Source organism: Pinus tabuliformis, chromosome Q (assembly GCF_031772625.1).
Source record: "Pinus tabuliformis cultivar Carrire ecotype Pingquan chromosome Q, CPIR1, whole genome shotgun sequence".
Taxonomy (NCBI): domain Eukaryota; kingdom Viridiplantae; phylum Streptophyta; class Pinopsida; order Pinales; family Pinaceae; genus Pinus; species Pinus tabuliformis.
This window is the reverse complement of record NC_142296.1, coordinates 1,001,901,874-1,001,973,962: the sequence shown is the minus strand read 5'-3', so window position 1 is coordinate 1,001,973,962 and position 72,089 is coordinate 1,001,901,874.

Below are 72,089 nucleotides of genomic sequence, written 5' to 3'. Positions count from 1 at the left end.
AGCCTCCAAACAATTCCTTCCAAAACTTGGAAGTGAACTTGGCATCTTTGTCTAATATAATACTATTGGAAAGTCCATGCAACCTCATTATTTCCTTAATGAATATTTGAGCCACTTCACTAGCTGAATTAGTAGACTTTGCTACAATGAAGTGAGCTACCTTACTCAACCACAACCATGATGGAGTCATGTTGCCTTGATGTCCTTGGAAATCCTGTAATGAAATCCATGGAATGACCTCTCATTTCCATTTAGGAATTAGAATAAGTTGCATTAAACCATCTAGATGCTTACATTCAACTTTCACCTATTGACAGTCAAAGCACTTAGCAACAAACTGAACCACCTATTTCTTCAACTTGGGAAAATAGTATAACATATTAATAACTTTCAAAGTCTTTTGGTATCCTAGATGGCCTGAATATGGCTTGACATGAAACTCTCTCCAAATAAGATTCTTCATTTACCCTACTATCAGGCATATAGATCCTTCTCCCGAATTTAACCAAGCCATCCATTATGAGGTGATACTCCTTGTCCTTATCACCATCACATTTTTGCTACAATCTCTTCTTTAGTTGTTGGTACATCTCATCATGTTACCCTACATGTAAGATTTTCTCTCCCAAACATGTCCCATAAGAGCTCACAACTGAAATATGATTCACACGTACTCTCCTACTGAGTGCATCTGCAACCTGGTTCTCCTTGCCTTTGGTATACCTTATTACAAAGTCAAACTCACTGAGATAAACCAACCATCTAGCTTGTCTTGCAATCAAATTTGGTTGGTCAAGCAATTACCTTAGACTAAAATGATCACTCATCAAAATGAACTTCCTGCCAAGGAAATAATGTATCCACATATTCAATGCATGAATGGTATTTTCCAACACAAGATCGTGAGTCACATAATTCTGATCATGCTCATGCTCAACTATCTTCCTTCATTCATAGAAAACCACATCCCCTTCCTTCATCAGAACTCCACTAGGTACTTCCTTGCAAATATCTGTACGAATCGTAAAGTCCTTATCAGAATCTGCAATTCTCAAAACTGGAGCACTGGCAAGCAATTGCTTGAACTGATCAAAGCTAGTTGCACACTCATCAGTCCATTCAAACTTATTTCCTTTCCTGTACAAAAACATGATATGATGCCCAATCTTGGAGAAATTCCTAATAAACCTCCTATAATGACATACTAGTCCCATAAATGATATGACCTCATTCACATTCTTCAGAGCTAGCCACTCCAAGTTAGCCTTAATCTTTTCTGGATCCACTTCTATCCCCTCCTTGAAAACAACATGTCCCAAGTAATAAATATTATTCTGAAATAAGCTGCACTTGCTAAGCTTAGCATAAAACTTATTCTCTCTCAATAAACTTGAGACTGCTTCTTGGTGTTTTTCATGCTCATTCTTTGAATAGACGAATATATCATCAACAAAGACTGTTACAAAATTATCCAGGTACGGATGAAACACATTCTTCATCATACACATGAAGGTGGCTGAAGCATTGGTAAGACCAAAAGGAACCACCACAAACTCATATTTCTCGTACCTTGTATGAAATGAAATCTTATATATGTCTTCTTCTTTGATGCACACTTGAGAGTGCTCATCTTGTAAGGTACCTTACATGCAAGTGTTTCTCCTGGCATCAACTCAATAGAGAATTCCACTTCCCTATGAGGGGGAATATTTGGAATATCTATAGGAACACATCCTACAATTGTTGTAAGATAGGATCCCTCCTTAAGGCTTCACCATCCCCATCATCCATCCCCTTTTCACTAGAAACATGAACTCCAAACAATAAAAATTGTTTACTATGGTTGTGCTTAGGTTTCATGGTTGTAACCATCCTCATTGACGTAGGCTTCTTCTTTCCATGCAAGACTCTCTTTTCTCCATCCTCATCCAGGCACTCAATGTACTTCTCATCAAAACCTATGTTGGTCCTATGAATAAACAACCAATCCATGCCCAATAACGTACTATACACACCCAAAGTAAGAAAATTCAAGTTTGTTGATGTAGGCATGCCATTAAGGTAAAATACACAAGACTTCACCCAATGATGAACTCTCCTCTTGGTCCCTATAGCTAACTGCAAAAACCAAATTATACATGCACTTCCTTATCCAACCAACACTAATCCACTGATCAAGACTAATATAGATATAGTTCGATCTTGGATCAATAAAAATAGAAACAACTTGATCAAAATGATTACCTTCCTTCTCAATGACATAATCTTGGTGGTATGCCTACCTATTATCAATTGTTGCATAAATATGGGGAATTCTTTGACCTACATCCCCAACTATCTGTGCCTCTTGGGCACTATATATCTAAGGCTTTCCAACTTGATACAGTGGAAAATCATTCTTGCGATGATATCCACAAAAAATCCAACACTTTAATGGCTATCTTCCACTACCTTTATTGTAGTACTCCATATGGTGAGATCCATGTCCCTTCTCAGCTACATTGAATTTCCTATGCAGGGCCATAATTTCATTCTCACCTGCATCCTGATATCTTCCTCTCTTCTTCGGCATTTTTCCTTTATTCTTCTCACTACCCTTCTAGTGACACTTGAACGAAGACTTACAGTTTGACTGTTCATACCAGTGCTTCAACTTTCTGATGGCTTCCTCTAATGACTAAGGCTCATCAAACTCAATTTTTTCTTTGAATGCTAATAGAAATCCACTGATGGACCTTTTGATCTTTTCTTTCTCATCCTTGAGATATTGCACATACCTCAATAGCTCTAGAAATATCTTTGTATATTCTTCATATGTCATAGAACCCATCTTAGGCTCATAGAATTCCTTATCCTTTCCATCATAATACCTCTCAGACAAGTACTTACTTCTTAAGAGTCTTTCAAATTCTTCCCATGTCATCCTCTTCCCTAATTCCCCTGACATGTTTGACATATTCCCACCAGATATCTTCTTTTCCTTTGAGACTAAAGGTAGCTATCTTGGCTTTCATATTCATTGAGTAATCATGAATTCTGAAAAAATTTCTCATTCCAAGTAGCCATGCTTTTGCATATTCTTATTTGGTCATCTCACCATCAAAAGTAGGAGGCTTGGATTTCTTAAAATCTTCTGTAAAATAAGCACTCCTCCTATGATGTTGGCGATGATGTCTCCTAGAAGAAGGACTAGAATAAAATCCATGCATGCTAGCCCTCCTCGCAGGTGTATCGAAGAGTTTTCCACTCTTTAATATATCCTCCTTTTCCATCTTGTACATTTTCTTAGACATGCTTCCATCTGCACCATTATTCTTGTCTTCCTATCTATCTCCATGACTAGTCCCCAGTTGTTCATGCTTTTGTAGATCTGAAAGAATTTGAAGAATAATTGAATTAACCTCAGCTTGCTTTTCTTGAGCTTTCACAAGTCTTTCCTATGCTTCAATAAACCTCTCATTGTCTTCTTTACAACTTATGATATTTTCCCTCAGAATTTTTAATGTATCTGCCAAATCGGGAGAGTCTCCCTCTCCCTGTTACCCAACTGATTTCTCCCATTCCACTAATTTCTTTTCTATCCTATATGGGGATTCATATGGACCGTACTCAACCATTATTCTCTTCATCTTTGGCCATCTATTTCCTACAACATATCACCATTAGATAAAATAAAAAGTGTGATCAAAAGCATTACCTCAATTTACTTCTGTTGATGCTATCATTAGAAAAAATTTGAGGTCTAAAATGGGCCTCAAAACAAAATTATACAACCAAAATAAAATTTATAAGAAATAATAGGATTCAGGATGATGATGCCAATCATGGGGGATGATTCACTATTTTTGGAGTAAAAAATTAGAAATATTAAAAAATAAAAAATAAAAAAAAATAAAAAACTACTTTTTCAACTCATATTTTCTACTTATATCTCTACGATTTTACCCAAATTTCAAATGATATCACTAGTTGGATGCATAATTTAATTCCTCAACCAAGGAGTAGCCATGTTGTATACTTTCAATGGACCCTGCTACATGAAAAATGAAAAATACATGAAAAAAAGTGTTTGCAATCATTTTGCTTTCATGTATTTCTCATTTTTCATGTAGCAGTTTCCATCGAAAGTTTGCAACATGAGTACTCCTTGGGTGAGGAATTCAATTATACATACAAATAGTGCTCCTGCTCAAAATTTGAGTAAAACTATAAGGAGAAAAGTTGAAAATACAAGTTGAAAAGGCAGTTTTTTCTTTTTTCTCTCTAAAATACAATGATGTAATTTAATCTAAATTTAGTATTTCCACAATTATTTTATAATATTCCTTAGGAGCCCCTTTTTAGGCCTTCAAATTTCTCTAATGTTTATTTGCACAAGACAATCCAGATTAGCATGATACATAATAATAATATCACAAGCATATTAGTTAATACAATAACAACATCATGTACATAGCAATAGAACTAAAATAACTGGCATGCATGAATAACAATTTGTATTTACCCCTAAGTCCAATGTTGTGAACCGACTCTCATACCACTCTGTAACACCCCACCCCACATTTACCCAGTTTCACATACCTACTAGGGTAAACATGAGCTGAGAATTACCATGCATGACCCAACATCCAAGATCTGGTTATGGAAGTGGTGTTAGAAATTAATTAGCAGAGCAATGGAACACATAAAATATTTTGGAATCAAAATCACAAAAAATAATAAAACAAGAGAGACACAGACATATGTGATTCACATAATTTGGGCTACGTCCATGAAGAAACAACTAGACCTTCCTTTTATATTATCTAGAAAAATGAAGAGATACAACCTTCAAAAAATATTTTGTAATTTCCTCTTTCCTCTCACACAATCTCCTCTCTCTTTCTCTCACAGAATAATCATACATAGATGTAATACAATTCCCTCATATAAACTAAGGTTTTCCTTCTAGGGAAAAACCCCCTAAATTAACATAACTTCTACTGTTAGATATTCCTCCTAATGAACGACCTATATTTCCTACGAATTTACAATATTTTAAAAGGTAATTTTTCATCTAATTTTTGCTCCAAGGGGAGGGGGTGTGTGTAACACCATCCTCCCACACTTACCCAAGTTCACCGCTCCATCGGGGTAAATATGTGACGAAGAGTTGTTATGATATGACTCAACCTCCTAGATCGACTTAAGGAAGTGGAATCAACAAAACCAAAACCTTACTGACTTCCCTCCGGTCCTATAGAACCCCCAAGGGCTAAACCACACTTCCAGGTGCCTAAACCCTGAGTTAAGCATATTTTTCAATGTCTTGGACTTTGAGACATTGGCACAACACTACAGAATTTCTACTATAACCCTCCAGTCACATGCATAAACCTGCAAGGGAGCGATTGTAGTTGAATTTATGTAGTGTTGTGTGAGTGTCTAGGAGACCAAGATATTGAAAAAGAGGCTTAAATCGGAGTTTAGGCACCTGGAAGGGTGGTTTAGACTTTTGGGGTCCTGTAGCATCTACGGGAAGTCAGTAAGGTTTTGGTTTTTTCGATTCCACTTCCTTAATGGGATCTAGGAGGTTGAGTCATATCATAGTAACTCTTCATCACATATTTACCCTGATGGACCAGTTAATTTGGGTAAGTGTGGAAGGAGGGTGTTACATAGTGGTATCAAAGAAATTTGTGTTCTCTTTGGGTAATATATGATACCACAGAGTGGTATCAGAGTATGGTTCAACCCTTGGACTTGATGGGCAGAATGTGGTTTCCATGCATGCATGTAGGTTATATATGTGCTTGTTATTTATGCATGGTGGTGGTCATTGTTACAGTTGTGTTGACATATAGAAGTTTATATGTGTTGCTTGTCATGAAAGCATGTCAGTTGTATGTGCATTTGTTATGCATGTTAGTGTATATATGTTGTTGTGAATCCATTTTCATTGTTATGGTTGTTGTGCATGAGGTAATGGTATGCATTTGGTATTTTCATGCATGGTGTCAATATATTGTTAAGATTATGATTATAAATATATCGTGTTAATATGGTTGATCTTGCAGATGAGATATCCTCCCCTAAACTATATTGTGGTATGTTGGTTATGTTTATGTTTAGTTTATATGACATGATATACTTGTAGGAAGTAGAAGATCAAATATGACTAGCAAAATGGTGGCCTACAGTTCACATAACTCTCCCTATAGGTCATATGAGTAGCATGGTGATGATTACTCCCCTCACATAATAGATATCATGAGAAGTTTGAAGGAAGAACTAAGAAGTTGTAAATAAGATAATGACAAAATAATTGTTTCACAAGAGAAACGTTCCAGGGCATAGGAGAAATAGGTAGAGGTCAATGCATTTATCCTTTAAAGTTTTTCAGAATTGTCGAGGAAAGAACCACTTAGAATTAGTCATGGATAGGAGGACATGAATAATGGAGCATATGGTAGAAGATTTCAAGATGGGAATAGGTCGAACAAGGCTGATACCGTCATGGATGGAAGATTCTTGGATACACCTGATAAAAGAGGTAGTGGACATGGGATTTATTCTAGTTCTAATTTAGACATGTATCGTGCTCATCGTGATTATCATCCTTATAGGAAGAGTGATATAGGATACTTTCCGAATGAGCTTAATAAATCAAATCCACCTACATTTGACGAAGAGCTGAAGGAGTCGTAGGATGTAGAGGCATGGTTGCTTGGAAAGAGGAAGCTCTTTGAGTTGCATGATTACACAGAGAACATGAAGGCTAGGATATCTATTTTTAGCCTCAAAGGGAATGTGGACATACGGTGGGAAGATCTGAAGTAGGTTAGAGACATCAAGATAGAGGAGTTAAGTTGGCATGAGTTCAAAAGACTTTTTATGAAGAAGTACTTGTCAGAGAGGTACTATGATAGTAAAGCTAAGGAGTTCGATGAGCTGAAGATGGGATCGATGATAGATGATGAGTACATGACTATGTTCTTGGAATTATTGAGGTATGTGTCATATATTAATGTTGTGGGGAAAAATGCCTATTTAGGACGATCCTATCCACCTAAGGTGTGACAGCGCCTTAGCAACAAACGAATACAGCTATCATGATTTCTTCCTTTATGAAATATGAAAGAGAGGAGATCGGTAGACTTACCGTTATCTTCCGGTTGTCCCTCGAACTAGATCCTCTTCTCTTTGTGTGTCCACAGCTACTTGCCTCCACGAGATCACAATAGAACAGCTACCTGTGACAAGAGAACAGCTACTCGCAACACGAGAAGAACACAATACAAAGGCAAATATACATATTCATAAATGATTTAGGATTAGAAGTAAATCAAATATACTAATGCAATTACACAAAATACACCAGCATATAGGAAAGAATCAAGATAGCTTTATTGAAAGTAACAGTGTTCAGGAAGAGATACAACCCAAAGGGCTCCAACCCAGCATCTCCTTCCCAGCAGAATGGACTTCCTTCTTCAGCTCCTTTCAAAGCATAAACACCCAATATTTCTAGCCACAAACCAACAACAATTCTTTGCAAATACTAAATTCCAGCCTCCCTAGACCTTATGAGAGAGATCTATATATAGGAGTTTTAGAGAAAGGATGAGTCAGCTTGATGCTGGTATGAAGCTGACTAGTGTCCTCTCCCACTTCAGTTCTTGAGTCCACTTGGAGGTTCTTACTTCCACTTGGAGATTTGGAACCTCTTACTCATCACCAGTCGAATTCCCTGATCCAAGTGTCATTTTGGAAGCTTCCTGGGCATTGACACCTTGAGGAATGACTGTGCCACATGTCCAAACTCGCCCAGCGCAGGTAGCCTTCTTTGCAGTTGACATTCAACGCAGGTAGACAGTGGAGCAGTTGACATTCAGCGCAGATGCTCAGTGGAGCAGTTGACATGATCCCGAATTGTCTTGTTTTTGAGTGTTTTCAGGTGGAGAACTTTTGTGAATTGCTGTGGTTACTTGGCCTTGTTCCTCTAGGGGTAGGAACAACATGCTTAGGGACTTTGGATCCCTTGATTATTGACATTTCATGCTCAGTGATGCAAGGCACAAAAATGTCTATAACAATTGCCCCCTAAAGTATGAGGCCTTCTATCGGGTGAAACGCTTTATCCAGGAGGGTCCGAAGTTCATCCATCTGCTAGGAGGAGACCTGTAATAAAATAAAATACAATACATTATGATTCATTCTGCTTTCATGATCTGGCTGAGGCGGGCATTCCCATGCTCAGTTTTATAAATTCATTTTTGTACATAGAATAGACGATTGTCTGATGGTAGACTGATAATTTTGGTGAAAATTATCATCCTTTGAGTAGGATGATCATCTGCTGCAATGATGTACATGTCAAATGTCTTTATTTTTCCTAAATATATATCGCAGCCCGGATGGATGAAACTAGATCCGTGGTCTTCAAACTCGTTCGATCTTCACTCTAAGTACAAGTCGATCCATGTGAGAATTGCACTAAAGTCGAACATGGAAAGACGTCGCTTGATTACCGGTCAATGACGTAAACCGTTAACAAGCACGAGAGGAATCACCGATAATGATAATGACCCTCAAGGTACTGCAGTACAATTCACATGGTGTGAATAAAGGACTTGGCGGCGAACACTACGCAAAATCTTCTGGTCGAAGGTCATTGATGTATACCTGTCGCCGGAAGTGAGAAACTTGCCATTGAGGCATGCAAGCTTCAAAGTATTGAAGGGGTTGTTCCTAGATCAACTCCTTGGATAATGAGCTGATGTCGACAAGGAGCGATCCGTCAAAGGAGGGCCTTAATGAATCCCACATCAGTGACACGGAATGGAGCTAATGATTTTAATGGAGGTGAAAACAATCTGTGACATATGATTCAGGGTGGCGGTCATGAATGGATGAAGGATAATGTATGGCAGTGGATGGGACCCGGTTGACTCTTTCTGAACGAATTCTCTTGAACATATGGCGACACTAATGCGATGGATCGGTAGCATTACCCCAAATATGGATGGTATGGAAAGACCATGGTGATGTGACCGGTGAATGAAACAACCCAACCTGAATGTGATACGGAAGAAAAGTGTCATGTTCAAGAGCGACCTGCTACCATCAAAGTTTTCTTGATCTTTCCCAATTTTTCCCCAGTCATTGTTGACCAGTACCTCTTTATTTTTGTCAAGCTTGAGGAGGATAACATATGCTTGTTCTATAACTTGCCCTTCGGGCAAGCCCATCGCTATGTTTTAACGAGCCTAGCGATAGGGAAACTCGTTCTCGTCTAAAGACAAGTTTGTCGCTATTTAATCATTTTAACGAGTCTAACGACAAGGAAAACTCGGTCCTTTTCATTTTTAGAGAATCTGAAAAGGTACATGAAGTCAACTCCAAAATTCCTTTTTCGTCATCTAATCCCTTAAGTCTGAAAAAGTATAAAACAATACAGAAGGGATGAGTTTTCGATAACTTTAACGAGCCGAATAAAACAAACGCTCGACCTTTTTGTGCAATAATCCCTTAGGTCCAAAAAGATTAAAATCTAGAGGAGGGATAGCTCTTCCGGTCCTTTTAATGAGCTGGAAGGCCAAAACTCGGCAATCTTTTCATATTTTATGAGTCAGATGAAAAGAGCTTAAAGAAGACTCGTCTTTTGAGGAACGAGTGATAAATAGGGATAGCAACTGATTCCAGGTACAGGTTGGAATTTTCCAATCACAGCAGTGTCACAAGGATGGCTAGGTGAAATCACTCTTCGCAGCTGTTCCTCAAAATGGGTAAACAATCATATGGAGGTGAACGATCGGCCAAATGAAAGTGGAGGTGGCAGGTGCAAACACGACCAAGGCTTTTATGGCTGATAAATTTACGATCACAGCGGTTATTTACCGGGATAGGTTCATTTTTTAGTTAAAAATGAGCTTAAACTCTGGAGGAAACATTGCTCACTGCTTATATTTATTTTTTAACGAGCATGAAGACCGCGTTAAAACTGCTCGGATCTTGCGTTTATTTTTTAACGAGCATGAACTTTATGCTAAAACTGCTCGATTATATGGTCAAATTTTGATTTTTTACCATTACTAGCTTTTCTCTTTTCAAGAATAGTACTGCATTTTCAATTGCTGCATCAAACTTAGTTAGAAATACATAATCATGAGATGAAAACCCTAATATTTTGCTTTGAACTACGTAAAAAGCTATTAAAAAGTGTTTTTACCTCTCATTTTACCATTTCATTTGCATTTGGTTTGTTGGAGCTTTGGAGGTGCCTCTTCCCCCTTGATTTTCACCAGCTGATTCCGGGAGATTCTGCGGACGATTTTCAGCGCCGTCTGGACTAGGTAGGAGCTAAACCCTAGCTCTTTCTTTTCATGGTTTCCTTTTTCAGTTTTGTGCTTGTTTTTCAGTCTTTCTGAGCCTCAGGGGTTTTGCCAGGGCGACCTAACTTCAGCGCATGTTTCCCATTCGAAACCTGCGTTGAATGTCAAGCTGCCTTAAGGCAGCCTGACCTTCAACGCATGTAGGACACTCGCTGCCTGCGTTGGGCTCAGAAAACCGAGTTTTTAGCACATTTTTTGATGAATTTTTGCCAGTTTTTCATCAAACTCAGGAACTCACTCCCTCTCTTGTTTGTTTTGCAGGGATCTTTGAACAAAATGTCCCTTACATGGCGAGAACGAGAACATGAAGAGGAGGACATGATTGCCCTCCATGACCCTGTCACGGTGAAAGCGATGCAGAACTGTGGCCTGCTGAAGTTTTTCCGTATCTCTAGCATGAGAGCACAGATCACTTCGCTACAGTATATGCTTGATGCTTGGGATCCCATTAACCAAGTATTCCAGATTAGGGGAAAATCCATCCCCTTGACTATAGAGGACATTTACTTCTTGACTGAATTTTCAAGGCGAGGTGCCCCCATTTCCTTGTCAGGTTTGACCCGGGGGACTGACTCTGTGAGAGATTATGTCCGCCAGTATTGCAGGGAAGGTTCCGCGAGATTACTGAGAGGTCTCTCAGGTCCATTCTATATACCATTGGTAGGATGGCCGGTAGTGCAGCTCTACATGTTGCCAACAGATCTTATGTGCAGCACGCCTTGGAGTGTCTCCAACCGAAAGTATTCAACTGGTGTGACGCAGTACTTGTTCAGATGAAAAGTCAGTTGACCAAGGTAAAGGACGGGAAGCTGAAGAACTTTGGATTTGGTTCTATTTTGACTGCCTTTTCCTTGGAGAAAATCCCACTGATGCAGCCTCAGTATATTATACTCGACTTGCCTTCTCCGACCGAGCCACGCATGCAGAGGTGGGTCGATCACATGTCTAGGCATGCTGGTCAACCTCAGATTACTTTCACTGATGCCTTCTTCAGGTGGTTCGAGCGCCAGGAGATGGTCTTTTCCGAGTATCCATATGTGGGTATGGATTTCCGAGGTGATCCGGATTTGGTGTTACCGGATGGTGAACAGTGGGGCGCTATCGGTAAACTCTTTGACCATATCACTGTTTACTCTTCTTATTCATAATGTTGTTGTGCTTTATTCTATCAAGACTTTTAATCATACTCTTGGGTGCATGCAGATGTTGGTCCTGTTCGTCCGGCAGTTCGTCCGAGACCGCCGGTTGCTGCCCCGGCAGTGGAGCCTGCTGGGAGAGTTATTATTCGCGACCTTGATGATACTGAGACCCTTACAGTTGTGCAGGAGCAGGTTGAGAGCCTTACTCTCGGTATTCCGGATGTACGGATCGATGAGTTACCTTTACAGCTGCAGTGGCATACTACTGGCGTGCCTAGACGATGGACTCGTCTCTTGCGCATGTTTGCACAGGCCGTGACGTGCTATCATGAGCACCACTAGGCTAGGGTGCCCCCTAGCACTTTTTGAGTTTTAGGTCATATGACCAATTTTTGTCTTGGTTACAGAACATCATGTATGAACTATAAATAGCTTATATATATTTTGATTTTCGAGTTTTATCCTGGTTGAGTTATATGATCCATATGTACAATCATTGATGATGTGTCTCTTTTTACAAATGTCGCAAATGTCTATCTAACACATAGTTTGCTAATGAGTCGGTTAATGTGTTTAAGTTTCTGGAAATATGCTGGTATTGAATTGAATCAAATTGTCTTTCCAAAATCTTAACCCTTAGGAACATGCGATAAATAACTGGATTGCGAACGGAATATATACCATTGAGTTGTAGTATTACGAGCTGTGAGTCTAGCCTGACAATTAGTCGGCATATGCCACGTGTGATGGCATCAGAGAGTAGCTCTATCAACGCGCTATACTCAACGATGTTATTCGTTGATTGCCCAATACATACACCTCTGAAACTTACTAACTCGCCGCTTGGATCAATAATGGCCCAGGCTGCGGAGGATAGGTTCCACGAACTACGACTCGCTCCGTCGGCATATCCAACACATGTCTCCAGAAGGTTCGACATCTGCAACAAATGAAAAAGGTGGATCACTCGACCAGAACAAATACTTTAGCGAAAACAAAATACAACAAAAGCATGCAGGTTACTATTTAAGCATAGTAACGCTTGAGGTACAACCCGTTGCGGGGCTGCGCCAGTGGAATTCTGTCATAATCCATTAACTCGTAGGCTCCTTTTGCTAACACCCTTTTAACAATATAGGGGCCCATCCATAAGGATTTGAATTTACCTCCTCCCAATTTATCGGATTCTTGGTCATAAAGCAAGACCAAATCACCTTCTGAGAAGACACGGGGTTTGACATTTTTGTCGAACTGCGCTTTGACTCGTTTCTTATGGGCCTCGTTAGCCAAAGCGGCGTCACGACGGGTTTCATCCAACTGGATTAATTCCAAGAAACGATCCTCTTCTTCTGAAGTTCCGGGGAGGAGATCAATTGTGAGTTTAAGTGACGAAATTCCGCACTGGATCGGCAAGACTGCTTCCAGGCCATACACCAGTTGAAAAGGTGTGAACCCGGTTGCGTTTTTTTACCGACGTTCGGTAAGCCCAGAAGGCTGAGTACAGGATTACGTGCCACCTTCTTTTGTGAACCCCGATCATCCTTTGCAACATACGCTTCAGGACCTTGTTGATTGCTTCAACTTGTCCGTTGGCTTGCGGATAATACGGGGTAGAGCTGTCGTGAGATAGCCCTAGCTTGGCAGCTAATTCGACCATCATGTGATTGCGAAAATGTGATCCATGATCTGTAACTATAGCCTGTGGTACGCCGAACCTGGCGACTACATGATTGAAAAATAAAAGGGCAGCTATTTCACCAGTGTTATCCAATGTAGGCATCGCCTCGGCCCATTTGGTAAAATAGTCAACAACGACTATAATATACCCATGCCCCCGGTCGAGGTGGGGTTACATTGCATGAAATCGATGCCCCATTTGGCGAAAGGCCCAACAGCAACTATTGGCTTTAAAGGTGCGGGTGGTCTTCTGGTTTTGTTATCAAAAATTTGACAAGCATGGCAACTTCTGACTGCGATTATGCAATCTTTGAACATGGTTGGCCATAAGTATCCTGCTTGTAAGATTTTTTGTGCTGTTGCATATCCAGATTGATGCCCCCCACACGAGCCTAAATGACACTCATTCAGGGCTTTTTCGGCCTCCTCATGGGTAAGGCACCTCCTCAGAACTGTATCGATACCACGACGGTAAAGTGTATCACCAACGATCATGTAGTCTTTTGCTTGGTATCGTATACGTTTCTGTTCAGAGTGAGAGGTGTTAGGCCTGAATTTTTGGGTTTGGAGATAAACTATGATATCTCCATACCATTCATCGCTTGTAGATATCAGAAACAAACTTTCGTCCACGATTGACTCTTCTGATGTTTCATCGTTGGACGACGATGGGAGATCGCATAATAATTCTGCGAAAACTAGAGCTTTCTTTGATTTGGATTTTACAAATTCCAGATCAAACTCTTGAAGGATCGCTATCCATTTTGAATATTTGCCCCCTAGCAACTATCGCGACAGTATATAAGTCATGGGGTTGCAATCTGACAAAATGGTAGTTTTCCGAAAGAGGACATAATGTCGAAATCTTTGAATCGCTTGAACAGCTACAAGCGCTAGTTTTTCAACATAAGAATATTTACTTTCTGTATCATTTAAGTTTTTACTTAAATAATAGATTGGATTTTCAATTCCATCGACTTCTTGAACTAAAACCATCGCAATGGTCGTATCCGCTGCAGCCAGATACAGGTTAAAATCTCGTTGATAGTCTGGGGCGTACATTAATGATGCTTTTACTAGACAATCTTTCAGAGCATCAAAGGAAGCTTGCGCCACCTGGTCCCAGACGAAAGGTACATCCTTTTTCAAAAGACGAGTATAAGCTTTAGCAAGTTCTGCATAATTTGGAATGAACCTCCTCAGAAAGTTCGCTTTCCCTTGGAGTTTCTGAATCTGAAGCAAATTTGAAGGTGGAGGCAAATCAATGATTGCCTGAACCTTGCAGGGGTTGAGACGAATCCCATCCTTAGAGACTACAAAGCCAAGTAAACGACCAAAATCGACGCAAAACACACATTTGTGCGGATTGAGTCTTATCTTGTAGTGTCGGCAACGTAGAAATATCGCTCTTAAATGCTGCGGATGATCGGTCCGCTTTCGCGAATGAGCCAGAAGGTCGTCGAGATAAGGTTAAACAATGTTCTTGATGTCATGGAAGGCATAATTCATTGCCCTCTGAAACGTCGCCCCTGCGTTCTTTAAACCAAAGGGTAATTTTTGATAAGCGAATGTGCCACACGGACAAATAAATGCAGTCTTTGACTGGTCCTGTGGGCGGATATTTATTTGATTATACCCGGAAAATCCATCCATAAATGAAAAGATTTCACATCCGGCGCATTCATCAATTATCTGGTCGATGAAGGGTGTAGGGTAGTTGTCCTTCGGACAAGCTTGGTTTACATCCCTATTATCGACACACACTCTAATCGTCCCTTGTTTCTTCATAACAGGGACAATATTTGATACCCAATCGGTTAGAGGAACCGGGTAGATGAATCCAGCATGGAGAAGTTTTTCAACTTCCGCCTTAATGGCAGCGCCTTTCTTGGGGTGCACCTGCCGAAGCCGTTGTCTTACTGGTTTGAAATTAGGATACATTTTGATTTCATGTTCAACGATACTCGAGTCGATGCCTGGCATTTCATCATATGACCAAGCAAAGACATCTTTAAATTCGCGAAAAAGAGTGTTATATATTTCCAGTTCTGAAGGGGAACAACCTTTGCCGACATAAATATTCTCTACAACATTTGTTTTAGTCGAGATATTTATGGCTATAGTCTCTTCAATATTGGATAAGTTTCACTCGGAATCCACCGTATTTACAGTATTTGTTAGGAATTCAAAAACTGAAGGGTGATAAAGGTCACTTTGAGTATCTTCTCCATATTCCGGAAGAAGGGAACGGTGGTGGTGATCATTCCATGGTGCCCCCTCAATCAACATTGATTGTAAGATTCCTTCGTCAGTCCCATGTACTTTCGACCAAGGATCTAATGAGGTACCATATTCTCTAGACCTATCTACCCAAACGCTTGACGAGCGTTGATTTGGGTTCGCCTCCCATGCTTGAAACATTGATTGCTACAATATTTCTAAAGGGCTTGGGGGCAGAACAATTGCATGATCCATGTCGACACTGTCTTTTGCGACCTTCGAGGAAGATATCATGTTGCAGGTTGCTACAAACGGTATATTTCCTATGTAAATAGGAGGTGGTAGCGCGGAAGTTCCCATCAATGTGGGGTCTTTCAATAATCCTACTCTGATATCTTGAAGCGAATGGTTGCTCTCATGGATCATGGGAATGCTTCCTGTAACTTGTGAACCATTAGGGAGGAAGTTCTGTTGGTCAACAACCGTAATCCCTCCTTCAAACGGGAATGCGATCTTCCTAAAATAAGTCGACACAACAGCTGCCATGGCATAAATCCATGGTCTACCCAGTAGGATGTTGTAGTCAAGATTTCCATCGATGACCTCAACATCAATTTCTACTGTTTTTCCTCCCAGTTCAACCTTCAAGTTATTAAGGATACCGTACGGGGTATAAGTCCTTCCGTTGAAAGCTTTTAATGTAATCGAAGATCGCGACAAGGTTGGAGATCCTAATGTTTTCCAACAACTCATCGACATAATACATGTAGATGCTCCCTCATCAATAATTGTTCTGTGAACAGTTTTATTGAGGGCTTTCACTTGAATAAGGAAAGCTAGTTGAGCTGGTAACTGAGGATCGTATCCTTTGTGATCAAAGGATACAAGATTCGAATGCTTAGGATCAACCCCACCAATAGCCGATAACAAAGCTTGCCTTTGGGATGGGCAATTTTGTAATACCTCAAGAGTCGACATAGCGGATGGCGATTGGGCCAAATCTTCCACTTTGTTATAATGCTGCGCCGCCCTGGCGCGAGGATTAAATGTCGACTTGTGTACTACTCCCTTTGGCGGTTTTATTGTTAATTCAGGAATGATGGGCGGTACAACTTCTGTCGAAGTTGTTGTCGAACTACTTGGTTGATCTTTACCTTTGTCGTTCGACAGCTGAGGATTCCCGTAATCTTTGTTCCTTGTCGAGATCAAAGCATCATTCTGTTGTTTTGAAACCGACAACATAAGCACTTGCGATGGGGAAGCATTTCCACTATCAACCAGATTTTGACCTGGGTTGGGAAATGGATCAGTTAACACAGATGAGGTTTGGGAACTTTTAAAGAACCTCTTTAATTCAGCTTTGAATGGGCAATTCTTTGTGTAATGATCCTCTTCATCACATATTTGACATGGATAATTTGGTTTCCCTTGCCCAGGAGGGTTTGAAGAATTTTTTCTAGGAGATGGTTCACCCTGTTTCTTCTTCTTCCCTTTGTTTTGCTTTTTCTTGCTTCCTGGTTGATTGGTTTCTTTTCCTTTATCTGCTGATACGACATTTACTTCCGAAGCAAGAATTTCTTCTTTTGCATTTTGATCCGAATTCTTACATGCTTTCTTAGATGAAGCCTTTATCGATTTCGCGTTTGCCGTGCCAATCACGCCATCACCGGCATGAGAGTCACTATTGGATTTTGGAGGAGGAGGAATTGAAAATTCCGGTCTAGGAGCATCAGGTATTTTGTCGTAGAGCGTGCCAGACTGAGTATAAACTAAATCCAGATACTGTGCACGAGCAATAACTTGCTCCTCTGTTACGACTCCCCCCTTTGCCACATCTTTCGTTATAGCAGGAAGTAACGACTTTATAAACCATTCAGCTAATAGCTGATCGGGAACGTATGTTTTCACCATCCTACGACGACGACGCCATTCATGTATATGATCAGATATATGGGTGGCAGTTGTCTGCTTGAAGTTGGTTAATATTTCTGTTCCCGTTTCATACCTTATCGGTAATTGAAAATGGGTTAAGAAAGTCGTGGCTAAGGAACTAAAATTGTCAAATGAGGCTCTAGGTAATTCAATACACCATTTAGCTGCTGGACCTGTCAATGTCCTCTGAAAAGGGCAAAGCCTTATCGAATCGTTGTTTAGGGTGTTTGACGAACACCACAGATGAAAAGTCATCACGTGATTCGATGGGTCTTCACCTGGATTTCCATTGAATTTAGGAATGTCAGATGGAAGTTTGTGAGGAATCGCTGGCCACCAAGGGGCATAAGCAATCAGATCATTGGTTAACCGGTGTAAATCGGGTAACTCTAAAGTTGCCACGAATGGTAACTGTTGATTCAGGTTAGGCGAAGCATAACCAGGGTATGATGGAATCGCTTGAGCAGTGGGCCTTTGCATACCAGCATAATGTAATTGATGTTGGTATGACTGATACAGTTGGTGGACTTGACCACTGTAAAGTGGTTGGTTTTGACCGTTTTGGATATACGGTTGTCCACTGTTCGCAAAGATCTGCTGCTCAGAACCTTGGTATACTTGCTGGAATTGTGGTTGTTGGTATTGCACTAGCCACGGTTGTGAAACCATGTTCTGTTGTGCTATGCTAACCGTTGGACCAAGGTGTGGGGTAATTGTACCCGTTTGGACCTATGTCGCCCCACCAGTTGGCAATTGTGGTTGTGACCCATGTTCAAGGGGTTCTTGCACTACAACCTGAGAAATCTGAGGTTGACATGCAACAGGCATCGCTTGAACTTGTGACACTGTTACAATAGCCGGTGTGGTTGGGATGTTCGTCATAGGTACACACTGTTGCATAGAATATACAATCCTTGGTTGTTGAGGTAGCATAGGTACCCAACCACTTGATGTAACTCCAGTATAACCTGAATACTGTTGCGAACTCCCGTATGGGTAACCTCCCGGAGGGGGTAATGAAAGGGCATACTGCCCCCCATACGGTAGCAATCCGGAACTCAAGGGGATTGATTGTCCTTGGGGACTGGATTGCCCAAATTGACCTCCAAATGGATCAATTTGGCGAGTCTCAACATAATAGTTGCCGGATATTACTCCGGATGAACAAACTGGAACATACCATACTGTCGAAATAGTCCCTTGGTGGACTCCTTCTAGCGGTTGTGAGCTAGTTGGGACAGATGGTATGCCGGCAAACATTGTTGGAGTGACGGCAGGGGCTTTTGCTGTCGCTGTGTTGTTTGACACAGTCCTAGATGATGACGGTTGTTCAGACACTTTAATTCTATCCAATAGATTGCCTAGCGATTCTACAGGAACCTCCACTTGTGGTGGATTAACTTCTGATGAAGGATATAGAGTGACCCCGACTCCAAAATGGGTTGGAGTACTTGCTTGCGAATCCTCTGCAATTTCCTCTATCGCAATCAAACCAGGTGGAAGAGGAAGACCGTTAGGTCCGTAAAATATTTCTGGTGCCGAAGAAGGGGTTGTTTCGACAGCGACAGTTGTTGGAGGAACAAAACTTTCTGGACCGATTACAGATGGAACTGGTTCAGTTATACAAGTATTTGCTCCCAGACTAGGATCAGTATTACTGTCCTTTTGTGGCTGTTGAACTTCTTCTATAGAGGCAGGGTTTCCAAAAATGTTTGGAGTAACCGGAATCTCAGATGTAGTTGGAACACTAGTTCTAACTTTTATAGGATATTTTGAACCGGTTAAACGAGTTCGCTTTGTCCGTACTATTTTCGATTCCGGAGACAAAGATGGTTGACTCGTAAGCCTCTGTGAATGACAGGGTTTCAATTGACTTTCTTCCGCGATTGCGGAGTACTCGATCAACCAAAATACTAAAAGGGGAAATTTGTGTTTCTAAACTGAATGAATTTTATTAGACGCTTTTAGACGCAACTTTCTTTTTCAGTTTTAAAGAGTCGAGAAAAATCTAAAGATGACTCTAGTCTCCTTCGATGTTTTAACGAGCCCGAAGTGACAAATGCTCGGATGGACTTTTTCTGTTATAGAGTCTGAAAAAGGCCAAAAGAAACTGCTCTGGAGATCTAGGCAGAGGGTGTGCCAAACCTTTCGCAAAACCACAGAATACGTTTTACGGTACGGGTGGTCGATCTTCGTGAATGTTGTGTTCACTGCATTGCGATCAGTAGGGCGGCCGACACGGCTTCCTAGGGATAAAAGATATATGCCTATAGGGGTCTCCCAATATATACGCGACGGTACGTGGGAGCACAAGTCCGTATTAGTGCAATCGTCCCTCAGGAGGAATCACCCACCTTCTTAGAGATCGACAGTCACTACGTTTAACGACATCGGAACATGTCTCTACCTAGACCTCTACGATGAGCGTTATGTTGCAAAGCATTGTTAGGTTCATTCAATATATTTTAAGTTGATCTTTTTAAAGTTTGCCTTTCAAGGTTCACCACGAGATGTATGATACAAATTCTTAAATGCAGTCTAAGATGATAAGCAAGCTTTTCAATCTTTCAACTTTGAAAATCCTAGCTACTAAGGGAAAAGAGAGCGACTATCTTTTCTCAAAGAGCAATCAGCACACTCTAATGCACTTTTCCTAAATCCAACATGCAAACTTATCAAATGCAAAATGCACAATTCAGGTGTTTGTTTTCACTTTCTTAGTATAAATGCCTACAAAGAAAGCTTTTTGCACAAATTTGAATTCTCTTTTACAATGATCAAAATAAACAAGTTCACTTTCTTCGAAATCAACAAGGGTAGAAGAGATTACAATCACTTTGCGATTTTCGAAATAAAGACTCGTTTTGATACTTTGAAAAGAACAAATTCAAACCAATAAGCAAAAGTAACAGTATAATCAATCTGAACAAACAGCCAATGAGCTCTCTTCTAAGATCACTTTCAATCAGATCTGAATCAAAGGCTACAGAAAGATTACTTTACTCATGCAAAGGAAGACTGTAAATGACGCCACAAACACATAAAAACATTCACAATCTTTTTGTATAAAAATTGGGGTGGAATTCAAGCAAAGAAAAGGGTTATCAGACCAGCACCTATCCTTGGTTAAAGGCTGCAAAAACAGAGATCAAAACAGGGCAAAAAAGCACAAAGAACCCCAGCTGCACAAGGCCACACTGGTTCAGTGCAGGTAGAACACTGTCAGTTTGACATTCAGCGCAGGTAGCCCCTTCGGGACCTGCGTTGAAATGCAGACTGCCTTCACAGTGCCTGCAATGAAGAGAGAAACTCTCGTTTCCCTTGGTTTCTGGGTCACAAAATGCTCAAAAATCGACTGTTTCAGGCCAAATCAGAAACACAAGCAAGGTATAAATAGAGGGATGCTTTGATAGGGTACTAAAGACTATCACAAGGATCAATAAAATCATTTGTGGATCTAGTTTAAATCATAGACAAGTCCAACATACTGGATCAAAGCAGCAACTTTTACTTTGCATCCGGGAAAGATGCAGTTTAAGAGTTGCTGTCAAGTCTATGAAGTAAACAAATGATGGAAACACAAATGAAATGAATAAACAAGTTCGTCCCCAGCGGAGTCGCCAATTTGTTGTGGGGAAAAATGCCTATTTAGGACGATCCTATCCACCTAAGGTGTGACAGCGCCTTAGCAACAAACGAATACAACTATCATGATTTCTTCCTTTATGAAATATGAAAGAGAGGAGATCGGCAGACTTACCGTTATCTTCTGGTTGTCCCTCGAACTAGATCCTCTTCTCTTTGTGTGTCCACAGCTACTTGCCTCCACGAGATCACAAGAGAATAGCTACCTGTGACAAGAGAACAGCTACTCGCAACACGAGAAGAACACAATACAAAGGCAAATATACATATTCATAAATGATTCAGGATTAGAAGTAAATCAAATATACTAATGCAATTACACAAAATACACCAGCATATAGGAAAGAATCAAGATAGCTTTATTGAAAGTAATAGTGTTCAGGAAGAGATACAACCCATAGGGCTCCAACCCAGCATCTCCTTCCCAGCAGAATGGACTTCCTTCTTCAGCTCCTTTCAAAGCATAAACACCCAATATTTCTAGCCACAAACCAACAACAATTCTTTGCAAATACTAAATTCCAGCCTCCCTAGACCTTATGAGAGAGATCTATATATAGGAGTTTTGGAGAAAGGATGAGTCAGCTTGATGCTGGTATGAAGCTGACTAGTGTCCTCTCCCACTTCAGTTCTTGAGTCCACTTGGAGGTTCTTGCTTCCACTTGGAGATTTGGAACCTCTTACTCATCACCAGTCGAATTCCCTGATCCAAGTGTCATTTTGGAAGCTTCCTGGGCATTGACACCTTGAGGAATGACTGTGCCACATGTCCAAACTCTCCCAGCGCAGGTAGCCTTCTTTGAAGTTGACATTCAACGCAGGTAGACAGTGGAGCAGTTGACATTCAGCGCAGATTCTCAGTGGAGCAGTTGACATGATCTAGAATTGCCTTGTTTTTGAGTGTTTTCAGGTGGAGAACTTTTGTGAATTGCTGTGGTTACTTGGCCTTGTTCCTTTAGGGGTAGGAACAACATGCTTAGGGACTTTGGATCCCTTGATTATTGACATTTCATGCTCAGTGATGCAAGGCACAAAAATGTCTATAACAATTAAGGAGGAGAATGCTAAAGTTCAGATATTTTTCAGTGGATTACCATTACAAATTAAAGATCGGATTGAGTACGATGAGCCTTGGTCACTTGAAGAAGTAATTGGAAAGTTGAAACATTGCTATGAGAAATTGAAGCATAAGACAGTGTCTCAATGATGTTGGAAAGGGAAGTGAATAAGACCCCAGGATGCAGGTGAGAAAGAGAATGTTGTTACTTACAAGATGTTTAATTCAGTTGGAAATGGATGTGGGTCACACCCTGGAGGGTAGTAGAATAAAGGTGTGGGTAAGGGAAAGTTCTAGTGTTGGATATGTGGCAAGGAGCATCTCAATAGGGATTTCTCATCATATCAGGGAGGTAGGCCTCAGATCTACCATGCACAGGAAGCATAGAAAGTTGGGGATGTTGGAAAAATCATTCCTTGGATCTATGCAACAGTAGATAACAAGCAGATCACCAAACATCTATTATTGATATGGACAGTAAGCTTTGTGATCAGTTTGTTTCTATTTTGATTGACCCTAGATCTAATTATAGTTATGTTAACCCTGACCTAGTGGAACAATGTGGTTTGAGAAAATAAGTGAATGCAAAGACTTGGTCAGTGAATTTGGCTACAAGTACTAAGAAAATAGTTCATCATTGGGTAAGATCTTGTGAATTTGAGTTGAATGGTATGCCTACATCAGTGCATCTAAATGTACTTCCATATATGAATGTACTTCCATTGGGATCATACAGTATGCTTCTGGGTACGGATTGGTTGTATCTTCACAGGACCAAAGTAGATTATTATGACAAGGCTATTCAATGCATGGATGAAAATGGAGAATAGAGAATCTTGCATGGTAAGAACAAAGCTACATAAGTTAGAATGGTTACATCTATGCAAGAAAAGCAAAATCGTAGGAAAGGGTGTGTGTTATTTGCAGCACATATTTCTAGTGATAAAGGTAAGGATGTTAACGAGGAAGAAGTCTTGAATAGGTACCCAGTTTTACAACAATTTCAAGATGTATTCCTAGCAAAGATTTTATAGTTTCCACCTCAAAGGGAAGAAGAATTTTCTACTGACTTGATACCAGGAAAAACACTAGCATCAAAGGCACCATACATGATTAGTACTCCAAAGTTAGTGGAGTTGAAGTTGCAGTTGAAGGAAATGCTTGGTAAGGGATACATAAGGCCAAGTGTGTCACCTTTGGGTGCACCGGTGTTATTTGTGAAGAATAAGGATGCTACTCTCAGGTTTTGCATCGATTACAAGAAATTGAACAAGGTGACGATCAAGAATAGGTATTCGTTATTGAGGATTGATGATTTATTTGACATGTTGAAGGGAGCAACAATGTTCTCGAAGATTGATGTCAGATCAGGACACCATCAAGCACGCATTAAAGAGGAGTACATCTACAAGACTACTTTCCGGACTAGGTGTGGGCATTACAATTTTTTTGTAGTTCCTTTTGGTTTGACTAATGCTCCAGCTACTTTCATGTGTTTGATGAATAGTGTGTTGTGCCCTTATTTGGAAAATTTTGTTATTGTATTCATTGATAATATATTGATATATTATAAGAATGAGAAAGATCATGTTGAACACTTAGTAGTAGTATTGGTATTTTTAAGAGAGCATCAGTTGTATGCCAAGTTTTAAAAATTTAGTTTCTTTCAAATAGAGGTACATTACTTGGGACATGTTGTCTCCAAGTAAGGCATAACAGTGGATCTAGAAAAGATAAGAGATATCATGGAATGGGAAGCTCTTAAGAATGTGGATGACATTATATAATTCATGTGATTAGTAGGTTACTATAGGAGGTTCATAAAGAAATTCTCATGAATTTCCTATCCTATTACATAATTACAGAGGAAAGCAAAAAAATTTGAATGCACAAAAGAAGGTCCAGTTAGTTTTGAGGAGTTGAAGCAATTTTTGACAAATGATCTAGTTCTAAAGATTACAAATCTGGATAAAGAATTTTTGTTATTTACAAATGCTTTCAAGAGAGTACTCGATGGAGAACTAATGCAGGAGCGACAGGTGGTATGCTACAAATCAATGAAACTGAATGAGAACGAGTAGAATTATGTGATGCATGATATTGAGTTGGCAGTGATCATCCATGCATTGAAGATGTGGAGGCACTCTCTTCTTGGCAGGAGTTTCATTCTTATGAGTGATCACAGTGGGCTAAGATATTTGTTTGACCATGTTAAACACACATGGAATGTGGATAGCAGGTAAGATAGATAATTGTGAGATTCCTTTATTATTCAGAATATATACATTTATAATACATTGGTGTGACTCTTGGATTCATCTTCCAGGGCTTCTTGGACTCCCTTTGATTGTTCAACTTCCACACCATAACCGTTAGCAGATTAGGTGTCCAACAATCCCCCCCTTAATCTGAAGGGGTATATATGAGTCCAATAAGAGAGATCTAATACAAAAATACAATAATGCATTATAGAAATAAGTTGAATGTGCTCTCTGAGATGATGACATAAGGTGAGAGAACTCAAGGTCTCAACTAGCGGTGGTTTAAGGATGACCATGAAAACTAGAACGCTTAGTGCAGTTCCTAGAACTCTTTTGAATTTGGAAAGAATTTTAAGTATTCTACTAGAGAAAGTGTCCCTAATTCTTTGAAGAGGAAGACCTTCAACCTGAAAAAAAGGGAGCTCTAAAACTTGTGGTGGTTTAACAAAGGCCACCAACCAAAGGAATTCTTAGTGTGAATCCTAGAACTCTTCCAAATCTAGAAAGAAGTTGAAGTATTCTGCTAGAGGAAGTGCTCCTTAATGTTTTGGAAAGGGAGAAATTCAACCTATAAAAGAAGGGAGGTCTGTAACCTGCGGTGGTTTAAGGAACACCACAAACTAAAGGCATGCTTAGGGGCTTATGTGTCTCTGGATACAACTCTGAATATGGGCATGGTTGTCTTTAGTTGTAGCCTCAGGTAGTAGGTTCAAGTTGTGGCTAAGGCTTAATTGATGTGGCTTTGAAACTTGTAAATGACCGTCATTTCCCCCCATGTCAAATACAAGGTGAGAAGATGAACAAAACTCAACTTTAATACTTTTTAGTACTCATGAAAAAATTCTATGATATGAGTGAAATATCTTCTTGGTTGTTGAATCCAATTGCCAAGAAGTAATCCATCCAAGTTGAATATTTGTTCTTATAGGAGGGTTGTTTATGAAGCATATATTTCAAGAATGGGTGTGTTGACCACAATTCTCACACAGATGAAGATAAAAACAATGATCTTCCACCTGTCCAACTCTGTCACAATTCTGGCATTTGATAATCTTTTTTGATGGAGGAGGAGCAGGAATAGGTGAATATGAAATATCATTCAACAGGATGTGGTTAGAGTAGTCTAGAGTGTGAAGAGAAACCTCCTTATCATATTCAGGACCTATTTTATTTCTATTTTTGGCAATCTCTTCCAAAGGTATGATGATTCTCTTGGGAAGTGCAAATTTTATTTCCATAGTTGCATCCAAATATGCTCTTGAATCACCCTCAACTTTATTGTCTTGATTATTTTCTTCACGTTGATGGGAGTCAACTTTTGACTCAAAAGGGGGATTATTCTAAACAAAAACAAGTTCAAAATTATTACTACATTGTTGTATCTCCTATTGATGAAGTTGTGACACAGGCTACAAAAAATCAATCTTTTCTTGTGCATCTTGCAAAAAAGTTTGAATTTTTGTGAGAGTGTCTTTACTAATTTGGATTGTGCTATGAATAGTGGAAAGAATTATAGTTATTAATAACTCTAACAAATTATCACATCTGGTCATTTTATCCATAGTTGATGGGAAACCAATGAAAGATGTCGGCAATATTCTAGATGCCAATTTTGTGGCTATGTTGATAATAGACACTATTATTCAAGATGAGAAATTTTTTCTTTTTCTTTTTTGCTAACCAATATCAATAAGCACTAAGGCCACAACCAATGCATCAATGAAAACATCAAGAAATTTATGAATATTTTTTGTTTTTGTAAATCCACATCTTTCCTAAAATAGAATTGTACAATGTTCTTTGTTCACACTATTGCAATATTTGTTGTCCAACTAGAAACACTCCTATGCAATATCAATAAAATTTATAGGGCTCAGATATCATGTTGACTATACTTTCTTGTTCAAGTGCTCAACAAATCAGTTCTCCTCATTTCTCGAGAAGCTTTCCAAAGTTGTAATATGGCTAGCAATACCCTCTACCTATGTGGATAATTTTTTGATGTCCAAGTTACAAAAACAATGTGTATAGCCACAACATATAATGCATGAAATGTTCAGAATTTAAATGTCCAATGAAAAAAAAAATTCAAGGGGATCTTTTTGTAGCGATATACTTCTTATATTTGGGTAACAAAGTTCATGCACACAACCACAAGGTGGCTTCAACAACAAGCAAATACCATTTAGATTTGATCACTGAATAACATGTAGTTCCATGAATGAGGTTACAACAGTATGGATACGCACAAGATATCCTTTATCTAATGCTTCTCTAGCACTCCTGTGCAACATTGATACCATAGTTGGAATGTGCAACACAAGAAAAAGGAACCAGTCCTTTGTGAGTAGACTTAGGCACGTTTAGTCTATAACCCAATCTCTTTATACCACATTAAACACAACTTTCATTAACACTAGCTCGATCCCAATATTTTATATGCAATAACATCCTTTTAATGGCAGAGATACTACCCGAGTAAAGGAGGATATTCTAATAGTAGTCAAGTGATTTAATTCCCTTTGTTCTTAATGAATCTTGACCCAGTTAAGGGACTACTTACCACACAAATAAAGGAACTCAAATTCTTGGGCACTTCAAAAATATGAACTCTGGCATAAGAAAATCATTCCCCTAGCAACCAGAACTCATCCCCTTTTATATTCCTCAAACTTATCCTCCTTTACAGCTAGCCTATGTGGTAGAATGAGAGGAAATCGATACCACTTCTACTAGTAGTAACCAAATATCAGACCTGGGTGTGAATTTTTTCTCCATGGTTCTTGCCCCCAACTAGATTGATCATCTCAACACACATTACATGAACTTCAAATTGAGATTACTTACCTCCCCTCTCAAAATTTAAGCTTCTTACCACCATGAGCCCTTATTAGATATTGGGCTGGTTCAATGCATAAAGAATAAAATATGAATGGACGCACAATCTTCAACAAAGTTAAACCAACCCACAAACTCATGATCCAACATTCAACACGACTTGTTGTATACAAAATTCACAAAGGAATTGAAACTTCACATAGGTTTAAGAAGATGAATAAGCTTCAACACATATATAGACCTCACAACGCCATGATTCAAATCCCATGATGCAATTAATGAGGAACACATATGCCAAAGTTCATAACCAACGCATAGAGCTCGGAAGAAAACATGGCTGTCAATAAAATGCAAAGATAATAAATTAACCTTCAATGGTGATTCAACTTAGTAATGATTTTTTTGAGAAGAATAAATGATGATTTAATGCAGGTGAAATTTCTAAACATTTCCAACATACAAGTACACAAGAGAGAGGCTTATGGAATTCGTGAGAGAATAGTATAATGCAAGGCTATAACCTAAAAAATAGTAAATGCAAAGCACTGAGGTGCAGAACTAAAAATAGCATAAGGCCTTTTTTTTGTGGTAGGAGTTAGTATGCAGATACAATGGTTCAGCAGGCAAATGGTAGAAACAAATTTCATTTCCAAAGGAGTGTTATTCAGTAATGAAAACTTAAAAAATGAAAGGACTTAGTGTATGGAAGTATTGAGCGTTGAGGACTAAAAATTCCTCATTGTAAGAAAATTTATATGTAAGTTCTTGCAGGGTGACCAAAATGGAATTTCTGAGTAGCACAAGTTTAATAGTAGAATAGATATAAAGGCCACAAAAACAAGTGACTCACATAAGATTGAGCAGGTTAGGAATGTAGCTTCTTTGATACCATCTTAAACACACGTGGAATGTGGATAGAAGATATGATAGATAATTTTGAGATTCCTTTATTATTCACAATATATACATTTATAATACATTGGTGTGACTCTTCAATTCATCCTCCAAGGTCTCTTGGACTCCCTTTGATAGTTCAACTTCCACACCATAACCCTTAGCATATTAGGTGTCCAACAGACCAACCTAATATGAATGTTAGGCAAGCTAGATGGTTGGCCACAATTAATGAGTTTGACTTTGAGATCAGGTACAATAAAGAAAAAGAGAATAGGGTTACATATGCTCTTAGCATAAGAGTACAGGTAAATCACATAGCAACTATGAGTTCATATGGAACAGATTTACAATATCGGATCTTACAAACAGGAAAATAGGATGACATGTATAGGGAGCTTAGGCACATGTTATAGGAGCAGGTTTTAGGTGATTAGGATGTGGACTATCATCTCATAGCAGATGGTTTGGTTAGATTTAGGGATAGGATATATGTGTTAGACAAAAGTGAGCTCAAGAAGCTTATCTCGTGGGAATTTCATGTTAATCCATATTCGGCTCACCCGATATATTAAAAGACATTGAAAATGGTGAAGAAGTTCTACTACTGATTGAATCTGAAGAAGGGTGTGGTAGATTTTGTGGCTATATGTTTGGATTGTCAATGGGTAAAAGAAAATTGTAAACATCTAGGTGGTCTACTACAGTTGATTCCAATTCTAGAGTGGAAATGGGAGGTTTTTTCCATGGATTTCATTAAACTTTTGTCGTGGATAAACAACATGATTCTGTTATGGTTGTGGTTGATAGGTTGACAAAGGTAGCACACTTCATTCCACTGAAGTATACTTATTTATATAGTGAGGTAGCACAAGTCTTCATCAGGGAGATAGCAAGGTTGCATGGTGTTCTAAAGAAAATTGTCTCAGACAAAGATGTTAAGTTCACTTCCAGGTTTTTGAAAGATTTATTTCCAAGTTTGGGTACATAATTGGCCTTCTGCACAACTTATCATCCGTGGGTAGATGGACAAACAAAGAGGGTCAATAGGATTTGAGAGGACATGTTGAGAATGTATGTTATGAATCAACATTGTAAGTGGGAAGAGTATCTTCCACTTGGAGAGTCTCCTTACAATAATGATTATCAGGAGTCACTTAGTATGAGTCTAGTTGAGGCACTATATGGGTAGATTTTTAATACTCCTATCAGCTGGAGTGATCCAATGAACAAAGTACTTATAGGACCATACATGTTTGCAAACATGGAATAGAAAATGTGGGTTATCAAGAATAATTTAAAGGTAGCATAGAACAAGCAGAAGAGTTATGCATATTAACACAATGCATTTAATGAGTTTCAGGTTGGGCAGCATGTGTATTTGCGCATCAAGCCCAAAATAACTCCTCGAGGATTGGGTCAGGTGTGAAGCTAGCACCTTGGTATTAAGGGCCTTTTGAGATCCTTGAGAGGATTATACTAGTGGCCTACAGACTTGCATTGCCTCAGATAGTGAAATTCAATGATGTTTTCCATGTTTCATTGCTTAAAAGATATGTAAAGGATGTTGATCATGTTATCGATTAGTCTATATTTCAAGTGGAGCTAGAAGGAGAACTTCAGTCAGAACCTCAACAAATATTGTAGCGAAATATGCTCATTGTACGGAACTGAGCAATCGAGCAAGTTAAAGTGTAGTGGAAGCACTTTGCACCCAATAAAGCTACATGGGAGATGGTTAGTCAAATGCGGGCTATGTATCCATCAGTATCTTTCGGTGAAGGAAAATGTGTTTTGGTATATGTACATATTTATATATGGTTGTTATTGTAAATACCACAATGAGTTGTGTTATAAAGATCCAATAAGCGATATGGTTGTCATATTGTCATGTTTGTTATGTTGGTTTTTCTTTTCACCAAGTTTTTCATTGTAAATACTCCATCGACCTAAGTTATAAAGCTCCATAAGAAATGTGTTTTAGTTATCAATGGTCTTGCTGGATGTAGGTGTCATAGAACATTGAGGATGGTGTTCCCTAAAGGGGAGGGGTTTGTAGCATCCCTGGGCTAAATTTTCATGTAGTCAAGTTAATAAGGGAAAAATAATACCAAGGTCATGGGACATGTATTTCAATATGAATGTTGGGAAAAAACATCCTAGTGGGTGTTCATTTGGTTTATTATGGTGAAGGGAAGTTTTCAAAGGTAATGGAAAAGGGTTTGAAAAGACAAGGAGGCATTTAGTTGGAATTTTATTTATGAAATAATAGAAAATAGGAGAGAAGGAAGGTGAAAGGTCATAGCTTGCATGTGAGGAGAAAATTGAATGAAAAATGAGGAAAATTGAAGATAATAAAGGCCTCATTAATAAAAAGGCTTCTCAGAATCAGTTGACAAATTTTTTATAGTTTTGGGTTGGAGCACTCTCTCCATTATTTTTCTCTCATACTATTGCACACTTAGAGCATTATTGGAGCACTCTAGCAATGGAGAAAGGAAGGCAAAGGAAGCGAAAGAAATATTTCCTTTCTAATTTTGGAATTCATGGTACATGCATGTGTTTATTTCCTTATACTTCTATCATTGCATAGGTTTTTCTAGGTGTGACAGTGATTTCATCCTTGCCTTTCCATTTCCAAATAGCCATGGTGTGATGGGGTTCTTTCATTTGGTTGAGCTAGATTACCATATGGTTTTGGAACTAGGTGATGTGGTCTCAGGAAAATTCCCAAGGGCCTAGGAATCCCTTGACTGATAATTATGGGATACACAGTAAATCCTGAGGGTGTAGATGAGAAAATTCCTCAATGTATTGGTGAATAAATGTGAAGGCATCCATGCTTCTTTAGGGATTAGTGATCCCTTGACCAGTTTTGGCGGGATTGCATTAAATCCTAGTAATGTATGTTTCTTTGTTTGGGCATATGAACCCTTGACCATGAATGGTAGGATACACAGTAAAGCCTAGTTGTATAGATTAGGTTTTCAAGCCTAGAAATCCCTTGACCAGTAATGGCGGGAGATGCAGTAAAGCCTGAGGAAGCCCTAGTTGGTTTTGTTGTGAGCCCCACATTCATGCTTGAAATATGGCACGGGGGTGATTAGCTAAAAGAAATATTTGGTTCAACCCAATCTATGGTCGTGTGGTACATGGAAGTCTCTGAATTGGTTGGTTTTACATATGTTAATAAGAGCTCTTTTCCCTTTTGTATTCCATGAGTATCTGTGCTTATTATTATGTGGATTTGATGGTTGTTCTATCATTGATATTATTTTGGTTATATGTTGGTTATAAGCATGGTTTTATGGCATAATTTAGTTATTGTTCTCATCATTATTTGATTGGTAAATGAATGTTTAATGAATTCATGAACTAATAGATGATATTTTAGTTATTGTGGGATGGAATCAACCCTTCTTGATGATTCTAAATAAGTATGAAATCCCTATGTTCAGATATGTAATTATGACTTGTAGAGTACATGTTCACAATGTGCTTGACGAAATGTCTGTCATGGTTAGGATGGGTTAGGTTAAGTCCTTGACCAATTTTTGAATTAAATGCTTTGTCTTTCTATCATTCATTATTCTAGAAAGTTTCATTAAATTTTGGGTAGTGGTTTCGAGACTAGCCCTGAAAAAGTGCCTCAAATCTCACAACCACAAGCATAAAATTGGGTGAAAAATACTGCAATCGCTCCCTTTTAGGCTTATGCATGAAACTGGAGGGTACAGTCAAATTCAAAGAGTGTTGTGCTAGCGTCTGGGAGTCTAGATCAGTGAAAAGATAATTTAACTCAGGGTTTGGACACCTCGAAGGGTGGTTTAGCCCTTGGGGGTTTTGTAGCACCGAAGGGAAGTCAGTAAGGTTTTGGTTTTGTCGATTCCACTTCCTTAAGGTGATCTAGGAGGTTGATTCATGTCATAATAACTCTTCGTCACATATTTATGTTGGTGGACTAGTGAACTTGGGTAAGTGTGGGAGGAGGTTGTTATAGGGGGCTTCAAATAATTGCAGTTGTCCCCTCGGAAACCCGTGGAAGAAATAGTCGTGGCGAAATCCCCCCACACCCCCCAGTCAGGGACTAGAATCCAACCATAGCTAAAACAAGAAATCTCTGAAAAATCAGGAAGATAATCGGATTCCACACCTAACAATCGCCCACTTGGAGAATGATTATATAAACTACATCGTTGTTTCACTTGTTGGACAATGCCTCCACTTGGACCTTGTTGTTTCTCATCTTCACCATCATACTTGAAGACCAATTGAAACTCAACAAAAACTTAGTTTATCCTTGGTTGCCACCTTTATCAAAATATCTACAATATTTTGGGTAAGGTGTACCTTTTCCAACTTCAACTATCCATCTTTGAGAAATGGTCGTATTAAATAGTACCTGAGTTGTATATGTTTTGTCTTGGAATATAATTTTGAGTTCTTTGCAAGATGAATGTAGATTTGGATGTCACTATATAACATGCTCATCTCCTGCTTCTTGCCTAACTCATCCATAAACATTTGTAACCAAATCATTTCTTCACTAACCTTTGTACCAACAACATACTCTATTTCCTTTGTTGAAAACGCAACAATGTTTTGCAATTTTTAAATCCAACTAACGATTGTTCCACCTACAGTAAACACATACCCTGTGGTGCTCCTCATGCTATCTCTTTCACTTGTCATATATGCATCAACATATCCCCATAAAATAGTGTTTGAGACTCCAAAGCATAATGCTTGATTAATGGTACCTCTCAAATACTTGAGAATCCACTTCAATTCCATCCAATGCTCTCTTCTTGGATTGTTCATATAATTTCTCAAAATTCCCACTGCATGTGCAATATTCAAGCTTGTGAACACCATTGAATACATTAAACTTCCAATTGTTGATGCGTATGGAACTTAGACATATAATCCATCTCTTCCTAGGTCTTGGGACACATCTCCTTACTTAGTTTGAAATGGCTATGCATAGGTGTATTAAATGGTTTTGCATTATGCATATTAAATCTTTCCAACACCTTTTCTATGAACTCACTTTGAGATAATGTTAATTTGTGATTTTTCCTATCTCTAGTTATTCTCACACAAAGGATTTTCTTTGCAACACCCAAATCCTTCATTGCAAATGATTTAGCCAATTTTCTTTTGAGCACATTTATTTCTTGCATGGTGTACTCTGTAAAAATCATTTTATCTACATACAATAGGAATATAATATAGTTTCCATCATTTATTTTCTTAAGATAAACACAGTGGTTAGAGTGACATCTAGTGTAACCTTGTTCAAACATAAACCTTTCAAATTTTAGATACCACTACCTTGGAGCCTATTTTAAGCCATACAAGATCTTCTTTAACTTACACATCAATTTCTCCTTCGCTTTGACAACATACCCTTGTGGATGTTGCATATACATATCTTCCTCTAAATACCCATGGAGAAAGGATGCCTTTACATCTAGGTGTTCATGATGCAAATATTTTGCTACCACTAGACTTAAAATAGTTCTAATTGAAGTCATTTTAACAATAGGAGAAAATATTTCATCAAATTTTATACATTTCTTTTGTGTGAACCCCTTCACCACAAGTCTAGACTTATACCTTTGTTTACCTCCATATTCTTCCTTCAACCTATAACACCATTGATTTTGCAATGTTGTTTTACTTGCAAGAAACCTAACTAAGTCCCAAGTCTAGTTTATGTACCAAGGAGTCCATCTCTTCTTTCATGGCTTTCCCCCACTTATTCCTTCTTTCTACCTACATTTCTTCTTCGTATCCTTCTAGTTCACTAGAATCTGTCAAGAATACATAATATAATGAAGGGGACTACCATTAAGGGGGTCTACTTAACCTGGAAGATATTCTAACAAAACTAGTAGGAGTTTGAGGTGCCTACTATTGTTGCTAATGTGGTTGTTCTTGTTGTTGATCATTATGATTTATTTTCACCTTTGAATTTACTTTTCCTAAGACCTCATCAAGAATTGTCTACTTTGTGTTTTATTTTTCCTATTCCTTTCCCTGCAACTAATCTTTGTATAAAAACCTTTCATTAAATACAATATCCCCTCTCCCAATTATTTTATGGGTATTCATAATCATATAAGTGATAACCAAAATCATTAACACCATATCCAATGAAGGTACACTTATTTGATTTTGCCTCAAACTTTGTTTTGTTTTCTTTATTAATGTGGACAGATGCTTCACAACTGAAAGTCTTTAAAAAAGAGTAGTTTACCTTTTTATGTGTCCATGCCTCCTTTGGAATACCACCATCCAAGGAAATTGAAGGCCATCTATTTATTGGATAAAAAATAGTATCTACAACATCTTCCCAAAATTTTAATGGAAATCATGCATGCAATCTCATGCACTTTGCATGCTCCATGATTGTCCTATTCATCCTTTCTGACACACCATTTCATTGTGGTGTTCCTGGAACTATCTTCTCTCTATGAATTCCATGCTTTCAAAAATAATATCAAACTCCTTGCTACAGTATTCACCTCCATTATATGGTCTTAGATACTTCAACTTATTTCCTATATTGTTCTCAACCAAAGATTTCCATTTCTTAAAAGTATCAAAGACAATAGATTTATTTCAAATAAAATATACCCAAATTTTTCTAGTTGCATCATCAATAAAAGTAAAATAATAGTGAGAGCCACCAAGATATGGTACCTAAGCAAATCCCCATACATCTGTATGCACAAGATCTAATTTTTCACTCTTATTTTCTTTCCGAAATCTGAGAAATTTGACTCTCTTTTGTTTTCCGTCAACACAATTCTCACAAAAATCAAAATCAACATGCTTCAAGCCTGGAAACAAATTTCTTGAGTGAAGAATATGTATCCCATTCTCACTAATGTTCCGGAGCTTATGATGCTACAATGTTGTATATGCTCCTGTGGTGGTTAAAGCATTACCAAAATCAGAAATACCATTGCATAAATACAATGTACCGACCTTTTCACCTTTTGTTATTACTAAGGCTCCTTTAGTGACCTTTCAAGTTTTGTCTGTAAATGTAGTTACACAACCTCCACCTCCCAACTACCCTGTTGAAATTAGATTTTTCTTCAGATCTGGAACTTTCCTTACCTCCTTTAATATCCATTGGTTTCCATTCTATCTCTTTGTAAAAAATTACCCATTCCAATGATTTTATACGGTTTATCATTACCCAGACGAACTTTTCCAAAATCTCCTTGAACATAGCCATGAAAATGTTTCCTATCAACTGTGGCATGGAATCAAGCCCCTGAATCTACCATCCAAGCATCAATAATATTTTTGAATGAAAGAATCAAAGCATATTACAACACATCACATGTTACATTCCATCCATGATTGTTCTCTTGTTGTCCATGGCCTTCTTATCCCTTTTGAGATTTACAACCTTTTTTTAGGTGTACTTTCTTCTCACATTGCCAACACACTATCCCTTATTTGGATTTGGATATTACTTTCCTTGACTTACTGCGATGTCCTGGGCTCCTTCCTCTCTTTATATTTCTCCCCCTAGTTAATGTATTCAAATCATTAACTATTGTCTCACCTAAGTATTTTTGTCGCATTTCCTCACTAAGGATAGCACCAACAACATCATTAAACTTTCAAGTACTAGATCGAGAGACATAAGTATTGATGGCCATGACTAAGCCACCTCAAATTTCTGGTAATGAACACTTAAATAATAAAACTCTAACTTCATCATCAAAATTTACCCCTACAAAATTTAAATGAATGGTAACCATGTTAATTTCATTTAAATGATTAGCAACATATCCACCTTCTAGCATCTTCTTATTAAATAAATTAAATTCTTTATAAGAAATACCTTCTTTGACACTAAGGGTTTTTTATATAGTTTGGCTAATGTCACCATTAGACCCTCTGTTTTCTTTTTCTTTGAAAGGTTGAAGGCCATTGATGCTTCCAGGCACAAACATATTGTTCCTAGTGCCATTATGTCAATAATCTCCCATTCTTCATTCGCCATACTTGTCAACATATTTTCTTTTTTTCTCAATGGTAGGCAAATATATTTATAATACAAACAATCCTCCATAGCTAGTATGTTTGGCTATTGAATTTCTCAACCCTAAACCTACCATCTTCTGTCATTTCTCCCACTTGAACCAGGAACACTTCTTTCCTGCGATTTTATCAACCAAATAGACCTTCGGATTTGATGCCAATTCTTAGAAATTAATTAACAGAGTAATGGAATGCACTACATCCATGGATAAACAACCAATCCTTCCTTTTATATTATCCAACAAAATGAAAAGACACAACCTACAACAAATTTGTTGTAATTTCATCTTCTCTCTCACACAGTCTCCTCTCTCTTTCTTGCATAGAATAATCATACACAACCACAATACAATTCCCTCATATAAACCAAAGGTTTCCTTCTAGGGGGAAACCCTAAATTAACATAACATCTACCATTAGATATGTTTTCTAATGAATGACCCATATTGACTACAAAATTACAATATTTTACAAGGCAATTTTTCATCTAATTTTTGCTTCAGGGGCACTACCCCCAAACCACCACTAGGAGGGACTTCAAAGAGTTGCAATTGCCCCCCTAGACCCCCTTTGCAACAATAGTGGTGGGGGAATACCCCCACACCCCCTATCAGGGACTAGGATCCAACCATGGCTGAAACAAAAAAACTCCGAACAATTAGGAAGATAATCAGGCTCCACACCCAAAAAATGGGTTCCACTTGTCCAACTTACTGGAATAATCAGAGACACATGATCACCCATATGTTAAACAATTTCCACTAGCGATCTTTTCCTTGAGTTGTAACCACATTCTAACATAGCTTACAACCTAGTCGCACACATGAAGATCAGTCATTGTGATTAGAGGGCTCCAACCGCACGCACAACACATCATTTATGTAGGTGTGGCTGAAATTTCCTCATTATGATAGCGCGACCACATACTTATTCCAATATTTTTAAGGCTAGCCTACAAGCCAACTGCCTAGACTTGGTAAGATTTTTGTCAAGAATATTCTTGAGTCCTCATGCTCTATTTGCAAGATTTGTTCTTGTTCAATCTCATCTTATACAAGTCATTCATATTTATAAAAATGTTGTGACCAAGGTACTTGTAAGTTTGATTACATAATTTGTTCATTGTTTAATTATTTTCATCAAAGGATCATCAAGAAGGCTTGTTTCCCTCACATACTAGTTGCAATATCATCAATTAGTGCATGCTTCCATACAAAACATTCGAGAGTATATCAACAATGAGAAAGATCAATAATAAGAACACATCATATAATAGGAAATATACCATGTGCATGTAACAAACATTTAACCAGACTAAAGACACGAAAAACCAGTCACATAATCACACATTAAAACAAAACTTGTTCTCATTGATCTCATTAAATAATATCACATATTAACATATGCATAACACCAACCAAGTTAGGGACTTCTACGTACCACCCGACCATAGATCTGTCTGAACCAAATCTTCCTTGCATTCAATCACCCTCATGACATATGCCAAGCATGAATGAGGGATCACATGGGATAAACCAAAACATAACCAAACAAGAAATCCAAATATTAAACCATGTCCACCCTCAAGCCACAGTGATTTCACCTAACCTAGTCCAGAAATCACCAAAATCAATACAAAATTAGATGCCTCAAAATATCTTCACCATACACAAAGGATTGTTCCTATATCCAACCACCTATGAAGAGATTCCCGGAGAAAACCATCTCCACTCTCAACCGTTGGTACTTTCCTAAGATCATCTCAACTAGGATCCAAAATATATCGGCAATCCAAAGCTCAGCCAAACAGGGAACCCACTACATCATGGCTATCTAAGAATTACATAAGGTAAGGTTGTACAACAATGTTAATCCATGAAAATCCCATGCCAATGACAGTAAACATGACCAATAAACCAATGTGTGAACCATGCATTCAAATCCCAGCAAGATAATAAAACATGCACACTATTACCTGTAAAAATCCTTTTGTTTGTTACTCTTTCCTCTTGTTCTTTTCCACCTTTTCTTGTTGTTGCCCAACTCTTCTTCTTTGCTACCTAACAAATTCCTCTTGTGCTCCTTACTTTCCTTGCTTTTCTTTCCTTGTGTCCAAATTCTCCTCCCTTCTCTCCTATTCTAGTGTTCCCTCTTTATTTTTCCCAAAGAAGTGAATGCCATAATGTACTCTCCCTCTTTTCTTTTCTTTTCCTTTCCTTTTCCTTTTCCTTTTCCTTTTTCTTCATTTTCCCCTTACATGCATATTATTTTACTATTTTTCTCATTCTCTTGTATCTTCCTCTTCCCCACTTGCTGAAGTGGACTTTCTTCATTTTCCATTTTTTCTCTTACATCCTTGCCACATGTCCTTGCTATCTTGTAATTGATAATTTTCCATTTATTGTCTTTTCCTCTTGCTAATTTTCATAGCCAATAATAAATAATTAACCGCAAGTGGATCCCAATCTAATGTTTTTCCCCTCATTCAACTTGGAATATGTGCCCCACAACTTGGTTTTATTTTTTCTTTTATTATGTCCTTACATTATTTTATTTACATGGTAATTTAACCTGGGGCTGGCATATCCTCATCCAACATATGTCCCATTTCGAGCTCACAATTTTTTTTTTTTTGTCGTCATAGTACCTTTCTAATAAATACTTATTCCTGAAGAGTCTTTCAAATTCACTATAATTCATCTCCTCTTTAGTTGTTCCTTTGACATTCTTCAAATCTTCCCACCATATGTCTTCCTTTCCCTTCAAACTATAGGTGGCTAATTTTTCTTTCATGTTATTAAGATAACTATGGATTTTGAATCACTTCTTCATTCCAAGAAACCATGCTTCTGTATCCTCAAATTTCTTCATATCTCCATCAAATGTGGGTGGTCCTTCCTTTCTAAATTTCTATGGCATATAGTCCCTTTCTCTCATTCTTTGGTATTGATGATTGTGATGATGATGACACCTTCTGGTAGTATAACTAGATGGCCTACCAAAGTGATGTTCATAAGTGCTTGTTCTCCCCATTGGGGTATTCAATGGTACATTCCATCTCACAGTGTCTTGATTTTCTAATATGTTCCTTTTCCTGGACCTGCTTATACCATCTTCTCCATTTGTTCTCTCTTTTGATTTCAAAGGGATATTCCTGTCTCTATGACTAGCCCCTAGCTCATGCTGACCCTACTTCTATAATACTGAGAGGGTCTTCAAGACCACTAAATTTACCTTAACTTTCCTCTCATTACGCCTTACCAGCCTTTCATTATTTTTCTTATAGCTCCTAATCTAAGCCCTTAGGCTCCTCAAGGTATCCATCCAGTCGGGAGGATTTTCTCCTCCCCTACTCTACATTAAAGCATGTTCATGCCCATGTTGTGACCTATTAGAAATGTAGTGAACCATCCTAATATTCATGCCTTTGTTTCTCAATATCCCTTGTGTCTAATGATGTGTTTCCATTCACAAACCATTATTGGACACATTATAATTTAGATAGATGAAAAAATCATGATTGTCAACTTTTTTTTGTGGAGATGTTATGGTATGTAACATCCCAAAAAGTAAGAGTATGACAAAATACAATAACCAATATAAATCAAATAAAAATTTAAAGAGTCTCACGTACTTGAGGAGTGAAGAATTCTTACTATTTTTTATGGTGTTGTGACGCTGCTTGAATTTTTTGATTTGTACTGCTACCCACAGCAAGGTGTTGGGGACAACTCTCCACCCAACCTTAGATGAGCTGAAAATAATATTTCTTACAGTTGTCACCCCCAAGCCCTTAACCAACTTATTATTTTCAGTGGTCTTCTTTCTCCAACAATTCCTTCCTCAAGAATGAGTGAAATAATGCATGCCTCTTCTTCCCTCTTCTCCACCATTAAATAGAACAATCTTTTCTAAAAGTTGTAAGGGGGTTGGAAAGGGATCTACAGGTACACCATCCCTGTGTCAATGCCAAATTTTATTTTATTTATTTATTATATCATTTTCTTCATATATATACATATATATATATATATATATATATATATATATATATATATATATATATATATATATATATATATATATATATATATATATATTATATATATATATATATTATTAATATATTTATTACTACTATTATTATGGGGAATTACATACTCCCCCTCTTCAAGGAACTTCACCCCAAAGTTAAGTTTATTTATTATTATTTTATTTCTTATTAGTACCTCGTGATTGTCAAACACGCTTTGTTGAACTAGTATACCAGTAGGCATCGAAAGTTCCACAACAACAGGGAAATATTAAGGAATCTCAATCCTCTTTCCCAACTTTTGAAACCATACATATAGCCTCCTCGGTGTATACCATAGCCCCAAGTCTCGCCCCAAATTTTAGGCCTCATTGGACCCAAGAGGGGTAACCGATCCTAGTACTCAATGACTATGGGAATCTTGCAAGGCAGACCCAACCATGGAAAATTTTAGAGGCTAATGTTTGCAAGTGGGCTAATTTTCCATGATTTTTCCAAAAAAAATCGTCAATTTCTATTTCTTCTAAAAATGATTTGCCCAAATTTTATAGTACAAAATTATGTTACCCTAAAAGTCGCCAAAATTATATGGACTCTACCTATAAAATAATTAGAAATTTTTATATTTTTATAAATGTAACAATATGCATTTTATATTTTTCATATTAGACGCTTGTGAGATTCTCCAATATTTGTAAACTTTAAAATAAATTTTCATCCTTAAAATATTCTCTGGACCCAACTCCCTCCACAATTCACTAAGATGCACAACCCCAGGCATTGAAGTCCTTATGCCCCCTCTAGAATTCAGCATTGAAGTCGTTAAGACCCTTCTACACTTCGACATCCCAATCCAATATGAGGCATTCGACCTCCTCAACATGGTCCTATAGCTCTTCAATAGCTGTCCATCAATAGTTATACAATGTAATAGATACACTAGCATATGTACTGTTGGTTGAGTATGTACCCATCCCATATGATTACACATTCTCCCTTGTAGGTATTGGCTCCCATGAGATCATCAAATAAACCAAACTTAGCTCATTTGTGGATTTCTTGTCAATCACCACATCTGGAAATGCAACCCATGCACTAGTTATAATATCATAGAAAATAATCCCCATGCCAACTCTTGCATGCCATTATGAGAACATAACATCATTGATATCAAAACATTTTGAATAGTAAAACTACATGCTCATGTATGTCACAAAATCCACGTGCTTCTTCCCCTCATAAGTTATAGCATCAAAAATTTTGTATCAAAGATATATCATGACACCCTACATATCAATATAATAGCATGTCATAAGATCATAAATATGAAAATCATATCACTAAGCATTCTTATCAATTTCATATGCTGGTGTAAACAATGAATATGGATGATGAAATAAGATTATTTAACATCCATCTAGGCTATCTCATCAACACTATTAGTGTCATGTTTTCATCAAGATACCAATAAACATTTCACATTCTTTAAACTAGGAACTTGTCTATTCACATAGTAGGTATAGTTATTTAAATATATTGTGAGCCTCATCATCTTGATCCCTAATCCATAGTTTATATCCTTTTTGTATTAGTTAAACAATCATTGTCCTTAAAACATTTCTTAGTTTATCTCTTGTCATTTCTCACCAATTACAAGTATTTCCAACTTCCAAATCTTGATGCTTTTAAATTTTGTAGGCCATCATTATGCCCTTAACCAATATCCTTATAACTATTCATCGATTTATGTCAAGAGTGTTAGGTTATTGTTTGATTTCCTCATCTCAATATATCTCTATTATTGCTATCACGTGCTCAAAATCATATTAAATTAGTGGATGGTTTTCCTCTATATACGAAGTAATGAGGATTCTTCCAACTTTCAAGAAAGAATGTATCTTCTGTGCAGGAAAGATAAAACCACAATTCGACAGAAACTAATTATATCCAAATCCAACTCATGCAATCTATTTAAAGAATCCCATACCTAAATATATAACATGGACAAATATTTGTTGACATGTTTCATTCCATACATGATACGGTAGATATCGACATGCCAAATTGATCAAAATGAAAGAGCTAATATTAATAAAAAATCATGCATATGCCAAATTGATCAAAATGAAAGAGCTAATATTAATAAAAAATCATGCATACTTCTTTGCAAGCATGTTATTTATATCCTACCACCATTATTTATTAATTTAATGTATCATATCAAACACTTGGTTTTCTAAAGAGAAAAAAAAATTAAAGATGGGAATCTTATTACAATTTGAAAAGCTCGTTAATAATAACGAACCATAAACGAATGGTAAAATTAAATTTGGAAAATTGATTTTGGAAATTAACCCTAACCACATTTATTTGAGGAAAAAAATATACATAAATGAATGGTAAAATTAAATTTGGAAAATTGATTTTGGAAATTAACCCTAACCACATTTATTTGAGGAAAAATATGTATATATAGAAGTTATCACCCATTAAAAATAAAAACATGAAATAAAAATGGAAAACTATCCAGGTCTTTTAAAGAATTTAAGTTCTTTATAACTGAGATAGAGATTAATGACTAACAAATAGTGAATAACCCAAATTGGACCAAAGTACAAAATGCATACTCAATACTTATATTTATGGACCACTCATAATAAGGTAAAATATATAATGGATAACCATGTTCATCCTTAAGATTCAAAAACCATCGAGTAAAACCAACAAAGGTGGTGATGTAAAAGATTTCAACATGAATATTAGCATTCCTACCAATTCCATTTGCACGATTGTGAATTTGAAGTGATCCTTTCGTGGTTGAACTAATAGTGCCACAATAAAGCGAATAAGTGAGCTTGCTATTTTGAACACTCATTTTTAAAAATGAATCTATTTTGTATAGTAATGACTACTTCTGTTTTTTATTTACAAAAGGTTCTCTATCAACCATGGCTATGAGGATTTCAAGTTATGTTTCTAAGGATTCTCATTCTCCATGAACCATGCTGGTAAAAATTACCTTTATGCTTATAATCTTGATAAACAAATAGATTTTTGTTATCGAGGAATTGATCCATTACAATAATGTAGAGAATTGTTATTTTAGTTTATATCTGGATGTGGGTGAATTTATATCTTCCACAAGCTGCAGTTTAATTCCATGTTCCCTAAATTATAATTTCAATGTCGACTTTTAATTTACGCTCTTCCCATGCATCGTACTCTCTCCCTGGACTGTAATTTCATGACCAGAATTATTTAGTATGTTACACGGAAATTAATGCATGAAGTTGTATATACCCAACGTTAAATAACCTACATTAATTACCACGCAGCAGGCTAGATAATTTTTACATTAATTTCACCACTGACTAATAATTCTGGGTCCCCAAAGGTCGTATGCACATTCTATAGAGCCTACGGTCTCCTTGGATTGTAATTTGATTTGCTGGGATGAATTTCTACCTTTCCATTCGATTTCATCGGTTGGACCGAATGTCAATGTAGCTTGCTTGATTTCATTGATTGGTCAAACTCTCATCGTCAATTTTCTTTTACTTAATTCATCTGTTTAGTTGAAATTTCAAAATTGAAAGAGTATTCGTTATATTTAATTTGTATGTGAAATGAGAGTAGATAATCTGTTTTTTATTATAATTATCTATTTATAATGAGGCATGAGCAATTCTTTGTGCTTCCACTTTACTGTTTCTTCGTTGCTTGTGATTATATTGATCCATAACTATAGCATAACTATTGCACTTTATCCAGGATTTCATTCTGCCGGGTACTTAATCCACTATCACCTTTTCACTATTCAGGTATGTATCAAGTTTCCCGTTTTTTCCTATTCTATTTAGCATTAGAAGTTTTTTCCCATCCTGCTTTCTTTATGCTAATCCATATAATGCCTCCATTTATATCCTGCACATTTTAGAAGAGGCTTTGTAGTTATGGGCTCTGATTTTGATATTTCTCTATATTGGTATGGTGGCATTATCCAGCTTTACATATAAGGTTATCATAAAAGCCCCATGTTATACTGTATTATTTTCTCACAAATGTGAATAGTAATCTAGCTTTTTTCGTGCTAAAAAAACTATAGCACAATTTGTCAAACAGCTTTTATTTCCTTTTGGACTTGTATTCATAATGCCAATACAATTCAATTCACCCTCGTGTATTTTATGTAATGTAAAATTTGAATGTCATCTAATATATCTCATTATTTCTGGTAGGGAATCTCACTGAATATTGTAGGGAAACAAATGAATCGGATCTACATAATGGCCCTAAATCAAGAAGTAAACGAAGAGGAAATCAAAGAGAATGACCTTATATCTGCAACTGTATCAAAATATTGGTTTCTTATTAGTTTGTTCTCCAAACTGCTTCATGGTAGCCAAGCACGTCAAAATATTAACACCATTTAAGCCTCCTGACTCTCCAACATTCGCTGCTCGGTTCTTCAAACTTTTAAAAACTTCGAATTCGGACCCTCAATCTTCAAATTTAACTTTTCTAAGTCTTTAAACCTCTCACCTTTAAATCTTTGACTTTTCGAATCCAAATCTCAACCTTCTATCTTCAAAACCATGAATATTCATCTAGCCCTTTGAGTTTCAGATTTAAAGTCGAATATTCAAACCTTTGACCTCTTCAGTCCATAAAACCATATGAAAATCGATCTGATTTATTTATTTTCTATTTATCTTTTATTAATTAAATTAATCTGATGTTCTGTCCAATCCAAAACTGAATGTTTTCAGTGTGATTTAACAATTGAGATTATCCAAATTCAAAATCTTCCTAGATTTTCTCACGAATCTACATTCCCTCACAAATTTTAGTTCAAAATGTCCCAATTTCTCGTATAAAAATATCTATTTCCATATAATATTTCATCTAGAAGTTTGGTTTCTCAATTTTATCTAAATCTTGGAGAACAGGTATTTTTTAAAAGATTAATAATAGTTTTCATAATAGAACTGGAATAGCAACATTAAATAAAAAAAATTAACAATGCTTTTCAAGTAGATCTATAACAATAGAAATATATCTATTAAATTTAATATTAGATCTTACAATAATAAAAATGTTTAATTCCCAAACATACTTATCTTTTAAACCATGTTCCAATACCATGTGTAACAAATTAAGTATATGAAAAAATACAACAACCAAGCTAAATCAAATAAAAATTTAGATAGTGCCATGTACCTAAGAAGTGAATATTTCTTGTTGATGTTAACGATGTTGTGAGGTTGCTTAGATTTCGTTGATCTTTACTACTACATGCATCAAGGTGTTGGGGATGAATCTCCACCCAACCTTAGACAAGCTGCAACTAATATTTTTTCCAGCTGTCACCCCCGATCCCTCAACCAACTTACTACTACAAGTGATCTTCTTCCTCCAACAATTCCCCTCAAGAATGGGTGAAAGAATGCATGTCTCTTCTTTCCCCTTCTCCATCTTTAAATAGAACAAATTGTTCAAAAAATCGTAAGGGGTTAGAAAGGGATTTACATGTACACCATCCATCTGTCCATCCCAACTTTTATTTTATTTATTTATTATTATTTTTTCTTCATTAATTGTTATATATATATATAGATAATTTAGTTTATTTTATTATTATTATTATTATTATTGTTGTTGATCTATTATTATTATTATGAGGCATTACATCGTAAGCTAGTTCTAACAACAATCCATGTCACCACATCAATATCAATCATCATCAAATCATTAGCATTAATATACATACGTATGCATAATCAACATCATATATGAGTCGACACCATTTTTAGCTCATACAAAGATTAATCACAGATCGGATTTTAACGCCTAAACTTTTGTTTTATCAATTTTTGAAAAATCATTATGAATTCCCTTTACATGAACGCTTATGTTACATGCCCATGATAGAGCCCATTCAGTCCAAGTGTTGAGCCTGGATTATTTGATACCACATTGTAATTCACCCCCTTTTCATTATCAACATCAAGGAGGTGGTTACTATGATGATCCAAGATCCAAAGTGTTGTTATGAAAATGGGGTCTAAAAATTTTGACCTTTTTCAACTTATTCAAAACCTCAATTAGATACCGTAGTTGTGTTCATCTCCTCGAGATGATTCCAATGATATCATTTTTTTCCAGATCTAACCTCAAGATCAAAATATATTACCAATTAAAATTTACCCAATCTATTAGCACCACGTCATCAACCCACCATGTGGTGCCCACATGGCTATCCTAGTCAAACTCCTCCATGTTGTTTGGCATTGGTGCATTAGTTGTCGACCCATTCACGGCCTGGGACACACACACACACACACACACACACACACACACACAAATTTAATCCAATGTCCCATTCACACTGGCCTCATATCAATCTCATCGAGGGTTCCCTATATTAACACCTATGTGATGTATGGAAGGTAAGTGGGTGCAGGTCCCTCTAGGAACACATCACCACAACGTTGATTTATCTCGGCTCTTTCACACGAACACAAAGGGATACCTCTGGGAGATGGATTATGGGATGGAAATTTTCCCATTAGTTGCAGTACCAGTTCACCATATGATCCAGATCTTGGGGGGAGGCCCACAAGATCTAGAAAATTGAAATGGAAGAAGAAAAGTGGAGAACGCACAGTAAACAAAATGACAATTTTTTTTTTATTAAAACAAAGAATAAATATAAAAGCTACATTGCGGTAGACAATTTGTCCTTTTACAAAATGTAACTTGTTACTTATAGCCTTTTTTTGGTTACAATACCACAGACAAATTCCATGGGTGGGTAAATACCATGGGTGAATGTCACTTACAATACCATGGGTAAATTCCATTGGTGGATAAATACCATGGGTGAATGAATTCCGGGTAGATGCCACTTATAATACCATGGATAGATACAAGGGGTGAATGAATTCCATCAGTGGATTCCACTTACATTACCATGAGTAAATTCTATGGTTGGATAAATACCATGGGTGTACGAAGTCCATGGGTAAATACCATGGGTGGATGAATACCATGGGTGGATGTCATTTTCCATTTGGATCATTCCTCCCTCCTTAAGAAGAAATGGTCCCCATTGCATGAATTTCCCTCCTGAGAAGTCTTTGTTGAATATGAAGAGCCACTAAAGAAAAGAGTTTTATGTGGTTAATCCATAACCATGATGAACGAACATGTGATGATGGAGATACCCTATAATTCTTGTGACCAACTATGATACTAACAATGTGGGCCCTCGAAAATGGAATTTGATGAAGCATGGGATTGTGGATGACCCATAACCATGAAAAATGAAGATCCGGGGATAGAGATACACTGTAATGATTTTGATCAACTGTGATACTAACAATTTGCGACCTAGCAAATGGAATTCGATGAAAAGGGTTGTTATCACCAAAAAATTATCACCTAGTCATTTCTAATTAGGTGGATCAAAATAGACCATGTAGGATTAATTTCACCATAGTAAAATCATTTTCACAATGGGAAATAATATAGTAAACCATTTTTATTAAATTATTTTCTCATTAGAATAAAAGAGCCCCATGAAAATAGTTGAATAAATTATTATTTATTTAATTTTCTTTAGAATAATTATTAAATCATTCTTTAATAATTATTCCTTGTCTAAATCCCCTAGGAATAATTAAATAAATCACTATTTATTATTCCTTATTTATATTATTGGAATAATTGTTAAACTGTTATTTAATAATTATTTCATTGTCACACCATTCTTAATCCTCTTGAAATAATTAATAAATCATTTAATTTGTTAATTATTTCTAAATAAAGATTTTGACCATTTTGAATATCTTTTCCTTCTCCAAAAAATATAATAAAGTATTCCTAACAGTGAGATCTTGATTTTGTCAATATTTTTTTTATTATTCTCCTTTTTCGAGATTAACTCAATACTTTGTTATAAATAGGAGGGTTTTTCATTCATTTTTCACCATGATCATTATCATTGTCACCATTATCGTCTCTTTTCATTTGAGCTCCCATTTGAGTTCTCAACATTATTTCTCATTTTTCAAACATTGAAAGAGTGAATTGATTACTGGATCATCAAAGACATCAAAGGATCCACCCCATGAAGGGGGATTTGCAGACCCTTTTTGTAGATCTCTTTCACCAGGTGTTATCAATAAAATATTAATTCATTTTAATGTCTTTCCATTTGGGTTATTACATTTGATATCTATATTGTTATTTCTTGTTTTGGATCATGTAACCTATTTTGTTATATGATTTCCAAGTTTTATTATAGATCTGAGGCATAAGAAGCCACAAATTGTTGCTAGGGTCACGTGTCACCTAGTGACTTAAGTGAACTATTTTTGGTACAACTTCCAAGAAATTTCACACTAAAAAATGGCTACTCTAGAGGTGTATTGTGTTATTGGGTGATTAAATTTTTAGTAAATTTCAATGTTTTCTACAGCTATTTTCAGACTCTCAATTTCAATTTATAGTATTATTTCCCTTTTTGTCAAATTTTCGAATTTTGGTGGTTTTCTGGTTCTTTTCGAAGGTCACATGTACTAGCGGAGCAAGAGATGGAAACATCTATGCGATATCTGCCAACCAAGCGTCCCGGTAGAAAAAACGCACTTTTTAGCCCCAAATTTGCATTCTAGAGTGCACTTTTTGGCCCAAAAATTGTGTTTCCTAGTGTTCCAGGTCAATACCTGCATTTTGAAATTTTTCCAGAAAATTTCAGAATTTTTTAAGATTTTCCCAAAGTGTTTTGTGTAGAATGGGAAGGGTACTTTATCTTCATTTTTGGTCTCCCCTAGGCTCTTAGTTTTTCTCTTTGACGAAGGAAAAATCCCCCTAGGGTTTAGAGTACACCTCCACATCGTTAGGAAGAGATTGGTTGAGTGAGGAGTCTAGGGTTTCATCATTTTTAGCCACTGATTTTCAGAGTCTGATCCATTACATTTTAGCAATTTTGGATATGCTTATTTTACCTTTTCTCTCTTTAGAGATTTGATTTTTCCTTTCCCCCTTAGGATCCCCTTGAGCGTCCTAGGTTTTGGATCTTCATACATATCCTTTGCAGCATTTTTCACCTCTCATTTTTGTTGTTTGTATGCATAATTTATAGAAGGTTAGTGCCTCTTGATCTCTATCCCTTTGACATTAGGCATTTTAGGAATTTGATGTGTCTTTGAGTAACTTGTTTTCCCTCTCTTTCTTAGCTACATGATAGAATTTTTGGATGGGGTTTTGTGTGCTTGATTGGTTGTTTATTTTTCTATCATTTTCAGCATTATTTACAGTATTTCAACACTTTATTTTCAGCAACACATTGCATCATAAAACTTGTTCAATTAACTCATCCACTTGACACATTATTTTTACACACTTACACCCTAAGTGAACATGAGCTTGGTTAACACCACCAAGCGAAGACTTGAAACACTACACCTTAATAACTCAACATACATAGATTAAGTCCACTTGGGAAAGAGTGCCAAACAATATTTGTAGTGTAGGTGTAGGATCTGTGGGATAGGCTACCAATAATACTCATCGATTTCTTTCATTGAGACATAGAAGTTGACATATTAGGGAGCTTAAAATATTTCACCATCCCATGGTCCAAAGTCAAAGTGATTAAGAAACCCAATTCAGAGGGGGTTAGGCTAGGTCATCGTGTGAGAGGTTCTCCTTGGGGCTACCCAACTCATGATAGGGAATCCCGTGCATTGGTTGATCAACAAGAAGCTCAAGACTCAACCACCCCTGTGCGATGAAGGTAACTATAGTGACAAATCTTAGGGAAACACCTTAAAGGACTAGCTATGGGAAGCAGTTGGTTCTCTACCCTAGCTTTCTCTTGACAACTCTGTTTATGGGGATGAGATTCCTTGAAGTAAGAAGTTCTTTGGAAGGCCATTTGAAATAGTATATTTAGGATTATTTGAGGATTTAGACCAGCTATAGGCTAGAGGTATTTTTATTGATAGGACATGCTTTCTTGTCTTAGAGTAACATCATTAATATAGTTAGGTTACACTTGGCACCACTGCACTAGGTGTTTTCTTGATGTTTGTTTCTCTTTTATTCCTATCATCACCCATTAGTCCTTAGAGTCATAATTTCACCTCCTAGGAATTTTTCATGGAGAATTCGAAGCCTTCACCCTAAATTCCTTTTAGGAAATATTACTCCTCCCTGACGAGTTAGAGTACATCCTCCCAGTCCTCCATCGAGTCATCATTTTGATTTTGATTCTATTGATTCTTCCAGTTCTCCCTTTGATTCCATGTCTTCTCAACCTCGTAATACCACCATGTCAGGAACCAACGTGGGTACGGGAAACCAAGGCGTAACCTAGGTACCAACTATGGAAACCCCACAAGTGGAACCTCCATCGATGTGGTGACTCCTCCTCCATTTCTTCCTTTTATGGTTGGTTTGACTCTCCCTGATTTCACCCAACTCATTAACGATCCTCTTTTCCAGGATCCTAATTGGCTAGCTATGCCTACTAAAATTCCTTCATTCATCCCAAATTTTGAAGGTAATCCTATAGAGGATACCACAAATCATGTTCGCTCATTCCATATGTGGTGTTCATCTAATTCTATCACTAAAGACTCCATCTTTCTTCATGTTTTCTAACACACTCTTATTGGAGCGACAACTAAGTGGTATGTCGATCAACCCAAATCCACTCATTCTTGCTTATTTCCAGCTACCTCTCTGTTATGACACTGGTGCTAAACTATTGACTTATTTCCGTCAAAATTCTTCCACTCGCATATCCGACCATTTTCAGGAATGGCATAGAAGGAGGAACATATGTATAACTATTGAATTCTAAGACCACATATGTTGGCTTAGGGGGTCCTAACCTAGGTTCAGATTTAGTTGCACCAACCAACAAAACCCTACACTACTGACCCTTTCGGCAACAACTCGCGTAGCACAGGCTGCAGTCTCACTCGAAGCAGTATGGGGGGATGTAAGAACCAAGTTTCTGCATGTCAACCCGAGGGAACTGTAAACTTAGAAACAAAGCACAAGCAATGCCAGAGATGGTATGAATATTTATAATATAAATCCCTACTTTGTTTAAACGAAAGATTGCAGAATCAAACTAAAAAGAGAAAAGGGCAATTTGAACCATCAAAATAATCTAAGACTGGAACAAGGAAGAATGCATTTGCAAAACAGAATTAGAAATAAAGGGGAAATCACTCTAGCTAACTATTGTTTAACTATTGAGTGTGTGTTTTTCTTTAGCAAAGACACTTAGCAGTCTCATCAGATGGGCCCTTCAAACCTGCTCCTTTAGAGATTTCCTTCTTGCACTAATATATCCTGCACTGTCGCAGTCTGCTTGCACTAGTGCAGGAACAGAAATTTATGCAGGAGGTATAAATGGTGTCTTTACTAAAGTTGTTTTACTTCCTGTAAGGGCTCGAACTTTTCCAGGTTCAAAGCACTCAGATCCCATGGCAAGAAACTAGTTCTTGCATTGGATCAAAGCTTCTTGCACTTAGCATTTAATTCTTAAAATGAGTTCTTAGTTACTGCAAGTGCTATTATACTGTTAAATCAAATTGCACACATAAAAAATGAATGTTTCTGATTTTGACGGAGTGCGGACATAAAGAAGCAATCCATATATATTTATCATGTCATAAAGTGTTTAATGAAGGAAGGAAAATTGCGGGAAGTAAACTAGAAAGGCTTGCTGCATCACACCAACATGCACTGGTGCAGGTTCATTTCTCATGCTTGGACCAGGTGGGGAAAACCAACCAAACAGAACTGCGAAAAAGGAAATATCAGACCAACGTGCACTGGTGTAGGTTTATTTCTTCTGCTTGGACCAGGCGAGGAAAACCAATCTGAAATCAGGTGCAGGAAAAGGAAACTTAGCTACTTCACACAACGGATCCGCTTTCACTCAGACAGGAATGCATGTGCTAGAAATTAAATCACACTTGACAATATATAAACACAAATTACAAGAAACAGGAAATAGGGTAAACTTGCTGGGTTGGCTGGGCCCTAGCCAACCAGCGTGTTTCCCTTTCAAACAAAAATGTTGCTCAATACTTTAATAAATTCATCAGCTTCAAATATAGAAATGTGATTTATAAAACATGAGGCATAGCTCCCTTTTTATTAATTCACTGAGGCAAATACATGCGTGAATACATAGTCTAGCCCAGATTCGGGTGATAACAAAATACAGCAACATGTTACCGCCTCCCTGGTTGTGTCTTTGTTCTATACAAAACTTCTATCAAAACTATCTCGTCCTATTTACATTCTTCATTATATAGATCTTTGGCCAAAGGAAAAAATAAATCGTTCAACTGATTACATAACCAAATGCAGAATTTATCTTTTAGGCCTTCAAAATTAAATAGTTTAACAAAACTGGCCATAGCCAATCTCCAGCTGTTCGTTCTTCATTCATTCAATCTCGGCTGCCTTTGGATCGATCTTGCTATCATGGTTGAAGCTCGGCTGCCTTTAGATCGGTCTTGCTGCCATGGCTGAAGTTGCTCAAAATGAGGCAGTGATCAACGAGGTCTAAATCTGCTGCAGAGATTTGTTGTGCTGGCACTGGTGCAAGATCCGATCTTGCACTCGGATCAACAGTCACAGTAAGTACTTTGACTATCAAATAAAAATTGGAGATATTGATAAGTTACAAAGAGTGATTATAAGCAAGAAATCATGTAATAAATGATTAATTAATGCTAAGTTAAGTTAAAAATATGAAAAATAAAGGCATACGAAATATGTCATCATTCTTGGACTGGTGCAACATCAGGGTGTATAAGAGAGATAAAACAGTGGTAAATGGTTATAATTTAGGAAGGGGAAAATGGCAAAAAGAGAGAAAATTAGGGGGCTAACATCCTTCCATCCCTAAACTATTGTGTGTCCTCACACAACTCTTACCTCTGCTAGAAACTTCAAAACTTTGAGAATTCCAGCTCAATCCTGCTCTGGTATACCGACATCAGCCTGCAATGTTTCAGACTTCTTCTTTTTGATGTTCTTTAGTTTCTTTGTGACCATTTTAAGTCGCTTGAAACATTTCGTAGCTCGGTACTTCCAGACTTTAACTTCTCTTTTCTTTTTCTGGATCTCCACAGTCAATTCTCCTCTATTCTATTCTTTATCCTCCTGCACTTTAACTGTAAGCTATTCTAATTTTTGCACTTAAAGCTCTAGTTCAACTACTAGAGGAGCAGGAGTTACCAAATCTTTTTCTTTTTCTATCTCGATAGGGGCTGTGTATTCCTCAGTGACCTCAATTTCCTTCATGGTTGCATCAGGAAATTATTCTTCCTCTGGTCCTTCTTCTTCTGGTTCTTCCTCTTTTGGTTCTTCTTCTCCTGGTTCTTCTTCTCCTACTTCTCCTTCTTTTGCTTCTTCTTCTTCTTCTTCTTCTTCTTCTTCTTCTTCTTCGGGTTCTTCTCTTCCTGCTTCTTCTTCTTTTGCTTCTTCTTCTTCTGCCTCTTCTTCTTTGGGCTCTTCTCCTCTTGCTTCTTCTTCTTTTGCCTCTTCTTCCAGTTCTTCTTCTCGTACTGGTGCTTCTTCTTGTACTAGTGCAGGAGGGGATTCAACGCCCTATGGGGACTGTGGTTCTCTGTGTTATCGGGAAAACTAGTGTCCATTCAGAGCTGCTAGTTCCACTAAGACAGGTAGCTATCTTAGAAACAAACAAACTAAAGTTACTTGTGTTTTCCTTTATGAGAGATAGATGAGAGAGAAGCGGAGAGTACCAACCTCAGTCTTTCGCTAGTCTCCTTGCTTGTTTCCTCTCTCCCTTGATAGAGATTTCGCCACTTCTTTCTCACTTGTCCCACTTCAAAGAACACCTGTAGAGTCAAGGCAGCAAAATACCATCAAAGCATAGAGATCTATAACCATAAACAATGTAGGATCAAATGTACGTTAACCGTACAAATTCATATACAAATACAAGATTCAGAGATATACAAGCATATGGAGGAAAAATCAAATAGCTTTATTGATAGAAGTAGTAGAAGAGAGGATTACAACTAGGTTGTCTAATCCAGCATCATCCTCCTAGCATGAAAGCCCTCTTCACCTCATACCCAGCAAGATCACCCAATAATGTCTTTAAAGAGAAACCAACAACACTTCCTTGCAAATTACAAAATTCCAGCCTCTGGATCTCTAAGGTGAGGGATCCATATATAGATGTTTGCAAGAGAGTGAGTCAACTTCTGGGATTTTGATTAGTGTCATTTCACTGATATTTCTTCGTTCCACTTGGAGATTTCAAATCTCTTACTTATCCATGGGTGAATTCAGAGAGGCAAGCGTCATATGAGTAGTTTCTAAGAGATTCTTTGACTTTCCACCTAGCAAACTACTTCTGCCATTTGTCTGCTCTTGCTCATCACACCCTATAGAAGGGCTTTCTAGTATGCATCGCACCCCCCATGTGTAATAGGTGAGATGCATCGCACCTTATGCATGGAGCAATCTGTATGGTCTAGTTTTGACCAGTTCTGAGTAGTTTTTCAGGGAGAACTTCTGGGAAATGATGTAATCAGCCGACCTTATTCCTTTAAGGTATGAAACAACACTTTTAGGGGTTTAGAAGCCCTTGGTTTATCGACATATGTGATTAGGGTTGCAGTGCCCAAATATGTCTATAATAGCTGCCCCCTAAAGCATGAGTTCGTAAATCTTTTGATGTCGGTGAAATGCTTTATAATGAGGATCCGAGGTTTTTCGAACTGGAAGGTGACCTGTAATAAGATACAATACAATACATTATCTTCATAATAACTTCATGATCTAGCTAAGGTGGGCATTCCCATGCTCAGCTTTATAAATTCATTTTCATGTACATAAGACAAACAATCGTCTGTGTGGAAGACTGGTGATTCTGGTAGAGCCATCATCCCTTGGCTTGGATGATTATCTGTGCAGCAATGATGTACATTTGATGTCTTTATTTTCCTGAATATATCGCAGCTCGGATGGATGAAACTAGATTCGTGGTCTTCAAACTCGTTCAATCTTTTCTCGAAGTACAATTCAATCCATGTGAGAAGATGTTCTGATGTCGAACATGGAAAGACATCGCCTGATTACCAACCAATGATGTAAGTTGTTAACAGGCGCAGAAGGAATCACCGATAATGATAATGACCCTCAACGTACTGCAGTACAATTCACGTGGTGTGAATACATGAGTTGATTTCTAGCACCACACAAAATCTTTCGGTCGAGGGCCATTGATGTAAACTTCTCATCGGAAGTGAGAAACTTGCCATTGAGGCATGCAAGCTTCAAAGTACTGAAAGGGTTGTTCCTAAGTCAACTTCTTGGACAATGAGCTGATGTCGACAAGAAGTGACCCGTCGTAGGAGGGCCTTAATTAATCCCAAATCTACGACACGGAACGAAGCAAATGATTTTGTGGAGGTGAAAACGATTTGATGATACAAGGTTCAGGGTGGCGGTCATGAAAAATGGAGAGTGAAGGTATTGCTGTGGATGAGGCATTAGCTAGGTTGGTGAATTCTCTGAGCAACTTCTCTTGAACATATTGGTGACACTGAAATGGATCAGTAGCATCAACCCCAAAAATGGATGGTACGGCGGACCAATGGTGATATGACCAGTGAACGGAATAACCCAACCCGACTCAATCATGGTGATGGAGTGAAAGTGTCATGTTCAAGTGCGACCTGCTACCAATGAAGCTATTCAAGTTTTCTTCCCTTTTTCCCCAGTCATTGCTAACCAGTACCTCTTTATTTTTGTCAAGTTTGAGGAGGATAACATATGCTCGTTCTATAATTTTCCCTTCAGGCAAACCTATCACTATGTTTTAACGAGCCTAGTGACAGTGAAACTCGCTCTTGTTTGCATGGACAAGTTTGTCGCTATTGTTTTAACGAGTTTAACGACAAAGATAACTTGGTCCTTTTCAATTTTTGAGAGTCTAAAAAGGGACGGAAAGGCAACTCCAATAGTCCTTTTACTTAATGTAATCCCTTAAGTCCGAAAAAGTATAAAATAATATGAAGGGGATGACTTTTTTGATAGTTTTAACGAGCTGAACGAGACAAGCGCTCGATAGTTTTGTGTAATAATCCCTCGGGTCCAAAAAGATTAAAATCTAGAGGAGGGATGGAACTTCCAATCACTTTAACGAGCTGGAGAGGCCAATTGCTCAGCAATCTTTTCATATTTTATGAGTCACATGAAAAGAGCTTAAAGGAGACTCGTTTTTTAGGAATGAGTGATTTTTTTGGATAGAAATTGTTTGCAGGTAAGGTTTGGAACTTTTCAATCACGGCAATGTAAAGAAGGTGGCTAAATAGAATCACTCGTCACAGTTGTTCCTTAAAAGGATAAACAATCAAATGGAGGCGTATGATCGGCTAAAAAAGAGTGGAGGTGATGGTAAGAACACGACCAAGGTTCAAAAGATGATAATTATGCGATCGCAAAGATTATTTACTGAAGGTGGGTTCATTTTTTAATGAGCTTAAACTTTCGGGGAACATTTGCTCATTACTAGGTTTATTTTTTAATGAGCTTGAACTTCGCGTAAAACTACTCATGGCTAGGTTTATTTTTTAACGAGCTCGAACTTCGCGTAAAACAGCTCGTGATAATAGTCAAAGACGTTGATTTCACCATTAACACTATGTTCTTTGATGGTTGTGCTCCCTGTTTAATTACTCCATCAAATTGATTAGAAATGTAAATACATGCTTGAAAAATGAGTTAAACAACAATATTTTACTTGAACTATGTGACTAGTAACATAAAAATAGTTTTTACCTCTCATTTTTACCATTTCATTCAAATTTGGGATTTTTGAAGCTCTGGAAGTGTTTTCTTGCTTGATTTTCACCAGCTAATTCCGAGAGATTCGTGGGCTATTTTCAGCGCCGTCTGGACCAAGTAGGAGCTAACCCTAAGCTCTTCAATTGCATTCTTTCCTTTTCTGATTCTAAGCATGTTTTCTTGTTCTTTTGGGCCTCTGGGGTTTGAACAATTCGTTATTTCCCCATCGCACCTAGTATACATCGAAAGGTGTGATGCATATTGAGCTGGCCATTGGCCAGTCAGGATGCATCCCACCTAGTACACAACTGGGGTGTGATGGGCGCAAAAGGGAAAGTTTATGCATTGTTTTTTCATGGATATTTTTCTTGTTTTTGGCTGAATCAGGATCATAATTCTTCTCTTGTTTTTTTTTTCAGAGATTCATTGGATCAAGATGGTCGTTACATGGCGTGAACGTGAGCATGAAGAAGAGGACATGGTTGCTTTACATGATCCAGGTATGGTGATTTCTTTGCGGAACCATGGCTTGCTTAAATTCTTCTGCATATCTAGCATGAGGCAACAAATCAATTTGTTACAATACTTTCTCGATGCATGGGATCCTACCAACCAAGTGTTCCAGATTCGAGGTAAATCCATCCCTTTGACAGTTGAGGATATCTATTTCTTGACCGGTTTATTGAGGCATGATGCCCCTCTCTCACTATTAGGATCCGCCCGTGGAGGTGAATCTGTGAGGGATTATATTCGTTGATTCTGTAGAGATGGATCTCAGCCAAGCAGGGACGGCAAGATCAGTATTCGAGATGTCACTGACCGGTCCTTGAGGACTATCTTATTCACCTTTTCTAGATTGGCTGGTAGTGCGGCTCTTCATTTGGCCAACAGGTCCTATATGTAGTATGCTTTGGAATGCCTTGAACCAAAGGTATTCAACTGTTGTGATGCAGTACTTATAGTTATAAAAGAACAACTTACCAAGGTGAAGAATAGAAGATCCAAGAACTTTGGTTATGGTTCTATTCTAACTGCTTTCGCCTTGGAGAAGATCCCACTGATGCAGCCACAGTACATTTCACTCGGACCACCAATACCGACGAAACCACGGACATAGAGATGGGTCGATCTTATGGTCAGACATGCTGGTCAGTCGCAGATTTCATTCTCTGATGCCTTCTTTGAGTGGTTCGACCATCAGGAGATGGTCTTTGCTAAGTATCCATATGTTGGGATGGATTTCCAGGGTGACCCAGATTTGGTGCTGTCGGCTGGTGAACAGTGGGGTGTCATAGGTAAAATGATCTGACCATATCTCTGTTTATTGTTTTTATAATGTTCTTATGTCTTTTAAATGTTATCAAGACTAATCAAACCCATATAATTGTGCAGATATTGGACCAGTGCGACCAGCAGTGCGCCCGAGGGTAGCAGCTATCATTCTAGCAGGAGAGCCTATAGGGAGGGTTGTCCTTCACGATCTGGACGTAGCCGAGACCCTTGCAGTATTGTAGGATCAAATCAACGGTCTCACCCTTGGTATATAGGATGTGAGGACCGATGAGTTACCTCTGAGATTACAGCACCATACCACTGATGTGCCGAGTCGATGGACTAGGATCTTACGTATGATCGCACAAGCGGTGACTTGTTATCACTAGCACCATTAGTCTAGGGTGCTTTTCTTGCACTTTTGAGTTTTTTGGGTCATGTGACCGATTTTGTCTTGGACACAGAACATCTTTGACAAACTAGAAAAAGTTATATATATTTTTGATTTTTAGAGCTTTATTTTGGTTAAGTTATATGATCCTAATGCAAATGTTGATTGAAATTCTTTCTTTTATAAATGCCGCAAACATCTATCTAACACATAATTTGCTAATGAATCAGTTAATGTGTTAAAGTTTCTAGAAATATGTTGATATTGAATAGAATCAAATTGCCTTTCCAAAATCCTGACCCTTAGGAACATATGATAGATAGCTGGATTCCAAACATAAGATATGCTAGTAAGCTGTAAGATGTGTTAGTTCCAATCTTCGCAGCCTGTCACCAAGGATCAACATGAGCTCTTACTATGTCTGGTTTTGTTATATGTTTTGCAGATGATGTTCAGCACAAAACATGTCACAAGTGTGTCCATTAGAAGAAGCTCATAAAAATATTTCCAACGGTATATCACACTCCCATAACCGGTTCCTGGATTAGAAGAAATGAATGACTAATTCTTGGTTATGCATGTTTTGAGGTCAGTTGCTGCACACAATGACAAGTTTAGTACGAAATCAGTTTCTAAAATAATGGTAAGGAATTTTTCAAAAGTGAAAGATGTTTTTGTTCATCACATACTAAATAACAAAAACCTCCTTCAGTTTATGCATAGGTGTTATTATTTGGGAGATATAAAGTGATATTTGGAGCCTACATTAAAACAAAGCAAAATTTTCATAGTTTTTACTGTTTTAGTCATTTTAGTGCGGGGCCATTTTACAATAGATGAAAATTAATTTTGCACAACACAAGGAGTTTTTTGTTAAGCACGAGCCATATAACAAAAACCTCTTTCAATTTTTTCATGGGTGTCATGGATTGGGATATGTGACTAGATCTTTACAACTAATTTTCACAGATTTAAATTTTTAATGATTTTCTGTTTTAGAGATAATTTGGTGGAATAGATTACGAGCTACTGGAAACAAATTTCCCAAATTTGAGAGAGGTTTTTCTCCAAAATGACCTTATCTACAAAAACCTCTTTCAGTTTTGTAACAGGTGCTATGGTTTAGGAGATACGAGTTCATCATCAACACTTATTTTCAGAAATTCAGCCCAAGTTTAATGTAACTAATTCTATTTTGAAGAAAATGGTTGAGCTCAATCCCTTAGTACAAGGATGAGAAAATGTATATATTTTATGAATTTAATAGTGTAGGGGTTGGATTTTGGTAGAAGGTTAGATATTTGGGATTGCTTGGCACTCTATTGTACATTTCATTTCTGCAATTTTGGCAAAGGAAAGACTAGGGTTTTACAGCACTTGTTGGGATCCATGTGGCTCTATGTTTTGATGGTGTATTTCTCTATGTATTTGTAAGTTCAATGATGTTTATGTGTATCATTTTCCCTTCTCTTGTCTTTTGAAATTAAACAAATGAGTGATTAAGGTAGAATTCATTGGACTGCTATGCTCTACCTGGATATTTTGTTTAATTCTTCATGTTTTCATCTGTTTGAGGAGGACTCTTGAGACCTTCTTGCCCTCCTTGGCTCCTCACCAGTCTGATCCACCCATTCATTCAACCCAAAGCATCAAAACTACTGCCTATCTTGCCCCTACCTAAACTCTGCAAAAATTTGGCCTCATCCATGGACCCAAAATTTGCCTGTCCCTTTTTTCCAACAAAATCCCCAAAAAACTTAAAACAAATACTTGCACTTCATATCTAGCCTAACATTAGTTTGTATTTCAGTCATCTCAAGCCCAATCGATTATCTTTTGCTGAGATTGACCCAGAGAGAGCCCTCTCCTATCCTCGTAGGGATAGCTACGAGGCTGAGCGTGGTTTGATGTGGACCTAGAACCTTGCATTTTCAGCCTGAGGAAAATCTAGGCTCTAACATAGTGGCGACCATACTGGGGAGAAATGTTTATTTGTTTGTTAGTGTTCTTTGTTTTCTAGACTATAGACGGAGCCTGAAGTTATGCCAGGTAGCCTTCGAAACACTCTTGCTTTGCATTAGCGAAAGTAGATAAACGCTACTTCAGTCAATCTCCGGTCTAGTCTTATAAATGGAATATCTAACCTACAAATTGCCCCACTACATGTATCAAGTTAGATCTGATTGTTGATGGTGGACAGCAGTCAGATACATATGAAGGCTGAAACATTCACCTAGTGAATCCAACTCAATCCAGAGATTCCAGCGCTCACTGATCCGTTCATGCACTAAAATAAAATGGTTGGGTATGTGGCAGACCCTGTGTTTTGTGAAGCTTTAAAAGAAGATAGAGATCAGTTAGTGGATTTTGAAATTGATGAAGTATTTTTCATTGCCATGCTTCAATGTTTGAGATCTCCTAATTTTCCTCCTAATGCTAAAACTGGTTTCTTCGAATTAGTTGTTGAAAAATTTGAGAAGGAGATTCAGTATTTAAATGATCAGATCCAATCATATGAATTCCGAGATCCCAAAAAGTTCTTGGAAACTCTCCCTCCTTCAAAACAAGAAACAATAGAGCTGCCCGTGGATGTTTGCATTGACAGTTTGCAGTTGGCGGTCTGTGTTGAAGAGTTAGGGCAGCAAACAGAGTCTGGTTTCTTTGATCCTATTGTCACACATATGGAGTATTTTTTTAGTTTGAATGATAAGTCAGATTGTCTTTTACATAACCAGACTCGTTATGTGCATGTATGGCTGTCAACATTTACATTTGTGTCATGGTTGAAGCACTTTCAAGAAGCATCCTTGTCACAGTTACTTGATTGGTTGATATGGCATTACAGCATTACTCCAATCATCCTTTGTAGCATGCGCTTTAGGACTTTGTTGATGACCTCAACTTGTCCATTAGCTTGTGGATAATATGGAGTAGAATTGTCATGGGACAATCCTAATTTGGTAGCCAATTCGACCATCATGTGATTGCAGAAATGCGATCCATGATTTGCGAGTGTAGCTTGTGGAACATTGAACCTAGAGACTACATGACTGAAAAAGAAAAGAGCAGCTGTTTTGCCGCTGTTGTTTAATGTAGGCATCGCCTTGGCCCATTTTGTAAAATAGTCAACTGTGACTATGATATACCCATGCCCCTCGGCTGAGGTGGGGTTACATGTCATGAAATCTATTCCCCATTTGGCAAATGGCCCAACATCAATTAGTGGATGCCGAGGTGCAGGTGGTATTTTGGTTTTGCAGTCGAAGATTTGACAAGCATGGGAACTTCTGACTGCGGTTATGAAATCTTTGAACATTGTTGGCTAGAAGTAACCTGCTCGTAAAATCTTTTGTGTCGTAGCGTAACCAGATTGATGCCCCCCACACGCACCTAAATGACAATCATTCAGGACTTTTTCGGCCTCCTCATGGGTGAGGCACCTTCGCAAAACTATATCGATACCGCGACGGTAAAGCATATCACCGACGATCATGTAGTCTTTTACTTGGTATCGAGTACGTCGTTGTTCAAAGTGAGAGGTATTAGGTCTGTATGTTTTGGTTTGGAGATAGATGATTATATCTTTGTATCATGGATCGCTTGACGATATCAGAAACAAAGATTCATCCACGATTGTTGGTTTGGATGTTGAATCGTTAGACGACGATGGGAAGTCGCATAATAACTCTGCAAAAACTAGAGATTTCTTTGATTTGGATTTTACGAATTCCAGATCAAACTCTTGCAAAATAGCTATCCATTTTGAATATTTTCCCCCAAGTAACTGACGTGATAAAATGTAAGTCATAGGGTTGCAGTCTGACAAAATGGTAGTTTTGTGAAAGAGGATATAGTGTCGAAATCTCTATACTGCTTGAACAGCTGCAAGAGCTAGCTTTTCAACATAGGAGTATTTGATTTCTGTGTCATTTAAGTTTCGGCTTAAATAATAGACAAGATGTTCAATTCCATTTTCTTCTTGAACTAAAACCATCGCAATGGTTGTATCTGTTTCAGCTAGATACAGGTTAAATTCTTTTTTATAATTAAGAGCATACATTAATGATGCTTTTATTAGGGATTCCTTTAGAGCATCAAAGGAAGCTTGTGCAACCTGATCCCAGTTGAAGGGTACTTCTTTTTTCAAAAGACACGTATAACCTTTAGCAAGTTCGATGTAATTTGGAATGAACCTCCTCAGAAAGTTTGTTTTTCCTTAGAGTTTCTGAATCTAAAGAAAATTTGAAGGTGGAGGCATATCGATGGTTGCCTAAACCTTACATGGGTCGAGTCAAATTTTGCCCTTAGAAACCACGAAGCCAAGTAAATGACTAGAACCAACATAAAACACACACTTGTGTGGGTTGAGTCATATCTTTTAGTGTCGGCAACATAGAAATATAGCTCTCAAATGCTGTGGATGATCAGTCCGCTTTCACAAATGAGCCAGAAGATCGTTGAGATATGGTTGAAGGATGTTCTTGATGTCATGGAAGGCATAATTCATAGCCCTCTGAAAGGTTGCCCCTACATTCTTTAAACCGAAATGTAATTTGTGGTAGGTGAATGTGCCCCACAGACATATAAATGCAGTCTTTGACTGGTCCTGTCGGTGAATGTTTGTTTGATTATACCCAGAAAATCCATCCATAAATGAAAGGATTTTGCATCTGGCGCATTCATCAATTATCTGGTCAATGAATGGTCTAGGGTAGTTATCCTTTGGACAAGCTTGATTTACATCCCTGTAATCAACGCACACTCTAATTGTTCCTTGCTTTTTCATCACAGGAACAATATTCAATACCCAATCAGTTAGAGGAACCAGGTAAATGAAACCAGCATGTAAAAGTTTTTCAACTTCTTCCTTGATGGCAGCGGCTTTCTTCGGGTGCACCTGCCGAAGCCGTTGTCGTACCGGTTTGACATCTGGATACATCTTGATTTCGTGTTCAACTATGCTCAAGTCAATGCCTGGCATTTCTTCATATGACCATGCAAATACATCTTTGAATTCGTGAATGAGAGCACAATATATTTCCAGTTTTGAAGAAGAACAAGGTTTGCCAACATGAATATTCTCTACAACATTAGGTTTGATCGAGATATTTATGGCAATAGTTTCTTCAATATTGGACATATTTTGCTCAGAATCTACCGTATTTACAGTATTTGATAGAAAATCAAAAACTGAAGGATGATCAAGGTCACTGGAATAATCTTCGTTGTAATCCAGAAGATGGGAACGATGGTGGTAATCTTCCCATGGTGCCTCTCCTATCATCATCGACTGAATAATTCCTTCGTCTATAGAATGTACATGTGACCAAGGATCTGAATAGGTGCCATATTCCTTTGACCTATCTACCCAAACACTCGATGAGTAGCTATTTGGGTTTGCTACCCAGGCCGAGAAAATTTATTGCTACAAAATCTCTATTTGCTTGGAGGCAATACCTGTTGATGATCCATGTTTATAAAATGTTATAAAATCTTCTGAATGGAAGATATCATATTGCAGGTTCCTACTGTGGCCGCCAAATTACTCAGAGGTGGTAGGGAAAAAGTACCCATCAAGGTAGGGTCTTTTAGTAGCCTACTCTGACATTTTGAAGCAAATGAGAGCTTCCATGCATCATTGGAATGCTTCTCGTAACTTGTGAACTATTGGGGAGAAAGGTCTGTTGATCAAAAATTTTAATTCCTCCTTGAAAAGGAAATGGAATCTTTCTAAAGTAAGTTGATACAATAGTAGCCATAGCATAAATCTAGGGCCTTCCTAGTAGGATATTGTAATCGAGGTTTCCATCGATAACTTTGATGTTAGTTTCTACTGTCTTGCCCCCCAATTCAACTTGCAAGTTACTTAAAATCCCGTACGAGGTGTATGTTCATCCATCGAATGCTTTTAATGTCGTTGATGATCTTAACAAGCGTGGTGATCCTAAAGTTTTCGAGCAACTCATTGACATAATGTAGGTAGATGCCCCCTCATCAATAATTGTTCGAAGAACAGTTTTATTGAGGGCTTTCACTTGGATGAGGAAAGCAAGTTGAGCTGGTAACTGAGGTTCAAATCCTTTATGATTAAAGGCCACAAGATTTGAATCCACTGGGTCAATCCCACCTATTGCTGATAATAGAGCCTACTTTTGGGAGGGGAAATTTTGCAATACTTCAAGCGTTGGCATAGCGGATGGCGATTGGGCTAGATCCTCTACTATATTATAATTCTGTGTTGCTCGGGCACGAGGATTAAACATCAATTTGTGTACTACTCCCTTTGGCGGCTTTATTGTTAGCTCAGGAATGATGGGTGACACAACTTCGGTTGAAGTTGTTGTCAAACTACTAGGTTGATCTGCAACCTTGTTGTTCGATAGCTGTGGATTCCCGTAATCTTTATTCCTTGTCGATATCAAAGAATTGTTTTGCTATTTTGAAATGGACAACATAAGCACTTGGGATGGGGAAGCATTGTCGCTAGCAACCAAATTTGTTTTTGGGTTTGGAAATGGATCCGTTAATACTGTTGAGGTTTTTGAACTCTTAAAGAACTTCTTAATCTCAGCTCTATATGGAAAATCACTCATCCAATGGTCTTCATCACATATGTGACATGGCGAAGGAGATTTCTTTTTCCCACAAGGGTTTGTAGCAGATTTTTCAGGAGACGAATCATCTTGTTTCTTCTTTTTTCTTTTCCCTTTCTTCTTGCCCCCTAGTTACTTCAGTTCTTTGCATTTGTCAGTCGACACGACATTAACCTCCGAGGCAAGAAGTTCTTCATTTGCAGTTTGACCAGAAATTGTGCAGGATTTCTTAGATGTAGCCTTTGCAGTTTTCGTGCTGGTTGTACCTATCACGCCATCGCCGGCATGAGAGTCTTTGTTTGATTTAGGAGGAGGAGGAACGGAAAATGCTGGTCTTGGAGCATCAGGGATTTTGTCATAGAGCGTGCCAGACTGAGTATAGATCGAGTCTAGATATTGCGCATGAGCAATGACTTTCTCTTCAGTGACAACTCCCCCCTTAGCCACATCTTCTATAATAGAAGGTAATAATGACTTAATAAACCATTCAGCTAGTAGTTTATTAGGAACATATGTTTTTACCATTTGACGATGACGTCGCCACTCATGAATATGATCAGATATGTGAGTGGCTTTCATCTGCTTAAAATTGGTAAGAAGCTACGTTCATGTTTCGTACCTTATGGGTAACTAAAAATGGGTTAAAAAGGTTGTGGCAAGGGCGTTGAAGTTATCGAATGTTGCTCTAGGCAATTCGATGTACCATTTTGCTGCTGGACTAGTTAACATTCGCTGAAAGAGACAAAGCATAATCGAATCATCATTGAGAGTGTTGGACGAACACCACAGATGAAAGGTCATCACGTGATTCGACGGATCTTCACCCGGATTTCCATTGAATTTAGGAATATCTTACATAATTTTATGAGGAATCGCTGGCCAGCAATTGGATCATTTGTTAGCCCATTGAGATCTAGTAATTCCAACGTTGTGACGAAAGGAAACTGTTGATTTAGGTTTGGCGAAGCATACCCAGGATAAGATGGGATTGCTTGAGCAGTGTGTCTTTGCATACCAGCATATTGTATTTGGTGTTGATAACTTTGATAAGGTTGATGGGCATAACCATTATGATATGATTGATGGTGACCGTTTTGAATATACGGTTTCCCATTACCCGCAAAGCTTTGCTGCTCGGGTCCTCAGTAAGCTTGCTGGAATTGCGGTTGTTGATATTGCACTAGCCATGGTTGTGAAGCCATTTGCTATTGTCCAATACTAGACGTTTGACCAAGATGAGGGGTGATAGTACTCATTTGAGCCTGAGTTGCTTTAGTTAAGGAGCCACTAATCGGTGATTGTGGTTTTATCGTGGAGACAAGATGCTGTTGTATTACGATGTGAGAGACTTGAGGTTGACATACAATAGACAGCGCTTGTTCTTGTGACAATGTTACGATAGCCGGTGTAGTGGGAATATTCGACATAGGTAGATTTGATTGCATTGAATATACAACTCTTGGTTGTTGAGGCAGTATTGGCACCCAACCACTGGATGCAATTCTAGCTTGACCTGAATTCTGTTGTGAACTCTCATATGGTTGTTCTCCTGGAGGGAACAATGAAAAGGCATACTGCCCCTCATATGGCGACAATCGAGTTTTCAAAGGAAAAATTGGTCTTTGTAGACTGGACTTCCCAAATTGATATTATTTTGAAGGATCAATTTGCTGAGACTCAACATAAGAAATTCCAGATATTATTCTAGACGAACAAACAGGAACAGACAACACTATTAATACAGTCCCTAGGTGGAATCCATATACTAGTTGAGAGCTAGTTGGGATAGATGGTATACCATTGAACATTGTCGGAGTAGTGGCAGGAGGTTCTACTATTGCTGTATTAGATGACACAGTCCTAGATGTCGATGGTTGTTTAGACATATTGAGTCTATCCAAAAGACTTCCTAGCGATTCTACACGAGCGTGCGATGAAGGTTGACTAACTTCTGAATTAGAAGGATATAGGTGGATCCCAGTTCCAAAATGCAGTGGGGTACTGGATGGAATATCCTCCATAATCTCTTCTATTGCAATCAGTCCAGGTGGAAGAGGCAGACCGTCAAGTCCATAAAATATTTCTGGTGCTAAAGGAGGTACACACTCTGCAGCGACAGATGTTGGAGGGGTGACACCTTCCGAATTAGTCCTAGATGGAGCTGGTTCAGGAATAGATGTGTTTACCATTACAGTAGGATCAGCTGTAGTGTCCTCTTGTAACTGTGGAACTTCTTCTGTAGAGGCAGGGATACCAAAAATAATTGGAGTCACTGGAGTTTCTGAGGATGTTGAAACACAAGTTTCAAAAAAACCAGGAGACTTTGACCCAGTTAAACGAGATCGCTTGGCCCAGAATGGTTTCGTTTCTAGAGTCAAAGACGCTTGACTCGTTAGTCTTTGCAAATGACTGGGTTTTGATTGAATTTCTTCCACGATTGCGAATTACTTGATCAACTCAAAATAAAAAAGGGGAAAATGTTATTCCGAATTAAATGAATTTTATGACGCTTTGATACAACTTACTTTCTCAATTTCTAAGAGTCAAGAAAAAGCTAAAGATGACTCTATTCACCTTTGATTTTTAATGTGCCTGAAGTGACAAGTGCTTAGATGGACCTTTTCTTTTAAGGACTCTGAAAAGGAACGAAAGTGACTACTCTGGAAATCTAGACAGAGGGATTACCAAACCAATCGCAAAACTGTAGAATACTTTTTACGGTACGGCAGTCAATCTTCCCGAATGTTGTGTTCAGTGCATTGCGATCAATAGGGCGAAAGACACGGCTTCCTAAGAATAAAGGATGTAGACTATTGTGGTCTCCCAATATATACTCGATGGTACGTGGGAGCACAAGTCCATACTAGCACTTGTCGTCTCAAAGAGGAGGAATCACCCAACCTACGATGAAAGCGATAGTTAACAGGCTTTACGATGCCAGAATATGTCTCTAGCCTAGACTTCTAAACGTTGTTCGTTAGGTTGCAAAGCGTTTTTATGTTCATTGAGGTTTATTTTAGAGTTGATCTTTCTTAAGAATTTTTCCTTTAAGGTTCAACGCGTGATGTAGATATACGATTCCTAAATATGCAATCTAAGATGATAAACAATGGTTTACTTTATTTTTGCAATGAAAATCCTAGCTACTAAGGAAAGAGAGATGAAATTATTTCAACATAAAGAAGAGAGCACACACTAGATGCACTTTTCCTAAATCAACTTCAGCATGCAGTCTTAATGCAAATGCCCATGCATGTACTGTTTTTCAGTTTCCTTAATGTGAGAATGACAAAAAGAAAACTAAGTATAGATCTGAACTATCTTCTTTCAAAACAACAATACTGACAATTTTCTTTTCAAAAAATGAAAGTAAGGCCAAGATGACACTTTGCGATTTCGAATTTAAAATTTCTTTCGACACTTGAAATACTATTAATTCAAATCAAATACAATGGCAAAAGTGTAATCGACTATCTAAAAGAGGAATGCTTTGTGACACTCTTTTTCTTGACTGAAAACGAAACTTGCGACACTTTCAAATCAAAGGACGATAGTTATATTAAGCTATTATTTGCAAAGGAGAACTGTAAATGATGAAAAATACATTCAAAACATTCACAATTCTTTCTAATGGAGGCTGAATAATGCAAAGGAAGATGGTTTCAATAGAGATATACTAATCATAGACAACAAAACTACTGAATAAACCTGAAGACAATCAAGAAAAAACCAAAATCTGTAGGCAGAAACTGTCTTAGTCAATCATCGCACGTGTAACACAGGAAAATAGGGATGCATCTCACCTGTAACACACAGGAGGCGCGATGCACCCAGATTTCCAAGAAGAAATAGTGCGATGGTCCAGGGACGATACTGAGCTTGATTTTTACTCACAGTTTGCAGCTAGGATTAGGGATTTAGGCCGAGCTAATGATTATCAGTAAACACAAAGTATAGGGGCTGATCTAATGAGGTTATTTGAGCTACCAGCAAGGAACTTCGGATGTTTTCAAGCTAGATGTTCAGTTCATAAATAAGCCTGGAGATTGACTGAAGCAGCGTTGATCTACTTTGTACTTGCATAGCAGAAGCAGTTCGAAGGCTAGTTGGCTTAACTTCAGGCTTCGTTTGTGTTTTATAAAGCAAACAACAGTAAAACAAAAAACAAACTATTCACTCCCCAGTGGAGTCGTCATTTTGTTATTGGGAAAACTAGTGTCCATTCAGAGCTGCTAGTCCCACTAAGATGGGTAGCTATCTTAGAAACAAACAAACTAAAGTTACTTGTGTTTTCCTTTATGAGAGATAGATGAGAGAGAAGCAGAGAGTACTAACCTCAGTCTTTCGCTAGTCTCCTTGCTTGTTTCCTCTCTCCCTTGATAGAGCTTTTGCCACTCCTTTCTCGCTTATCCCACTTCAAAGAACACCTGTAGAGTCAAGGAAACAAAATACCATCAAAGCATAGAGATCTATAACCATAAACAATGTAGGATCAGATGTACATTAACCATAGAAATGCATATACAAATACAGGATTCAGAGATATACAAGCATATGGAGGAAAACTCAAATAGATTTATTGATAGAAGTAGTAGAAGAGATGATTACAACAAGGCTATCTAATCTAGCATCATCCTCCCAGCATGAAAGCCCTCTTCACCTCATACAAAGCAAGATCACCCAACAATGTCTTCAAAGAGAAACCAACAACACTTCCTTGCAAATCACAAAATTCCAGCCTCTGGATCTCTACGATGAGGGATCCATATATAGATGTTTGCAAGAGAGTGATTCAGCTTCTGGGATTTTGATTAGTGTCATTTCACTGATAGTTCTTGGTTCCACTTGGAGATTTGAGATCTCTTAGTCATCCCTGGGAAAATTCAGAGAGACAAGTGCCATATGAGCAGTTTCTAGAAGATTCTTTGAGTTTCCACCTAGCAAATTGCTTCTGCCATTTATCTGCTCTCGCTCATCGCACCCTATAGAAGGGCTTTCCAGTATGCATCGCACCCCTGTGTGTAATAGGTGAGATGCATCAAACCCTATGCATGGAGCAGTCTGTATGGTCCAGTTTTGACCAGTTCTAAGTAGTTTTTCAGGGAGAACTTCTGGGAAATGATGTAATCAGCTGACCTTGTTCCTTTAGGGTATAAACAACACTTTTAGGGGTTTAGAAGACCTTGGTTTATGGACATATGTGATTGGGGTTGCATTGCCAAAAGATTTCTATAACACTCTACCTGCATCAGATACTTTATTCTTTTTCCGTGGCTTTTTAATGAAATCGGCCAACAGAGTATCATCTTCGACCTCTGCAAATTTTTCTGCGTTCACAAGGACTGACAGGTTGTCATTTTCAGGGGTCTGAGCCTATACTGGTGGCGTAGAAGGAGTCCCTTCAACGGGTGTGCTAGTTGTCTTCTTATTTGAATATGGGGCCTTTTCTTCTTTTTCAGATCGTTTCTTTTTCCCACTAGTGTAAAAAGGACTCCCCTTTTCATTCTTACTCAGGCCCTTGCTTGTGCTGGCAGGGTCCTCTGTCTCCTTTCCCACAGCTGTCTCTTTATGCAACTGTTTTAACAGTGCCTCCCATGTCGTGCCTTTAACTTCTAGCTGTTTCAGGACCAAAACCTTTATCAGGCTGTGGTGATATAGCTTCGTGTCGGCATGGTCTACTCATCCATCCCACACGCCTTTGGCCATTTTTTCCAAGCTTTTAAGAAAAAAATAGGGGAAATTCATCCTCCACCAAATGTGTTGGGTGGCTTCGAAATTCTGCAACATCCTAAAATGATATACAAAAGTGCGGGAGTATCTTCTCTCACAGATTACAAACATCTATAGGATGAAAAGGAGGTCTTTCCACTATCCCAGCAAGGCACTATGCGGAACTCCTTCCTTCCAGTTTACCTCCATCTTCTTGTCGACGACAAAACACTGCCATCGCTTCCTTTCTAGCTTTTGATTTTTCAACCACTGTTCACTAGTATTTTCCAAGCCTGACGTTGCTTCTATAAATTCTTCTGTGACTTTAAATTTGAGAGGCCCAATTTTTACTCGACCATTTTTGAAACTTCTGGAAAACTGTAAAGCCACTTCTTTATCGTGCCCATTAGACTTCTACAAGAACTGAAGAATGCCCAAGTCTCGCAATAGTGCAAGACTATTGCGATACTCGGTAGTTTGTTCTACCCTACTGAGAGACGAGGGTTCGTTTTGAATAGGCGGCATTGCTGCTTAACGGCTATGAACAGTCAAGAATTTTACATGCAACACCAAGAGAATCGGTTCTTATAAATAGGGATCCAACCAAGGATAATTTTAGGGGCGAATGTTCGCCCTTTGGTGAAATTAAGGGTTTTAAATTTTTAGTGGCCGAATATTTTGTATCATAGTACATTTTTACAAATCACCTCAAATAGACCACCTTATTTTAAGGGAGAGGGTAAAAAAGTTAAATTTAGCCCTTGAAATTAGGACTTACAACCTTCCATTCGCCCATTTTCAAGAATAGGTTTTATTTAAGTGAATCCATTCGCCCATATTCAAGAATAGGTTTTATTTAAGTGAATCCTATGGGCCAAATACCATATTTATAAAAGAGGTATGGTAAATTAATAAAAATATAAATAAATGAGAGGTATGGTAAATAAATAAAAAAAAATTTATATTTACTCCATAAGTCACCTTATATACATGTAAGGGTGTAAACAAATAAAAATATAAGTAAAGTGGAGGTATGGTAAATAAATAAAACGTCTTTTTATACTTACTCAAAAGGTATGGTAAATAAATAAAAATATAAATAAACTAGACGTATCGTAAATA